Source organism: Carex rostrata, chromosome 15 (assembly GCF_964058835.1).
Source record: "Carex rostrata chromosome 15, lpCarRost1.2, whole genome shotgun sequence".
NCBI lineage: Eukaryota > Viridiplantae > Streptophyta > Magnoliopsida > Poales > Cyperaceae > Carex > Carex rostrata.
Genome location: NC_135932.1, coordinates 2917433 through 2974958, shown reverse-complemented (window position 1 = coordinate 2974958; position 57526 = coordinate 2917433). Strand labels below are relative to the sequence as shown.

The window sequence follows — 57526 nt, the reverse complement described above, 5'->3', positions numbered from 1 at the left end:
TTTAATGCACCATATAAGCAATGAATTCGTCAAATTTAGATATTTGATCTGTGGTAATTAGAAAAATACATAAAAAAAGCTCAAGTTACCTTAAAAAATAATTACAAACATGGTTAGGCAACAGTAACAAACCTTTTGTACGCGGCTAGAGATTCCGACTAAACGGCTTTTAATTTGCCTCACTCGTTCAAGATTTAAGGTGCTCACATTATGCGTAAGTTCATCCAGAGCTGGATAAGCTTCTTTCTCTAGTGCCAAGGTCTGGATTTCATATTAAATAGTTGGTTTCAAAAATAAAATTGGATCATATTACACAGGGCCGGGCTGATATTACATTGTCAATAAGACATCAGTCAGAGACAAAAGCCTAATCGCACATAAGACCCTGTAATTTTTTTAACCGTAACTGACAATTTGTAAGCAACAACATAAGTTGATAATTTGTAAACAACAACATAAGTTTCTTACATTGCAATTTTAAAAATTGAATGCAACACTTCAAAAGTAGGCGCTGCTCAATCACAACATGGCTCTTTTTAAAGAAGTCTAAATGATATAGAGTCTAGCTGCCTAGTGCATCAAAATTGTTGGCAAGTTTTTAAAAATAGGATACAGAGAAGTTATTAGTTGAATTGAAAAGATATGAAAGCCACTACGGGTGTCAGATGCATGTACACAGAAAAAAGGGAAAAAAAAGAAGGTAAAATTGATTATTTTTTTATTTACCTCAATTTCAAGACGCTTGGATGCTAATTCAAGACAAAGCTCAAGAGCTCTGAACTCAAATGGCAAGGGCTTAGTAGTACCGCCTCTTGGTACATCATTCGTTGATTCTTGACCTCCCTGTGCATTTTCGGGTGGGATCAGCTTTTGTATAAAAATAAACATATTTTCAACTAAGAAAATTTTGCTTTTATTATTAGTAATATTATAGTATGTGGACCAATCTTTTCCTGGATCTTGGTTGGGATATGTACACTTTCAGACGGTCCAACCTGTACTAAGTTTAAACATCGTGCATATTTATTATTTCCTAGTTTGGATGCAAAAATTGTGCTTTCTGTAAAACTTAATTTCTGTTCAAATATACATTCTTAGTTATTTTGTCCATATATTTCAAATAAATATATATATCACCACATGCACACAGAAAGGTTTGCATGCGGCACACACACAAGCTTACATAAAAAAAAAAAAAGTAAATAAATAAATTAAAAGTCACCTTTTGTGTATCTCCAGCAAGCCTTGACTCAAGCTCTTTTTGCACGGGTTCAACCAAAGGATCTCTCGAGTTTGACAAAAACACCTCAGATGCAGTGACAATTGCCTTTATATGCTCTAAATTTACAACAATTGCCCTCTCACGGCCGATAATCGACGAAGGATAAGAAAGAACCGGGTCCACCACTCTCAGATCACGGGTGGATAGCCCGGTGCGCTGTACCAGGCCCTGTTTGGTGATCTCCTCTAGGCAAGATTTTCCGTCACCGGTAACCACAGCCCATTCGCGGGCCGTTGCTGCGGCAGTCTTCCGGCGACCTGGGGTTTTCATTAGGGGTAGTGTGTCAATTTTGGTTTGGAGAGTTGTAGGGTTTAATTTAATATGGGGTTGAAGAGAGATCACGGTCGCATTTGGGGGAGGAGAGATGGCGGGAGGGAGCTAACTATAAATAGGGTTTAATTTAATATGGGGTTGAAGAGAGATCACGGTCGCATTTGGGGGAGGAGAGATGGCGGGAGGGAGCTAACTATTTATTTGTTTTTTTTTGTATGATGTTGTTTTGCATCTACCCCCTCTAAAAGTAATAAAAACTTCAAACACTTATTTATTTTTTTTTTAACTCGAAAGAGCTGGGGGCTTTGTATAAGAAAACCACTCTCGTGTGGGCAGATATACCGGTAGAAGTAGTTTGGCTTCATACAACACGTTAATCATACACTTCTTATTCTATATTTATTGATTAGGTGTTGCATCGAGTCAAAATAGTTCTGTCAATATTTTTATCAATCTTGTGCCCTCTAATCTACAAATAATCTACACATTTGGCACAACTTTTCATAAAAGAAAACTAATATGCTGACAATCATATTTATTTTATATCAACGATAACTAATAAAATAGTTATAAAAATAATAAATTTAGACAACTAACATTTAATCTAATGGTAAACAATGCTCGAGGTCATAAGTTTGACTTTTTGATGGCAATTTTTGTGAATATTAAAACAGTTGGGTGGTTGCTGTCCAACTTTACTCCAAAAACAATTTTTTAATTATGGATATTTGTTCTCTACAATTTTCTAAAAAAAATGTGGATAAAATTCAATAAATAATTTTTTAATTATGGACTCTACAATTTTCTAAAAAAATGTGGATAAAATTCAATAAATTATAATTTTCAAACCGCTCAATGAATCACTCGTTAATTTCAAGTTGAATGCATCAAACTTAATACACAACATATCTAAATTATAGAAAAGCTATATGTAATTTAATATTTTTTTATTTTTGACAATTGCTTAATTGGTTGTCGTCATAGTGAGAATACTCGCGAGAAATTCACGTTTTATTCACATATTATTCGTTTTTTTACATTACCGAACTGAACTGTAAATAAAACGCAAAATAACATATATTATGTTTTATTTGCAAATAAAACGCGAATAACGAATTATTCAAGAGAAAAACACGAAAAAGTACTAAAAAAATTTATATTTTTTTTTACTTCTTTATTGTACTTAATCATTTCTGAAATATACCCGAATTACGAAACTTTGATCCTGTCAAATTGAACCCGAACTATTCCTTTGTCACTTTCGTTGTTACAATTGTCATATAAGTTTATTGTTCCGAAGCACTTTAAAATTTGAAGTACGGTAATTTGAGAAAGTTTTTGAAAGTAAAGGCTTGATTATGATCACACAAAAAATGAACCTTTAAATTGACTTTAATACTTCTAAGTTAGAGAATTGTTATTATATTTAAGATAAAAATATGCTTTAACCTCTCACCATCTTTAAATATTTACAAGAATTCTCCAACCGAATTTAAAACCTATAATTTCTCACACAAAAAAAACATTATCTTTATTCTCTAATCTTATATTTTATCAAGATAATCACAACATTGACTGATCATAGTACGAAAAAAGAGTATTCTTCTTCAATATTTTGTCCGTTAGAATTAAAACGAACGGACATAATTTAAATCGGCTAAGAATCTTGAAGCGAGTCTTCTAATTGTGATATGATTTTTTTTTTTTTTTTTTTTTTAATGGGCGGGCCTGCTAAGTAATGGAAAATAAATAAATAAATCCATGGTTGTATTTAGGGGCAACAACAATAATTATATTATATTAAGATCCAATATTGCGTCAAAAGATCTGAGACATTGGTTACTCTGTAATTTATTATTATTATTATTTTGGCGTATTACGGAGGATCTGTGCATGTTAAAATATTTTATATATTAAATACCAATTAAGTCTATTAAAAAAAAACATCATTTTAAGTAATTTGTTAATTTTTAATGTTCTTTTGACTTACTGACTGGTGTTGTACGTGCACTCATCAAATTTATACGAGAAATTCTCTTGATATTCTTCTCCTTGTTGGATAGTTTGATGGACATTAAATCAATTCACAACATTAGCTCAAATCTGATTTCATATAATATTAAAGACATCTAATTTGCATTAAGATTTGTACGCACTTAATATGCAAGGTAATATGCCTTTTCAGATTGTCCAACAGAGATTGGGAAATTGGATAAAGAAACAACCTGCGATATTGCGTGCACAAATTGCATATTCTTTTTTATCTCCAAATTTCTATTTTTTTTTAAATACCCTCATATTTTATATACATGCATCAACTAATATTATTAGTATCAAAGGGGACATTCAAATAATACAAATTGTGACGACTGTGAACAAGGCGATTTTCAAGCGATCAGAGGCGATTTTACCAGTACACTGTGAGCCTTTCGCACTGCAAACCTTTTCATCTTCCTTCTTTTCTTTTCCTTACTTTTCCCAGCTTTTCAGCTGCAAAATCTTTTCAACCGCCTCTATACCCAATAGAAATACTTTGTTTCTAGCAAAACTTTTACAATTTTCCATAAACGTACTCAAATGTCTTTTTTCAAAACCAAACCGTTTTCTCCTCACTTTCATTTGCCTCATAACTCTATTCCAGCTCATTAACTTCCCCAACTACCATGTCTCAAATCTACACTTACCTAGCCCCAAATCGCTCCCTTGAAAGAACAGCTATTTATTTCGACACGGATGTACCAGCCTATAACTACGTGCAGGGAAACCTGGCACAAACTGTTTGTCTATGGGGACCTGACCTTCACCTCAACGGTAAGATCAGAGGGGTGGTTCTACATATGGTCTTGAGATATGGAGGCCCTGCTCATGACTATATCACCACACCCTGGGAAAACAACCACTTTTTGATTCGTCTGCCTTTCCATCTAGATCGTGCACAAGTGGTTCGTGACTTTATCCCATGGTGCCTTCTCCATGACATTATCCTAACCCCCTGGAATCCTGATGTCTACCTCAATCGGCAGCCCTCTACGGCCTTGCGCCTGGATATCGTGGTGACGGGTTTTCCTATACCACTCTGGCACGAATTTTATATCATCAGGTTTTTATCAATTCTAGGAGAGGTCTTATACGTGAATGACCTCAATCTGGCTGGAGTGGACAAATCTTGCATTGTTGCATCTATTCGGTGTATCGACCCAAGAACTGTGCCGAGATATGTCATGGTGCACTTCCTTCGTTACTGGGCAGAATGCCGCATCCACATTCGCTTCTGGGATGACCTTCCTCATATTCCGCTTCGGATCCGGCCATACCCTGACTTTGCCAATCCCCACAACCATTATGGAGACGACCCAAACGAGGCAGATAGCGCATCTCCTATCCGACCGAATGCTCTGGCCTGTCATGACAGTCTTCGTGAAGCCTTTCAGGTTTCTTCAACTCTTTCTAGCCAAGGCTCCTCCTCATCAGTTGGAGCTACCAGGGGCACAAGGGCAACCTCCATCACAGTTAGATGTGTCATGCTTCCACTACATACTGCTCTTGCCCGGGTTGGATCCTTCTACATTTTCCCTGAGTCCGTTCTCTGCTGGTCTGTCATCAACTTAGCTGCCCTCGTTCTGCATCTTCAAAGCCGGTTCACTAACCTGATGTGTAGCCCTAAACCGGCGTCTCAGCCTAGCAAAAATTTACCAGCATGCAAAGAGACACGTGTAAACCACCTAGCTATGCCACTTCCCATTCCAGTTGGTCTACAGCTAAAGTGCTGTTCAAACTGCCCTCTCCAATCTTTTTTCTCTCCTGATGCCTTGCATGCAAGCCAAGTGTCCCCAAAATCCATACACGTAGCACAAACAAAATCTCTCATATCCCACCCAAATCCAACTGTCTAGAGCCCAGAATTGTCCCTTTCTAATATTCCTTTTGTAGCCCCCTTATCTACAGGACAAATGGATGTTTCAAACAGTGTGCCCCTCTCTAAATTAAACAATCATGCATCTGATTACCTGAAACTGTTGTTCGTACAATAATCATTTTCGTCTATTTGACTAATTTGTAAAAACATACAATTATTGAATTTTACGATTTCTTCTATTTTAAGATTATGTAGGTCCAAGAAGAGTTGGAATTACAGAATGATACGCTTGGACTGAAGAAATCATGAAGACTTTTATCAAGAAGACAAATTGTAAAATCAAAGGTGGTAAAATAAGTTTGAGGATGTTTTTGCAGAAGTAAAACGTTGGTAACGTTTATAAAACGTTGTAACGTTTTAATTCTGCCAAAAACACTTAAGTAAAAGATTGATTAAAAACACAGAAATAACTTAAAACGTTATAACGTTTTTACAAAACGTTGTAACGTTTTAGGATTACTAAAAATGGCAGAAGCACTGGTGTACAAAACAAATAAAACGTTGTAACGTTTTTTATTAAACGTTATAACGTTTTAGGATTGTCAGTATTTCAAATATAAAACGTTGTAACGTTTTCATAAAACGTTACAACGTTTTAATTAAATCTAAGCTTCAAACAATTCCTGTTTTTGATCAAGATTTTACAGCACAAAACGTTATGTAACGTTTATAAAACGTTGTAACGTTTTTGAACCTTTTTGCTGAGCTGTCAGAAATCTAAACCCTAAATCGCAATTTGAACTAAAACGTTGTAACGTTTTATAAAACGTTGTAACGTTTTGGTTCAAACAGCTCATTTTTGAGCTGACACTATAAATAGATGAGTGAGGTTTTCTTCTCACTTATCTCAGCCGACCCTAATTAATTCAAAAGTGATTTTCTGAGAGCTTAGCATACTCCATTGTTGTGAGAGCCTAAAACTTCAAAATCCCTCAAGCAACCTCAAACCTACTTCACCAATCTTGATATAGATTAGGTTAGAGTGATCTATTGAGTGTTTCTCTTGTGTTCCTAGACAATCGAGACCTTGTTCTCATCTCTTTGAGTTGGCCGTTTGATTTCCCGCTTGGTGTGTAAGGGCTCAACGGTTCACAAGTTGTAATCCTTTCGTATTGGGTAATAGGAAGGCGCACCTCACAAGGTTGCGAAGCCCCGGAGACGTAGGCCTTTGTTTTGCCGAACTTCGTTATCACCCCGCGTGTCAAATTTCTCTAAACTCATCTCTTTACTTTCAATTGCAATTTAATTTCAGTTTTTGAGCAATTAAAGGTGCCCCTAAGTGCAACAGAAACAACACAATAAAACAGGTAGATCACTACACAGAGGCAAGTACCCGCTATACCATACCTCTCATCCGTGCCCCAAAAAATCACAACCACTTGCATGCGTAGCACCTGGTATTACTGCAAAACAACCAAGAAGAACCCCCATTTCACGCTATAAAAACCAGAAATCACCTTTACATCCCCACCAACACCACCCTCCTTTTGACTCCCCTCCCAGAACATACAATAACCCACTTTACAAAGCTCTCAGGATGAATCAACTGTTAGTTTGTAATAATCTAGAAGTCAATAATACGATAATTTATCATAAAGCTTTGTTCATGAATTGAATGTTTATTTATATAGCATTTTGTTGCCTTGAGTATTATTGAATTTATGGATCATTTCGAGTTCATGACTGAAATTGTGAAACTCCATAATATAGATGATATATACTCTTAAAAGGTCACTGACCAAGGTAATTAGCAGGAACACTAATTACCGCGATAAGGTTAGTATGTGGATTAAAAGATGGTTAAGTTTTACAAACCACCTGACACGAGATGTCATTTTAATCACATAGATACATGTTTTAGAAACATGGTATTTGACAGACCCCGAATGAAACATTAAATAGAATTGTGTTCGTGTCATTTATGTTTTCATTCAGTGTCACGTTCTACAGTATGAGGTATTTATCGTTCCCACTGAGAAATATGTATGTGTGATTGTTATCCACCGCTGTCCGTAAAAAGCAGTCATAACGGTAGCTTTTCCATATGTATAGCTTAGCTGAGGAAGTGATAGTTTACCAAGAATACTATTTGTCCCTCGTATCTCTATACGAGCTATAGCATCACTGGGCCCCTTGATAGAGTAAGATTATCTGCTAGCGGTATAATTACAAGAGTAATTATATTTGATAATCTGCTCAAGATCAAGAAAAGATTAAGTTAGCAAGGATGACACACATCTACCTTGAAACTAATCTGATAGCTATGAGACAGAAGAACAGACACAAGTAAATTGTTTACTGGATCGTGATATTGTACAGTACAGCATCATCTGTGTAATTGGATGGTCATGATGTGTTGCCAGATGCCACCCATGACTAACAGAAGTTAAAACAGTTTTAACTCTGTTTACCAACATAACACAGATCCTATTGGGTCACACCATACAGGAGCTACTCGGAGAATCTTACTGATTAATTATAAATTGATTATAATTAATATTAAGATGGTTATAATTAATTATACGTGTTATAATTAAATTATAAATGTTATGTAAAAATAACAAGCAAAAACATTGGTTAATTTATAAACGTGTATGACACGTTGTATAAAAGTTAACCGGTTAATTTATAAATGTGCAGGACACATTGTATAAATTATCGAAACAACAAATAACCGCAAGAAAAATATATATAATTATTCAGAATAATTATACGAATATTATTTGTGTTCGGGCCGAGGGCATTCGAGTCTTTTCAGATTCGTCCTTATCCGCATGACACGTCATCGATCCTATCCAGATGACACGTCATCGATACCGAAACAAATAACCGAAAGAAAAATATATATATAATTGTTCAGAATAATTATACGAATATTATTTGTGTTCGGGCCGAGGGCATTCGGGTCTTTTCAGATTCGTGCTTATCCGCATGACACGTCATTGATCCTATCCAGATGACATGTCATCAATCCTATCCACAAGGGCAAAATTGTCATTTCACACCTATGCCACCTTGCATGTGTAGAAGCATGGAGAAGAATGTGGAAGGGTGTGGAAGGGGTATTTTGGTCATTTCACATATAAAAGGATGAGGTGTCAATGGCATATCTTGTAAATAGGCCGAACTTGGAGGGCATTTTGGTCTTTTGCAACCGAATCTAAACACTATAAATAGGGGTGGAGGGGTAGAGAGAGAAAGACATATTCACATATATACATATGCACATTCACATGTATCTTTTCGTGCAGAAACGAATCGGTATTTTCTCTCTTTCTCGGTTTCTCTCCCAAATAGTGTTTCGGTTGAGAAAAGAAAGTTATACGTAGTTGACGTATAATCTTGCGGGTTGTTGTGGAGAATATTTACGGGATCGATGAATAGTGTTTTACCGAATTTAGCGGTATGTCAGTTTTGCATATTGATGAAACTGAGCAACCGAAAATTCGTGTTTACGGGTTTTCGTCTTTTCCCCGTGAATAGTGTTTTTGCAGAATTCCGCGGTTTACGGTATTTCTGGCAGAAGAAATAAACCGCTCTCCGGTTAGTCCTGGTGGATAACCGATAGAGGTATCACACGTGTGATACTCCGAGTCGATTCCTTCCCTGGTGAGGCTCTACTCGCTCGGTCTGCATTCCAACTGTGATTTGGAAACAAGGTATAAATATGTTATATTAATCTATTTAATTTGTAAGTAGATTAAAGTTTTAGAAATCAATCATGGAGTAGATCTGTAAAAGGATTAAATTGGGTTTTGATGCCAAAGGAATACTGAAGGTGGACCGCCTTGGAAAGTTTCCTGACATACCCCGTTTAATCCTGAGCTTAAGTTGGCCGTAGAAATTTTTGTTCTACGGTCATTCCGCAACTTAAGCCTAAACGGGTTTCCGGTTAGCACCGCGCAAAACCCAACAGTGGTATCAGAGCACAAGGCTCTCCCGCTGATTGATTTTCTAAAAGTTATAACTTATGCAAATTAGGTGCATATACCGCATATCAGTTTAATTCTTACATTTGCAGCTTAAGTCCAAAACCGATTAGAAATGAGATTTTCTTGGATCGGTTCTACCGACTAAGAAAGTTAAATTAGATTTAAGCTTTCTTTGTGCTTTCTTATGAAATGTAAACTTTTACATTTCTTGGATCGGTTTTCCGACCGAGAAAGATAAAATAGGATTTTATGCTTTCTTTATGTTTTCGTTTTCAAAACTTTTGATTGCGTTAAAGTTCATCTAAGAATGTGATGAAGCAATAAAGTACCTGAGTAAGAGCTGTTAATCTCCACCCGTAAAAGACAAGGTTAATGACAAGAAAAGTCTCGGCTTTTCGTCTAACTCTCTTTTACGTGTCCTGATAGCTGGCCCAAAGGGGACTTTGTCACGTTACCAAATTGCTTTAACGCTTTTGAAATGGCAAAATTTAGTGTAAGTTTTTCGCCTTTTCGAAAACCTTCGGATAAGTAAAGTTCATCGAAGAATGTGATGAAGCAATAAAGTACCTGAGTAAGAGCTGTCATTTCCACACAAGAAAGAGATGGTTCTGTCTAGGAAATATTGAGTCTAAGCGGTCCTCGTGACCCCAATCTTTCCTGGGAGCCCCTTTCACGTGTCCTAATGGCTGGCCCAAAAGGAACTTTGTCACGTTACCAAATTGCTTTATGGACCGAAAAGAATATCTGATTTTAAAACATATAAATTGTTTATGTGCTTTAAATGGTATAAATAAGAACTGAGCATAGCTGCAAAATAAAGAATTGGTAACTAATAAATTATATACCCGACTTGGTCCTGTATATAAGTAAATTAGATTTACAGCTTATAGTAAATTAGATTTACTGCTTTAAAATGAAAAATGAGTAAAATTAGATTTACCATCTTTCTAAGGAACCGTGAAAGAAAACTTTCTTTGAAGAAAAATATGAATGTGGGATCACATTTGACATTGTTTCTTTCTGACTTCCTTTCCACGACTGCTTGCTGAAGCATATGAAAGAGGTCTTTTAGGAAAATGTAAATGAGATCATATTCACTATTCTTTCTGTCTGACTTCCTTTCCACGACTGCTTACTGAAGCATATGAAAGAGGTCTTTGAGAAAGATAGGAAGTGGATCACAATCGGTATTTTTCTGACAAGCAACTTTCACGTGTCCGTAACGCTAACCAAGGTCAACATTACGAACTGAAAGAAATATACGTGACTCGGTCACATATATAGGTAAATCAGATTTACTGCTATCATATAAAAACGTATAGATTAGATTTACCGTTTTTATAAGAAACCATAAAAACTACCTCTACAAGATAGACGGTAGCTAGAGTCAGTTTCAAGAACTGACTGCTTAACCAAGTCAAAGCATATGAAAAAGGTACTGCTAAGAATAGAAAGTAATGGGGATCATATTCGGTATTCTTTCTAGACTTCCTTTCCACGACTGCTTAATGAAGCATATGAAAGATGTCTCTTTAAATACGAATAGAATCACATTAGTCGTTCTTTCTGGCGAAATGGTACTGCTAAGGATAGAAAGTAATGGGGATCACATTCGGTATTCTTTCTAGACTTCCTTTCCACGACTGCTTAATGAAGCATATGAAAGAGGTCTCTTTAGATACGAATAAAATCACATTAGTCGTTCTTTCTAGCAAACCTCCTTTTAAATATTGCTGGTACTGTTAAGCATAAACACCAACCCATCAAATATTAAGTAGTATGCCCTTCCCACTCTATCCTCCTCAAACTATTGTTCATTGGTTGATGGGTAAACTACTCAGTAGACATCGCCTTTTACCTTTGGTGGTCGAGGGTTATGTCCGACATATCAAACCAAATAGAGTGAGGTTACTTACCGATGATTTCCAAAACAGTTTTGGGCTCGGGGCAAAGTCTTCGTTAAATACACGTGATGTTTTAACGAAACCAAGAATCACAAAGAGATGTGATTAGCAAGTTTGCTTACCTAAGATAACTAATAGCCATGATATGCATACACTGCCTTGGTTATTAGTGAAAATATGGATCTTGGTCCTACTGCAAACGGGAATAGAACAAATTTGCAGTGGGAGTTTTATTATTGGAATAAAACATTACATGAACAAAGCTAAAATCTTTACTTTAAACGTTGTAGAAATATGGTTAAAGAAACGTCTTTCTCTTTACGCTCTCTATTCGAAAGGTAGACATACGTGAGAAAAAGGAATATATCCTAAATACACCGGTCCCTGCTGAAATAGTAGAGAGCAGCTTTGTCAGTACTCACACGCTTCGTATGACAAGCGATGATGAGAAACTGTAAAAGCTTAACTGTCTGTGGAGCCACGAGTTGGCCACAGAAGTTATCCTGAACTCATTTCCTCCCAGCTATTCGGAGTTCATTGTGAACTCCCATAAGCAAGAGTTGGATAAGAGTTTGCAGGAGCTCCAAGAGATGCTGATGATCACTGATAAAGACATTGAGAATAGTTCTCATGTCCTCATGATCCAAGAAGGTGGGAGGAAGATCAAGAAAGCAAAAGGGAAAAACGGCGATTAAGTACAAAGGCAAAGGGAAGTTGGTTCCGGGAACGAATTCTCCCAAGATAAAGGTTTCTGCTAACTCTGATTGCTATTTTAGCAATAGCAAAGGTCACTGGAAGAGAAACTGCCCGGAGTATCTTGGAGATATGAAGTTTGAGAATGTCTCAAAAGTCTCAGTCTCAAGTATTTATGTTATTGAAATTAATGTTGCGACCTCTCTTAATGATTCAGTACTGGATACCGGATCATGTGCTCATATTTGCACGAATATGCACGCACTAAGAGGAAGTTACGCAATAAGGAAGTACAACTCCGAGTTGGAAACTGAGCACAAGTTGCAGCCGTTATAGTCGGTAGGATAGAATTGTACTTGCCTAGCGGGTTTATTCTGGAACTAGAAAATGTCTATTTTGTTCCTACCATTTCTAGAAATATCATATCAATCTCGTGTTTAGAGATGAATGATTTCTCGTTTGTTATAAAGGACAATAGATGTTCTATTTATAAAAATGAGACATATTATGGATCATCTTACTTGTTAAATGGTCTTTATATGCTAGAAATGGAAAACTCCGTGTTTAACATCAATAACAAAAGACTCAAAACGTTTCATGAAAGTATTGACTTACATCAGACATAAGTCTGAATCCTTTGACGAGTTCAAGGAATTTAAGACTAAAGTAGAAAATCAATTGAATAAAAGTATTAAGGCATTACGGTAGGACCGTGGAGGCAAATACTTGAGTTATGGTTTTCAAAACGTACTTAAAGGAATGTGAGATAGTCTCACAACTCACACCTCTAGGAACACCGCAATGTTACAGTGTTGCCAAGAAAATGAAACAAACCATGCTGGACATGATTCGTTCCATGATGAGTAGCGCCACCCTTCCCAAAATCATTTTGGGGACACGCACTAGATACTGCCGCACTAACGATAAATATGGTTCCATCCAAGTCAGTTGAAAAGACTCCATACGAGTTATGGTTTGGGAAATCCCAAATATGTCTTATCTTAAAAATGGGGTTGCGAAGTATTTGTCAAACGCTAGACGTCTGACAAACTTGATCCCAAATCTGACAAGTGCTTTTTCGTAGAATATCCTAAGGAAACAAAAGGATATTACTTCTATTACCAGTCCGAGAACAAATTAGTTGTTGCTCGTCATGGTATACTTTTGGAGAACGAGTTTCTTGCAAAAGGAAGTAGTGGGAGTAATGTAATACTTGAAGAAATTCAAGATACATCACACAATAATACATCTGAACTAGATCAGATATACCCACCACTTGATACTTCGGCTGATGAGCATCTGGAAGAACCAAATCCACAAGTAGCTGTGGAAGAGGTTCTAGTCCCGAGCTCAAGTGCTTCAACGCAAGTTGAAGAAGAACTAAATCCGCACACTGTTGTGGATGAAGTTCGACAGCCAGAAGAACAAGTGCTACGTAGGTCAACAAGAACAGTCCATGCACCCGAGAGGTACTTGGGACTACACGAGATCTCAGTCTATGATACTGAAGATCCTTTGACCTATGCGGAAGCAATGGATAGACCCGACTCTGATAAATGGCTGAAGGCCATGAGATCCGAAATACAGTCCATGTATGACAATAAGGTCTGGAACCTAGTTGTACCACTTGATGGGGTGAAGCCCATAGCTAACAAGTGGGTTTTCAAAGGAAAACAGACATGGATGACAATATGACTATTTACAAAGCACGGCTAGTAGCGAAAAGGTTTCAAACAAATTCTGAGAATTGATGAAACTTTTTCACCCGTGGCTATGTTTAAGTCAATTCGGATACTCCTAGCAATTGCCGCATTTCATGATGATGAAATATGGCAAATGGATGTCAAAACCGCCTTCTTAAATGAAAATTTAAGAAGAGGATGTGTACATGACACAGCCTACGGGTTTTGAAGATCCAAAGAATGCTGGGAAGGTATGCAAGCTTCTTGAATCCATTTATGGATTGAAGCATGCATCACGGAGTTGGAATCTTCGATTTGGCGAAGAAGTCAAAAAGCTTGACTTCGTCAGATGTGAAGAAGAATCTTACGTGTACAGAAAAAACTAGTGGGAGTACCATCGCCTTTCTTAATCTTATATGTAGATGACATACTCTTAATAGGAAACGATATTCCTCTATTGCAATTAGCCAAGTCTTCATTAAAGAAAAGTTTTCTCGATGAAGGACTTGGGCGAGGATGTCTATATACTAGGCATAAAGATCTACTGAGGTAGATCAAAGAGACTTATAGGATTAAGTCAAAGCACGTACATTGACAAAGTGCTGAATCGGTTCAGCATGCAGGATTCTAAGAGAGAATTCCTGCCAATGAATCATGGTGCACTGCTTAGCAAGACTCAGTTTCCTTCGACAACTGATGAGCAAAGCACTATGAGTAGAGTACCATACGCTTCGGCTATTGGCTCTATCATATGCGCCATGTTGTGCACTCGCCCAGATGTCTCGTATGCTTTGAGTATAACGAGTAGATATCAGGCTAATCCAAGCATAAAGCACTGGAATGCTGTAAATAATATCCTTAAGTTCTTGAGGAGAACTAAGGATATGTTTCTCGTCTACAACGTTATCACCTAATACGAGAGATCGTAAACATCATAAGATGCTTATAATTGATTATAAAAGATATAATTAATATAAAGGTGATGTAAAGATAAGTAGAGTTGACACAGTCAGCAACACAGCTGATCCACTCACAAAATCTCTTCCTCAAGCCAAGCACGAGATGCTTAATGCTTCTATGGGTCTGGAACACATAGAAGATTGGCTGTGAGATTTTCTCAGGATCTACGAGATCTTAGAGAATAAAGAGTTTTGTATATAAGTAGGGTCTACGATGATTGACTCCTAGCTTAAGTGGGAGATTGTTAGTTTGTAATAATCTAGAAGTCAATAATACGATAATTTATCATAAAGCTTTGTTCATGAATTGAATGTTTATTTATATAGCATTTTGTTGCCTTGAGTATTATTGAATTTATGGATCATTTCGAGTTCATGACTGAAATTGTGAAACTCCATAATATAGATGATATATACTCTTAAAAGGTCACTGACCAAGGTAATTAGCAGGAACACTAATTACCGCGATAAGGTTAGTATGTGGATTAAAAGATGGTTAAGTTTTACAAACCACCTGACACGAGATGTCATTTTAATCACATAGATACATGTTTTAGAAACATGGTATTTGACAGACCCCGAATGAAACATTAAATAGAATTGTGTTCGTGTCATTTATGTTTTCATTCAGTGTCACGTTCTACAGTATGAGGTATTTATCGTTCCCACTGAGAAATATGTATGTGTGATTGTTATCCACCGCTGTCCGTAAAAAGCAGTCATAACGGTAGCTTTTCCATATGTATAGCTTAGCTGAGGAAGTGATAGTTTACCAAGAATACTATTTGTCCCTCGTATCTCTATACGAGCTATAGCATCACTGGGCCCCTTGATAGAGTAAGATTATCTGCTAGCGGTATAATTACAAGAGTAATTATATTTGATAATCTGCTCAAGATCAAGAAAAGATTAAGTTAGCAAGGATGACACACATCTACCTTGAAACTAATCTGATAGCTATGAGACAGAAGAACAGACACAAGTAAATTGTTTACTGGATCGTGATATTGTACAGTACAGCATCATCTGTGTAATTGGATGGTCATGATGTGTTGCCAGATGCCACCCATGACTAACAGAAGTTAAAACAGTTTTAACTCTGTTTACCAACATAACACAGATCCTATTGGGTCACACCATACAGGAGCTACTCGGAGAATCTTACTGATTAATTATAAATTGATTATAATTAATATTAAGATGGTTATAATTAATTATACGTGTTATAATTAAATTATAAATGTTATGTAAAAATAACAAGCAAAAACATTGGTTAATTTATAAACGTGTATGACACGTTGTATAAAAGTTAACCGGTTAATTTATAAATGTGCAGGACACATTGTATAAATTATCGAAACAACAAATAACCGCAAGAAAAATATATATAATTATTCAGAATAATTATACGAATATTATTTGTGTTCGGGCCGAGGGCATTCGAGTCTTTTCAGATTCGTCCTTATCCGCATGACACGTCATCGATCCTATCCAGATGACACGTCATCGATACCGAAACAAATAACCGAAAGAAAAATATATATATAATTGTTCAGAATAATTATACGAATATTATTTGTGTTCGGGCCGAGGGCATTCGGGTCTTTTCAGATTCGTGCTTATCCGCATGACACGTCATTGATCCTATCCAGATGACATGTCATCAATCCTATCCACAAGGGCAAAATTGTCATTTCACACCTATGCCACCTTGCATGTGTAGAAGCATGGAGAAGAATGTGGAAGGGTGTGGAAGGGGTATTTTGGTCATTTCACATATAAAAGGATGAGGTGTCAATGACATATCTTGTAAATAGGCCGAACTTGGAGGGCATTTTGGTCTTTTGCAACCGAATCTAAACACTATAAATAGGGGTGGAGGGGTAGAGAGAGAAAGACATATTCACATATATACATATGCACATTCACATGTATCTTTTCGTGCAGAAACGAATCGGTATTTTCTCTCTTTCTCGGTTTCTCTCCCAAATAGTGTTTCGGTTGAGAAAAGAAAGTTATACGTAGTTGACGTATAATCTTGCGGGTTGTTGTGGAGAATATTTACGGGATCGATGAATAGTGTTTTACCGAATTTAGCGGTATGTCAGTTTTGCATATTGATGAAACTGAGCAACCGAAAATTCGTGTTTACGGGTTTTCGTCTTTTCCCCGTGAATAGTGTTTTTGCAGAATTCCGCGGTTTACGGTATTTCTGGCAGAAGAAATAAACCGCTCTCCGGTTAGTCCTGGTGGATAACCGATAGAGGTATCACACGTGTGATACTCCGAGTCGATTCCTTCCCTGGTGAGGCTCTACTCGCTCGGTCTGCATTCCAACTGTGATTTGGAAACAAGGTATAAATATGTTATATTAATCTATTTAATTTGTAAGTAGATTAAAGTTTTAGAAATCAATCATGGAGTAGATCTGTAAAAGGATTAAATTGGGTTTTGATGCCAAAGGAATACTGAAGGTGGACCGCCTTGGAAAGTTTCCTGACATACCCCGTTTAATCCTGAGCTTAAGTTGGCCGTAGAAATTTTTGTTCTACGGTCATTCCGCAACTTAAGCCTAAACGGGTTTCCGGTTAGCACCGCGCAAAACCCAACATCAACATGACGAGATTGCTGATCTCTTCGCAGCTATTTCCCCCTCTTTGGCTGCTGACCCCCCAACCATCAACGTTCCACATCAAATAACCTCTTCTCGTGACTGGTCCCTTTCATGCCTCGCTCGTGTAATCACTGACCGCCTTGTCATTGATGACAACTTTGTGAGCACAATGCTTCGCAACTGGGGTGTACATCCATCCACCCGCATTACACCGATTGCACAACACACGTACCTTATCGACTTTGTCCATTCCAAGGAGATGTATGCCGTACTTTGCAAGGAGCCATGGACATACCGTTCGGACATAGTATCAATGCGTAAAGTATATGAACCCGCTCAGTTAACTCCTAACTTTGTTAATCATGTTTCCTTATGGACGCAGTTTCACAATATGCCGCCGGAAATGATGTCGGCTGAAGGTGTTCTATACTTGGCTGGGAAGATAGGGACCCCAATCTCGGAGGTTAGGCAAGCTTACAGCGGCGGTCGAATTTTCATGCGCACCAAGGTCTCATACAATGCAGATGCTAATCTCAAGGATAAATTAACGATTAAGCATCCAACTCTCGGACCTATTCCCATATTTCTGGTTTATGAGCGCACTCCGCGGCTCTGCTCTTATTGTGGACGGGTGGGTCATGACCTTTCGGGTTGTTCTAAAAGGGGACGGGTCCTTCAGCTTTGCATGGACCCCATGTATGCAAACAACCCGGATGTCATTATGTTAAGGGACCACCGTAAAGGCCCTTGGATAAACTGCTGCTCTCTTGTACCACGACCATCCACCGACCCATCCCCACATGAAGCACCTACTGCAACAACCACCTCTCCTAACTTGCCGAGTCCTAACCAATACCCATTCTCAGCTCCGCCTAATCAACCAGTGCAAGGTGATAACACTAGCAACAATGAGAACCATCATGATGAAGGTGGACAACAAGCCCTTGCTGGCCAGAGCAACACTTTTCACATCCCACCCCTCTCTGCCTACTCACAAGGCCGCATGGCACAGGCCTCACCTCTCCACCCACCGTATCAGCCAGCTTCTCCCCTCCCAGCAGCAAATATGGCTTCAACAAGCACTTCTCTTGCAAACCGAACCCAGAACTTGACTATCCGGGATAACCAGAATTGGGACAGACACTCTCTCTCTCGTGAGGCTAGCCCTTCCTCTCCACCGGGCTTCCACAAGCGGCTAAGGGCGGCGAGCCCGGAATCGCCGCCGGGTCTTCAATGAATATTTTTAGCTGGAATTGTCGCGGGAGTGGAGGCCCGGCGACAATAGACGCCATGCAACGCTACCTTCACGCTACTAGGGCTCACCTAGCCTTTATATCCGAAACTAAGTGTGATACTGCCAAGGCTACACATCGCATTGCTCGGCTCCCTCTTCCAAATTTTGAAATCATCCCTTCCTCGGGCAAAAGCGGTGGCTTGTGGTTTCTTTGGTCCGATGATATTACTGTTTCTGTTTTGGAAAGATCTTTTTATTTTCTTTTTGTTAAAATAGAAAATGTAATAGGGTCGTGGATTTTGGGTTTAATATATGGCGACCCCCACCACTATGTAATGGAATATATATATGATCGTATTCTACATTACTCACAGTGTCACCTTCCCTTGTGTTTGATTGGTGATTTTAACTGTATTTTGACTAGTAGTGATAAGTTTGGTGGTAGTAAAAAAGAATCATCTCATATGCGTGGTTTCCAAAGAATGGTCCGTACATCGGGCCTCCTTGACTTGGGCTATAGAGGGCCCGCCTTCACGTGGTCTAACAACCAGGATTACGGTAATCTGATCATGCAGCGCCTTGACAGAGCGCTGGCAACTACCGCATGGACTACGCAATTTCCGACTGCTGCCGTCTACCATCTACCCCGTTTTAATAGTGACCACCATCCCATTCTCCTCCGTACCTCTCCTCCTCCCCCACGAACAAGAAAGCAATTCAAAATTGAGAATTGGTGGATGCACCATCCGGAATTTGACGCAATATGCAGACAACAATCACCGGCTGCACTCTCTGATTGGCCAAATGCAATCCATCAGGTCCGGACCCGTATCCAGCAATGGGTACGAAAATTACCTTCACCAAATAAAGAGCTAGTCAGCCTTGAGGAGCGCATGCTACAAGTGCAGTCAGCACAACCGCATATGAGAAACCCACTTGAAGAAAAAGATCTACAGACAAAATACAACAGATGCCTCCACCAACTCAATTTGTATTGGCTCCAAAGATCCCGACTAAGATGGACGGTAGATGGTGACCTCAACACGACCTTCTTCCATGCAACAACGAACTCTAGAAGAAGGAGGAATACAATTTATATGCTGCAGTTGGATGATAACTCATGGACCATTGATCAGAGTCGAATACGAAAAGCTTTCACCGGCCATTTTAAGAGCATCTTCTGCGCTCCTGACGCGTCTCCTCAGGAGTGGCCGCAACAAATTCTCTCTGCCTTACATGACACCCTCCCAACAGTTCAACCAAGCCTTTATGATGCTCTAGAAGCTGTTCCAAGTGCACAAGAAATTGCAGAAGTGGTCTTCTCCTTGGGACCGGACCGTTCCCCAGGGCCGGACGGTATTAATGCACGTTTCATTCAAACTTATTGGAGTACCTTTCGCTCATGCATTGAAGCTGAAGTGACATCTTTCTTCCAAACAGCAAGCATGCCACCATATATCTCAAAATCAAATATGGTGCTCATACCTAAAGTCGACAACCCTGCTCGTGTAACAGATTTCCGGCCGATCAGTATCTGCAATGTCATCTACAAAATTATTTCGAAAATCCTAGCAAGAAGACTGCAACCCATCATCCGCAACCTCATACACCCCAACCAGGTAGCCTTCACGCCAGGCAGAGATATTGCAGATCACGTTATACTGATGCGGGAAATTTGGCACTCTTTCTCTCTACCAAGCTTCAAACAGGCGGCTTTTTGTTTAAAGTCTGATCTGTCCAAGGCTTTTGATCGCATGAGCTGGTCTTTCATTAAAAAAACACTGACGATGCATTCCTTTCCACCCCGCTTCTGCTCCTGGGTAATGGCCTGCATAACCTCTGCTCACTTCACGATTCTATTTCAAGGAAAGGGGGACGGTTTCATTTCTCCCACGAGGGGAATCCGCCAAGGTTGTGCTCTGTCCCCATACATTTTCATTCTCTGTATGAACATTTTGTCTTCAATGCTTGAGCATGACCTCAGACAAGGCAGACTCAGAGGGTTGAAACTGGCTCGATCAGCACCCCCGATTACCAACCTAATGTATGCAGATGACTTATTGATTCTAGGCAGCACAAACCCTTGTGAAGTCAGAAGGATCAATCAAGTGCTCACAACCTTTTGTGAAATATCGGGCCAACAAATCTCCCCAGAAAAATCCAAACTCTGGTTTTCGAAAGTGACACCACTGGCTGAAATAAGATATACTTTGAGAACTTTTAGAGCTAATTTTGCTGATGATAATGAAACCTATCTTGGAAGTCCAGTTGACGCATCCAAGCCGTCTGCTTTTCGAAAACTTCTAGATAAAGTGGAAAGTAAGTTGCACTCTTGGAAGGCAAAATTACTTTCACCGGCGGGCAAGCTTGTTTTACTCAAATCAGTTATTAAATCCTTATCAATTTATCACATGAGCACAACTCTAATTCATAAATCGGTAATGGATCAAATCCAATCCAAATGCGTTCAATTCTTCTGGGGTAAACCGAACAAAAAATCGATCTGTTTCGTCAGTTGGGACAAAGTCACTCGACCCAAACTAGAAGGAGGACTGGGTCTGCGGGATCTACATTATATGAATAGAGCAATGATTCTAAAGAGCACTTGGAAGCTAGTATCTGGTCATGAAGCCATCTGGACCCGTATTCTGGAAGCTAAATACTTCCCAAACTCTTCCTTTTGGCACACTCAAAGGAAGTTCCCTTGTACAAGATTCTGGAGTGCTTTAATGCAGGATCGTACTGTCATGGCATCCAATTTGCGGTGGAGTTTGGGGGATGGAAAAACCTGTCCAGCCTTCGCACAACCATGGTTTCATGAGTGGCGACAGCTACCACCACCAACGAGGGCACAAAAACTTCTGAGGGTATCTGACCTTTTCAATCACACTACCCAATCATGGGACATGGACAAACTAACGCAATTTGGGGGAATAGCATTGGCTCAGGAAGTGTACAACGAATTTCTGAGTCAGGTTTTGGAGCCTGATATCCCGGACAAACTCATGTTTACTTGGGCAACGAATGGGGCTTTCACGGTTAAGCTTGCATACCAGATGTTGGTTCAACTACACCCTCTGATCCGCCCGGTGGTCTCTGCAATGGAGAGCCAGATATGGGCCAAGGTTTGGAAGAGTAAAGGTACGTTGCCAAGAATACAAACCTTCCTCTGGAAAGCCATTCAAGGAGCTCTACCGACCTCCTTTGCAATTTCGAAAAGAATTCAGGTGGTGCCTGCGGCTTGTAATGTGTGTAATCATCACAACGAAGATACCACACATGTCCTTTTCCATTGCCCGCATGCGTGTGCTACTTGGTTTGCCTCTGAATTTGGCCTTTGCACATCAGCTCTTCAAAACATGACAATTCAGCAAATTCTATCGTATCTCTGGCAATACCTGAACCCGGATCAACTACAACATTTTATGTCAATCACCTGGCACATTTGGAAGGCTAGATGCATGCAGATCTTTCAAGGAAAGGAATGTTGCCCAGCCGCAACCATCAACTCTGCAAATACGCAAATTCAACAGTCATCTCTCTTCCAGGTGGGCTCAGCTTCGACAAAGTCACCACCAATAGCAGATTTGGGAATCTCAGCCCCTTTTCCCCATGAAGGGGTGTTTGAATGCTGGATAGATGGTTCGTTCAGCTCCATGGACAGAGGAGGCATTGCCTTTGTTCTTAAGTTGCAAGGTCAGCTCACTTCGTACGAGGTAAGGTATCAGGCTACTGCAGCTTCCCCTTTCCAAATGGAGGCCAACGCTTTGCTTATGGCCCTCCAAGCGGCTCAAGCAATGCGGCTGGAAGCATGCATCTTCAAAACAGACTCTGAGACCTTAGTGCACATTCTCAATAACAGAAACCCTCTCAACACTTTCCAAGCGGCGGACTGGAGAGCATACTCAACTCTGGTCAAAATCTCCAAGATAATTCGACCTAAACAATCATACCACTGTGTGTTCATACCGCGGGAAGAAAACCTTGAGGCCCATCAACTGGCTAACTGGGCGCGTGTTCTGCAGTTCTCATACACAGGACATACTTATCCCATCTTCTCGCCTCTTCAGTGGCAAATAGAGCAGGAGAACTAATCTTTATGTGTTTTACAATAGAGATAAGAAAGAGGGCTTAGCACCTTCCTTTAACACTTGTTTTTCCCTTTTTCTTTGGCTCTGTACCTTTGGTAACCTGCTTAAGCAGGGTGTAATTCTGCCCTGATGAAATAAAACGCCCAAGGGCATTTCCACCAAAAAAAAAAAAAAAAAAAATATTATTAGTATCATGCTCTTTTAACGGGACATGTTACAAGAGATTTCTTTTGTTAAATAAAATGACATATTTTTATAGAAAAATTTAAATTAAATAATAAATAACATTTTTTAAATCACATATTAAATTACATACTTTTTGTTTATTTTTTTTTAATATATTTGCATAAAAGAATCTCATACAAAATGACAAATAATTTTTTTTAAATGATATAACAAGAAATAGAAAGAAATAAAGACATGACCAACCAATTCAAAATTCTTTAAATGATATTTAAAGAATAGAAATAAATCATGACCAATTAGAAAGACAATACAATTTGCATGTGAAGAATACGTGTAGCGAGCAGTTACCTAAATAAATTTAGACTTCTACACGTAAAATAATATCAAATGGATGCATATAATCAGAATATTTAATCGTAGGGCTAATATTCAATTCAAAATTTCATCTTTTAATTAAAATTGTTGGCGGATTAGAACTTCTACGTGCTTAATATAAAAATGGAGATATGTATGTTTCTTTTATCATTTTTTACTTTAAATATTTTATTTTATTATTTCAAAAGACTTGAGTATAATATATAACAAATTACATATTTTCTTTATCTCCAATTTTTCCTCTTTTTTTTCAAAATACCCTCATACTTTTTACTTAAACGGTTCGGTTTAAAACGACTGTTTAAATTTTAAAAAATAATAATAATTCATAAGACAAGACAGATCTAAATGACCATTACAAAATACCATACCATAGCGGCTTAGCCTCAACACATTTCCGTACCGATAATATAAATACGACTATTGTTTGAACCCTGTACCGTCTATTTCGATTTGGCTATTTGAAGAGATTCGATAAATTGGTTCAAATCGGGGGATTATTATCGGACGGTGCTGATTTCAAACTAAAATTCTATCCGACCAAACTCAATCGGTCCTTGTAAAAACTTCCCTTGTAAAAATATAGGATCTGTTTTGAGATTCGTGCCAGGTTAAAAGGACGGTCCAGATCTATTTTTTCTTAGTCAGTTACGTAGGGGAATCTGAACTGCCCGATCAGAAACCGCACCAAAATTGAAGGACCCCGTGCATTCCACTTCTGCCCCAGATTGGCCCGGATTCTTATCGGACGCTTCTGATCTAAACTCAAATATCCCGTTACCTCAGAGAACATGGACTCCCCATTGTCCCGGTTTAATTCGACACCCACCTCCTCTCTCTCTCTCTCTCTCTCTCTCTCTCTGCGGAGAAACAAGTTCTTCTATAGCCATGGCGAGCGCCGCTGGAGGTGGAGGAGGAAAGGTCTCTTTCAAGATCACACTCACCTCCGATCCCAAGCTCCCTTTCAAAGTGTACATCTCTTCTCCGCTCTCAAGTTCTAGGGTTTTCAACTTGATTTGATTTGGATTCATCAGAGAGACTTGATCTATTATGTAGTTGATTTTTTCGGTTTGATCTAATTACAGATTTAGCGTTCCTGAGGCGGCGCCTTTCACTGCTGTGCTCAAATTTGCGGCCGAGGAGTTCAAGGTCCCTCCCCAGACCAGCGCTATTATAACAAATGGTAAATTATAATTAGCTTTGTTAATTATTTTCATGCGTGACTACATAATTGTTAAAGCTGTATAATTTTTTTTTTTGCATGTAATTTAATTGTTGGAAGCTGGAAATTCATTCCATATACTAAATTATGTTGGGTTTAATTACTTCTGCATCAATGCTTATTTGTCAGCACATAGTCAGTTCGAAATGCAAATATTTCAAATTTTTTTTGTAGCTGTCTTTGGTACTCTGCTTAGTTTTCAGAAACACTGTTTTAATATTTTATCTGAGATTTCACCAATCCAGCTCTTCTGTTCTGTTTGTGTTGTAAAAGCTTTCCTGGTTGTGCAGCTCAGCCATCTCTTATGCTTGAAATAACAATTTCTATATATTTTTTAGATATAATGTAGAATTTAGCAAATTAGTAGTTGGGCTTATTCTGTTATTTTTTATTTTTCTAAATTTCAGATGGTGTGGGCATTAATCCACAACAAAGTGCAGGTACTACCTTCGAGTTCTATGATTTTTTTTTTTTTAATTCTATATTTTCCCAAGGTTTAAATAGCGTTTATCGCGTTATAGCGTAATGGTTAAAAAAAACGACGCTATACCCATATAGCGCCGCTATAGCGCGAAATAGTGCGCTATAGCACCGATAGAGCCATAGCTTTTATGGTCCGAAACGCTATAGCGGCGCTATTATTTTCTTATCGATTGGATTGTTTATATAAGCCAATCACACAGCAAAGTCAGGTCCGTTAAACAATTGACTTTATCTTTGGATCAAGGTTGGCGATAGGTTTATTGCAATCGCTTTTGAAATTTTCAAACTTGTTTGTTTGAAATTGCCTTGGCTTTGTTGCTGAAGTTTTCGTATTCTAAGGTAAACTCATTATGTGATGTACTGATATGTTAACAAGTAACATTGTAAAATACATTTGACAAAATGAGCGCCTTATCTGGTGTTATGAATGCTGCCTAATCTTGGCAGCAATTGCCAAATTTACAGTTTTCATGATTTCTTTTATGTTCAGGTTTCTTGGTTTTTGTTATGTGCTTCTTAAATGCTTAAGCATATGATATAGTACACTTGTGCATAAATACATGTATCAACCTATATAATAATCTAGAATTTCTTTAGATTTTTTTGTCAAGTGTTTAATGTCTTTTTCTGTGCAGGAAATGTATTTCTAAAACATGGCTCTGAGCTGCGCCTTATCCCTCGGGACAGAGTTGGAGCTTCTATTTAGAAATTTGTATTGTGCTGTAATTTTTGGAAAAGACAGCAGTCTCCACATCTGATACATACAGTAATACCTAAAAGATGGCACTATCTGCTGTATGTAAGATTTGTGAAGTAACTCTAGCAAGTTGATATTTAATAAAAAATGATACATGAATCAGGAAATCATAGAAGGATTACCAAACTATTGAAATAATTTGATTGACTAGTACTTTTTCTCAGCAATTCTGACCCAACCGTAATGGCTTTTGCATTAATGATTTATTCTATTTAAAACTGCAGTGCAAATATGGTGACTTCTGGATATATATATTGTGTAGCATGTACTGAAACTGATTAATGTTATCAGAAAATTGGACACATAGAAAGAAAGAATTGTTTTAATGAACTCGGTGTATAGGTGCTTGTAGAGAGTGGATGCAGTTATTTCTGGTGACTTCTATTGTGTGGAGCATGTACTGAAATTGATGAATGTTGTCAGAAAATTGGACACATAAAAAGAAATAATTGTTTTAATAAACTCGGTGTATAGTTTTTATTATTATTGAAAACTCAGTGTATAGGTGCTTGTAGAGTGGATCCAATTATTTCTTATTTCAATTTTCGCACTTTTGGCGAAATTCTGAAAGTAAGGCGAAAATTGCTATGCTCACGAGTGCACCCCCTTGCCATGGATGACCTGGTATTGTAATGTACCAGTGGTGGTTTCAAACTATGCTCCTTGCAACAAGTATTCTACAAGTGGTCTTAGACATAAACAAAATAACATGAGCTTGATAATATTTCCAAAAAAAAAAAAGTTTAGTTCCCAGATTTCAGAGTTTATGATATGATCAATTGAGACTGATTCAAATACAACTATACCAGTCTACCACAATTCTGTGTAAATTAAGCAAGCAATGGGGCACACATCCATTAAGTTGCTGAGATAATGGATTTGCCAATTTAAGCTAGCAAAAATTACTGAATTTAACAAATATCTTAATGGAAAGTTCAATGAGGCATACATCCATTAAGCAAGCAAACATCAACTGAAAGTACTTCAAGATATCATCACCAGAGATTAATCTAACAAATTCATCTGAAACTCTCTCCATCAACTTGACATAGGCTTTGTAATTAGCCTATGGGGTTTCTTGGTTACTTTTTTTTGAAAAAAGTGGATTACCACCTGTTTCAATAGAAACATATAGGTCCTTACATCAAAATAGACATAGTTCAGCATGAAAAGTAAACTCAGAAGAAAAAAAAAGAAGCAGCATAACAAAATGACTTAGGCATAACTAGTACAACAAATGCCAGAAACTAGAGTAGAAAATTTAAGATAAAAACATAAAAACTAAGTAAAGTCAATTGAGCTGTTGATAGAAGAGGAGGAACTAGTAGTAGCTGCAAATTCAGAAGTAGAAGAGAGCTGTACCAAAACACCTTGGTTACCGATAGATTCAAAAGCGGTATCAATGTCATCCATTTCAGCTCGGGTCCTAAGGTAATCAGAAAGATCAGACCCTTCTAAACCACGACCAGGATCTGTGTTTTCTGAATTCAATGGGCTGTTCTGGGTACTTGAATCCGAGCTGATTATCATAAGACCTGCCTGGTTCAAGAATGAGACATCCATAGGTAAAATTAAAGTTAATTTTAAAAAAGAATCATCTAATTTAACCTTACACCAAAAAGATGTTAAGGCAATAATTTGAAGGCCTAATGAGGAGCTAGATGGAACTACAGTGTGTTGGAAGTAAACTTTATTTCTAGCTAACCAAATTACCCAAATAGTTGCTGCCCTAATCATTTCAATGAGTAATCTGTCTTTCAAGAGAATACATGCATCTAGTTGCCATAAATCAGAAACTGAAGAACAATTAAAGGAAAAAGAATTATGTGATGCAATCCATATCCAAAGAGAATTAGCTATAGGGCAGGTTACAAAAAGGTGATCAATGATTTCAAATTATTGAATATTGGATGCGATGAATGGCGCAAACTGATTCATCAAATTAACATTAATCCATCTCATAACCCTAGTAGCTACATCCTGTTTATCAATTGCCAAGTAACTTGTTTGGTTTTCAGTTTTCATTAAATAATAAAGTTGCAGTTAAGTGTCTGGTTGGAAGTAGCAGCGCAAGGATGGATGAACTTTAAAAGAAGCCTCTTAATTTGTGAAATTATTGGACGAAACATCAATATAAGTTGGATTTAAATAAGTGGATTACATTCTCTCTATGTCAGCACAGTTAACCGTGGACACTGCTATATTATATAATGAAGATATGCTCCGGTTTAAGTGTACTACAGGAAGTACTAACTTATGTAAAACAGTATTAAAGTAAAAATAGGTGCTTAGTAAATCCAGAAACCATGTTTTGTTATAAGTTGTATAAATTCAGGTGCTACAACCTATTTAAGGAATTGTGATAACTATCATCTAACAACACAAACCGTGTTGCTAAAACGACAAAAATAAGTATAAAAGATCAAAGGTACATGTTAATCACCATCTACCTTAGGTGCTAACAAGGAAAAAGAGAAACAAAGAAACAAAAAATCCTAGTAAGCTCTCCATTCCTCGATCGGAATGGAGTGGCGAAGGGTTGCTTTCTTCTTCGTTTTCTCTTCTTTCCTCAGCCACTTCCACCCTTCCATTGCATCCACCAATAGCACAAAAGAGGACCTCAATGTTTACATTGTGCTTGTGAAAGACGCAAAAGAGCACAACAGTCTTTTATCAACTATGATACCAAACCATTCCTCAAGATTCATTTACTCCTACAATCGGGTTGTGAATGGATTTGCTGCCCGATTAACACAGCAAGAAGTGGAGGCACTCTCTAAGCAAGATTGGTTCGTCGATGCCATTCCTTCGGGGCAATACAAGTTATTAACCACTCACTCTCAAGCATTCCTTGGCCTCCGCAATTCAAAAGTCGATCCGAACGGTATGTGGGCCACAACAAACATGGGTGAAGGAATCATAATTGGTGTCCTCGACACCGGCATTAGCCCCGGACACCCTTCATTCAGAGATGAGGGATTGCCTCCTCCACCATCCAAATGGAAGGGACATTGCGACTTCAATGCATCAGTGTGCAACAACAAGTTGATAGGGGCTATAAGTATACTTAACGCAAGAGGGGAAGAGAGCCATCATCCGCCGGTTGACATGGAAGGCCATGGCACTCATGTTGCGAGCACCGCTGCCGGTGCATTTGTGCATAATGCCGGAGTTTTTGGTAGTGCAGTAGGTGTTGCCTCTGGTACCGCTCCGAGAGCACATCTTGCGTTTTACAAAGTTTGTGATTCCATTTCCATGGATTGCCATGGAGCCGACATTCTAAAAGCAATCGAAACTGCTGTTGATGATGGAGTAGATGTGATCTCTCTATCTTTTGGTCTTGGTGATCCTACTCTGGGACCGGACAATAATCTTGCCAAAAATGCAATTAGCATCGGGACATTCTATGCGATCTTGCGTGGAGTTTTTGTAAGTTGTGCCGCGGGCAATGCTGGGCAAACTTTCGGCACAGTCGACAATGACATCCCATGGGTTCTTACTGTTGGAGCAAGTTCCATGGATCGACGTATTGCGGTTACAGTGAAACTCGGCAATGGGCTTGAGATTGATGCTGAAACACCGATGCAACCAAAGAATTGGAAAAATAAACTACTACCTCTAGTGTTGACTAACAGCACTGAGGACCTCTATGATAAAAACAAAATCAAAGGTGCAGTTGTTGTGTGTCGTACTTTGTATGTCGAACCCCTAAAGCTAGAGGAGGCATTGCGGAGTGCTGGCGCGGCTGGTGTAATCTTTTTGGGATCGTAAGTACTTCTTGCACAAAAGTTACTCATGTTCTATTTTTTAATTTTAAAAAATTTAATCCTAAAATTCATTACTCGACAGGAACACTCCTGACAAGTTGCCAATTGCTGTGCCGTCCGCTTTTTTAGAACAAACCGGCAGCAATAATATCACCGATTACATAATGTCTTCTCGAAATGCAACAGGAACACTCATCTTCAAGGGTACAGTTTTCAATGCTCCTTATTCCCCGACCATAGCTCTTTTCTCTTCCAGGGGACCCAGTGGTCGACTGCCAGGAATCTTGAAGCCTGACATTATTGGTCCCGGTGTAGACATCTTAGGTGCCTTCCCACCTAGCATCTCATCATATGAAACGCGTGATGAATCCTTGAAGTTTTTATTCATGAGTGGGACCTCCATGTCAGCACCACACCTTAGTGGGGTTGCCGCTTTATTGAAAAAAACACATCCTGATTGGTCACCTGCAGCGATCAAGTCGGCAATAATGACTACGGCATATATAACCGATCGCAATGGCAAAAGAATCAGAGATGAGAGGGACCTCCCGGCTGATTTTTATGCAATTGGTGCAGGACACGTTAACCCTCAGAAAGCCATGAACCCGGGACTAGTTTATGACATCAAACCAACAGAGTACATCCCTTTCTTGTGTGGTTTAGGATTCACTAAAAAACAAATTCAGACTATTATTTCTCCGTTACCTCCTGTAAAATGCTCAAAAGTGAAGGCGATTTCTCAGGAGCAGCTGAACTATCCATCTATTGTGGCTACACTAAAATTCAATTCGACAGTGGTGATCCAACGGAGAGTAACACATGTCAGTGATGCCGAGTCAACATTTAGTGTTAAATTAGATATTCCGAGCGGCATTTCTGCCCGTGTGGTGCCGGAAATTTTGGATTTCAAGGGAAAAAATAAGACAATGAGCTTTGATGTTATCTTCGAATGGATCGGAGGTAAGGCGGGTTATGTAGAAGGAGAATTGAAGTGGATCTCAAAGAGTCATGTAGTGAGAAGTCCCATTGTCATCAACAAAGCACTTCAAAATGGATCTACACTTCTTCCTTATGATCAATCATATTTAATGCCGCGTTTCCGTTAACCAAAACCTTGATACATACTTGTAATTTGTAATCTGTAACTAATTTCGCTTCTCAACTTGTTCTGTTGTATTTAATTCTGGAGAAATCAAGACTTCTTAGCGAATAAACAATTTGACTTGTATATCTTGTTTTAGCATGTATCCAGAGAGTATAGTCATTTATTTTTTTAATTACAGAAAATAATTTTCAATAATAGATGAAATTGAATATCTTTTCGGTATAAGAAAATTTGTATCCCAATCTTTGATTTAAAGATTTATACAATACAAATATATCTTTCCTTCTACTAATAATAATATAAACTGACAAAAAAATAATCTTTTTTTGCATAAACAAAGTATATTAAGATATGATGCATGTTAAAATTTAGAGGCATGCCTATTCTCTTAATTACCAGGTGAATTTCATCTTAAGAGCACGCATGTGCTACAATCTCAGACAGTACTGAAAGACATCATTAATTGAACCAAATAAGATGCTCATAATGACTGATCATGTCCAAATAGTCACTTCATGCCTACAATTAGTTGCCAGCATAGATTACAATTCAAATATCATGATCATGATGAGAAACCAATAACTGTTGATTGTCAAAATAACTTTTGATCAGGGCCTGTGCCAACTTTGATGTGATAAATGATTTTTTTTTTTTTTTTTCACGCGAACCGTGAACTGTGGATTGGTTTTTTAAGATCAAACCAGAATGTGTAGTTCAAGTTGGGTTAAAGTTCTCATGATTAATTGGGAGGTTAATTATCTGTTTTGATCATATGGAGTTTATTACAAATAATTTTAAATCACTCACCTTCAATTTCAATATGTACACTTTATTTCCCTTTTTTGTAAGGAGAGAATCAGAGTATTAGATGTTATTGGACCAGGAAAAGTTGGTACAAATCTTGACAGGTGTTACTGGTACAGCAAATGGAATAGACCATTTAAATTTTTGTATCCAAAGAAAAATACTTAAATTATGAACCAAATGTAAGCTTTCAGACAGTGGCGTAGCCAGAATTTTCATCAGGGTAGGCAAAATTAATTATTATTATTTTATTTTATTTAAATTATTAAATTATAAAATATTATTAAATAATTTTTATTGGAAGCGGAATCGATAATTAACCATGAATTAAAATCGAGAAAAACGGTAGAAATCCACCGAATTAGATCGAAAACTCGATTTTTTTGAAAGTTTACTTTGAAGCATAGTTCACAAGACTCTTCTATTAAAATTCAGCTCATTTTGAATAGTTAAACATAATAAAAATAATTTAATGCATTACATTAAATTTCAGTATATTACTTTATAAAACATTTAAGTCTATTCCTTTCACAAAAAAATAACAAATTTATTATAGTCCCACTATCATACCATTCTTATTAACCTTCTTCTTGTCGGAATATTTCAAAATAGATAGATGAAAGACTACCAAAATTGTAACGACTCGGCCAATTTCACTAATCGAGAACTTTGACTCAATCAGGAATAAACAAAACTCAAATCCAAACCAACTATATACAAACTTGATACCGTATGGATATAGGTGGCTCCGCCACTGCTTTCAGGTTCACCTGTGGAAGTAGTAGTAAAAATTCCATGACAAACCTTGCACTAACTACTAAATTAAAAAAAACAATGTCCAAATCTTATTTCTTTCAGGGTGCATACGCGAAAGCTATCAGCCTATCAATCACATTTCTATGCAGTTCCTATCTGATGTAATACACAATTTATGAACATTTAATTTACTGAATCAATAATTGGAGGGGACCATTGACTAATTAGTTGGATATTTCACTGGTTATACAATAAATATAGAAATTTTAATCACTTCATTATAGCTAGTAATACGGAGATAAGGAAAATGTTATATTAAGTTCAATTGAAGTGTGTGTTTACATAATATCTGTTCCAAGAATCATTCTATGCATTGTATTTTTTATTTTATTGAAGATGTGTTACATTAAAGAAATTTCAAAAACAGTAACTTCATTTTTCGAATCATTAATTGAAGTTGAGCAATAAAAAATCGTTAGATATTTGCTAATTTAAGAGACTATGTCACTTTAATTTTGTTTTGATGGAATCATAACATGATAATTCAATATAAAGAAATTGTCTACATTATTGGAGTGCTATGAATTCTCGGTATCTATCAATAGAGTCTAGAATATGTTAATTTGATGTACCCGCAGAATAATTAAGCAAATCATAAGGACTTTATTTTGATATTCCAGTTTTAATTTTTTTTTGTTATTAAGTTTACGGATAACCAAACTTATCCAAGCATACATCCAACTTTTATGATATTTCATCTGATATCTTAAAAGTTATTGTTTGACGTTAGAAGAAAATAAAATTGTAGATATATTCTCAATCATTTAGATAGTGTGTGCATTAAACTTAAACTAATATAGAATTTGATTGAATGCATCGAAATATTGCTTAAATTAAACCGTTGAAAATTTAAAACTGTTTAATAATTAATATACTAAATAACTTTCCAAGTTGGCTCAAATAATAGACACCTCATTTAATATGAGTGATTGAACAGACCAAATATATAAAAAAAAATATTTTTTTTTTGTAGCGTGATTAGTCAATATTAAGATTATCTTGATAAAATAATAAGACTTAATGAGCATAATATAATAGTATAGAGTAGATCTGTGTTTCTAAGTTCACCAAACCTCTTTGTGAATTCAACTAAAATGTCTATTGGATTAACTTCAAATGACGAATCTGAACCGTTGAAACTCGTCTACCTTACGAGTGATACGTCTACATACAAAATATAAAATTTTCAAATTAATTTTGTAGAGTCACATGGCCAAAAAAAAATTCAAAAAAAGAAAACATTAAAATTAATTTATAAACCTTCTAATTTTGACCGCTTGACTTTATACTAAATTAAATCAAAAGTTTCTAATTTTGACCGCTTGACCTATCAGATTAGTCATTTAAAATCTATCTGATAAGCTTTATGGCTGAGTTCACAAAGAAACTTAGTGAACTTAGAAACACCCTAGTTCTACTCTAACAATATATGTTATATAACATTTCTCTGAACTAAAAGTATTAAGGTTCTTTTATTGTGATTATAATCAAGCCTTTAATTTAAAGAACTCCCCCAAATCATCATACTTCAAATATAAAAGTTCTTCAGGACAATGAACTTATATGAGAACTGTGAGAACCAATTAAGTGATAATAAAAAATAAAAAAGTTAATTACAGATACATTTTTCAATAATTTAGATATTTTATGTACTAAATTTGGTGCAAGTTGAAAATTTATTAGTCATATATTGTATGGTTTTGAGAATTTATAATTTAGGGAATTTGATACACAACCTTTTAAAAAAAAATAGAGAACATATATCCACAATTTTAAATTATTTTATTTTTATAACTATTAGTTATAAAAGATTGTGTTATATGTGTAGCTCAATTTCTGATCAGATGGCACAATATATCTTGTAGATTAAATTCTTATAGAATAACCCCAGCTCTTCAGAGGTAAAAAATATGTCTTTCAAGTTTCAAGATATCATTACTTTTTTAGGCCTAGATGCAAAAAGGAAAAGAAAAATTTGTAATTGGCTTCCTCCCGCCATCTATCCTCCCCCAACAGTGACCGTGATCGCTCTTCAACCCCAAATTAAATTAACCCTACTCAGAGTAGGCTACTCTCCAAATCCAAATTGACAAACTACCCCTAATGAGAACCCTAAGTCGCCTCAAGAGTTCCGTGGCAACGGTACGCGAATGGGCTGTAATTACCAGTGACAGCGAATCCCGCATAGAAGAGATCACCAAACAGGGCCTGGTGCAGCGCACCGGGCTATCAACCCGTGATCTGAGAGTGGTGGACCCGGTTCTTTCTTACCCCTCGTCGATTCTTGGACGTGAGAGGGCAATTGTTGTAAATTTAGAGCATATAAAGGCTATTATCACTGCCTCTGAGGTGTTGTTGTCGAACTCGAAAGATCCTTTGGTTGAACCCGTGCTAAGAGAGCTTGAATCGAGGCTTGCTGGAGATACACAGCAGGTAATTTTTAATTTATTTTATTTTTTCTGTAAGATTGTGTGTGCACCGCATGAAAATCTTTCTGTGTGCATGTGGTGATATTTATTTGCCAAACATGGACAACATAACTAAGAATCTAAATTTGAGCAAAATTAAGTTCGACCCAAAGTACAAATTTTGCATCAAAATTCGAAAAATTAATAAATAAAATGTTTAAACTGGTACAGATAGATACTATCTGAAGTTTACCTATCCCAACCATGATCGAGGAAGTTATAGCAAATGGTAATTTAAGATTGGTCAACTTAATAAATTTCAGTTTTATAATATTACAAAAGCTGGTCTCACCCGAAAATGCACAGGGCAGTCGAGACTCAACGAATGATGCACCAAGAGGTGGTACTACTAAGCCCTTGCCATTTGAGCTTAGAGCTCTTGAGCTTTGTCTTGAATTAGCATCCAGGCGTCTTGAAATAGAGGTAAATGATAAATACTTTATTTTTGCCTTCTTTTTTCCTTATACTTGCGTCTGACAGTGTCCGGCTTTCATGTATCCTTAATTCAACTAATAACTTCTCAGTAACCTATTTTAAAAAGTTACCAACAATTTGATAGTTGATACACTAGACGGCTAGACCATATTTTATATCATTTTAGTCCTTTAGAAAGGGCCATGTAGTGCCATCATCTGTGCTTACATTTGAAGTTTTGCATTTAGTTTCAAAATGACAATGTAACTATGTAAGAAACTTATGCTGTTGTTTACAAATTGTCAATTATGGTTAAAGATTATATTGTCTTATTTGCAATATGGCTTTGTTCTCTGCCTGTCATACTGACCATGCAATATAATGCAATTTCATTTATGGAACCAACTATGCAATGTGAAACCCAGACCTCGGCACTAGAGAAAGAAGCGTATCCAGCTCTGGATGAACTTATGCATAATGTGAGTACCTTAAATCTTGAACGAGTGAGGCAAATTAAAAGCCGTTTGGTCGGAATCTCTAGCCGTGTACAAAAGGTTTGTTACTATTATCTGACCTTATTTTTAATTATTTTCGAAGGTAACTTGAGTTTTTGTTACTATAGTGGAGCCCCCATTGGGGGATTTGTAAATAATTTTTTTTTATCAATATATTGCCAGCTGTGCCAGCTGACCGCTACTTGCCAACTGACCTTTAAAAAACAAAAAAAATTGAGTTTTCCTTTGTTATTTTTTTTTTCCATTAACACAGATCATATATTTAATTTGACAAATATGTTCTTATATAATGCATTAAATAGATAAGAGATGAGCTTGAGCATTTGTTAGATGATGATGTGGACATGGCATCCTTGCATCTGACAGAAAAACTTGTCTATCAAGCTACTGTTGGCCAAGCTTCAAGATTTGATTTTTACAAACAGCCGCCACAATCTGACGAAGAAAGGTACTCCATGCTATATATAATATTCTCTTTTGCTATGTTGAGCACAATTTCTTCTGGTTTCAAAGAAATCGGTTGGGTGTCTCTGATTTTTATCAAAAAGAAAAATGTTTAGCACAATTTCAGTTCCTGATATGAAAAAAAGCAAGATTACTATCGTCAAATTAAAATTCCAAATATTTGTCAACATAAATGATTGTCAAATTAAAATTGCAAATATTTGTCAACATAAATGGGTGAAACTTAAATAATATTGAAGGACTGGCAGCATTTAATTTGAACTGTGTGCTTTATTTTTTCTATTATATTTACTACTGGGACTTGTCTTAGTGATGGAAGCTACGAAATAGAATCAGAACTACAAGAAGAGGATGAGGAAAATGAGAGTGAAATTGGTTTTAGGCCAAACTTAGATGAACTGGAGATGTTATTGGAAGCCTATTTTGTTCAATCGGAAGGCATATCGAACAAATTGACTACAGTAAGTCTTTCATTGTTTTATATGAATTTCGAAGTTTTCTCTATGAGTATGTACTGGTATCTTACCCTCTGAAAAAATGTGCAAATTATTACTCCTGGTTCTGGTATCACCAAGACATGCTCTACTACAAGTACGTATCAATTTCTTCTGTATATTGGAATAAACAATTTAGTAAAGTTGGTGATTGGAACAGTATAACAGCATCATATAACAGCAACATGGTAGTTCTGGTTGTTATTGATTTCACCGATGTATTTACTATCAGATTTATTCATTTATTTTAATTTATGAATTTTCAAAGCTTCGTGAGTACGTGGATGACACAGAGGACTACATAAACATAATGCTTGATGACATGCAAAATCAACTTCTTGAAATGGGAGTAATGCTCGGCACTGGTACATTAATTATCTCTTACTTATGGGACTTTTCCCCATAAGACCAATTATTTGCACAAAGCATCTGACATTTTACCCAAATCCCAAGGTCTAATTGACAAAAAGTCATTTAGCCAATCAATATGTAGGATAAGATGGATAATTAACCAATGAAAATCTAATAATATGTGAGTTCATCATCAGGAGTGTTGTATAATCACTTAATCAGATGCATGTTTTCATAATTGTTAATAGGCAGACTGGTTATAATATAAATATTTCTTGATTATAGATAATTAGCATTGAAATTGTTTTTTTTTTTCTTTTTTGGAGGAAAATATGGGTCTCTGCCCATATTTAATTGATAAGCATTGCAATTGGTTGATATGAACTTATGTTATGGCAGCTACTATGGTAATAAGTATTGGCATAGTGATTGTGGGAATACTCAGCATGAACATACACATCTCTCTGTTTGATGTGCCGCCTTCGATGACATTCTGGGAAATTGCAGGAGGCTTGCTTGGGGGCATTGTGGGTCTCTATATCATTATCTTAGTTTACTACAAGAGGAGGAAGCTTCTTTAAAATTTGAATGTTGGTAAATAAGAAACTGTCAGTAAAGAGAAAATTCCCATATACTTAGTTCCTAAGATTTCGTTTGGGAGGGAATAACGGGCAAACATTTTAACAGAGCAGTTTTTAATCCATGCAGCGCTGTTTTGACTCTATTGTCCATGCATTACATGAATTAAAAACTGCTCTGTCAAAATCTTCACCCAGGATAACATGAATAAGGTGATCACTGATCTTATATAAGAAATAACTTTATTCCTTAGTTATTCCTAATTTATCTTTCTCTCAAACGGGAACCTAGAGTTTGAATTTGTTTATACTTTTTACAATTTTTTTTAATTGTTTATTTTATGTAAATATATGTAATTGTTAATATCTATAGGCAACTTTTTTAAAAATGAATTAGAAACAAGAAGAGAGTACAAAAAAAGGAAGTCTGATATAATTTGTATGCAATTGTTAATTCTTCGCCTCTTCGCTATGGCCTTTCAACCCAGCCCATTGTCGTTACAGTTTCACTCTGCTCTCAAAAGATTGGGAATCTGCTACGATGCGACATGTGAGTCTGTCATATATGAGTCATCTTTTGGATGTGGATCAGTCGAATCAACATCACAGCCACAGTCCTCTCACATCTTGCCTCCTTGGGGTGCGCCAAGCTTCTCCCCAGAGGAATTACCATTATTACACTCATCACTCATCACTGATGTCTGTAAGGCCTACCAGCATTTGTTCTTTGTTCCATACTTGATTTTGTGGAGATGACGGACCTCATCCTTCAAAGAGTGAAACTAGTGGCAGGATGCATTGGCGCAGTTTGAAGTTGAACTACCGCATCAGTCGGTCTGTCTAACAATGTTGAACAATCTCGAAATGTCTCAGTGGCACATGTATTAGCAGTGACCTTGATCGTTGTGGTCTCGTAATGCTATCCGTAAGAACTCGTCATGTAGCTGTCACTTTTTTTTTTTGATAAAAATGCCGGAGCCCATTTCATTGAAATAGTTAACTTACACACTGTTTAGCCTAAGCATATAATCTATCAACAAGCAGTACGATAATCCAACAAAACGAAACATCAGCCAAACTGTTGGAAAGACCCGGACAAATGCAAATAAAAGCTACTGGCAAAGAAAACATAAGCCACACACAATGAGAGCTTGGTTGTTATTCCTTGCATACATCTCAACCTCCATCTGGTAATCATCAGGCTGCCAACTATCCAGAGGGATCTCATCCAAAGTATTAGGAAGCCAAAGTGTTGTACATTCCTTCACTTGTGCCTTCACTGAACTTGTTCAGTAATGATAATCAGAAGAATGATTTGTTTAACCGTTTTTGGTTTACCTTGTCAACAGAATCAATCACATAAATAAACACAGGAATTTAACGTGGTTCGGCACAATTCGTACCTACATCCACCACCACACACACACCATTTTCTTTTTATTTCTTTTCTGATAATTCTTACACAGAGAGACTCTTCCTTTATAGAACATAGGAAGGCCGATTATCCTTTTCCTTATTTTGTACAGGATACTCAATCTTAGGAATAGAGAAAGTAAAAGATACACAATCTAGAATTAGAGAAAGTAAATATGTAAATGATTAATCATTCCCTCATAGGTGCCTCTACTGATCTTCTTCCTTATTTGGCGCCTATTCCAGCTCACTTCCACATACCTGTGTCAAAACATAATTCCTTTCTATGTTTCCAAAGTGTCCAGTGTAGTATACTACAGATTAAAAGCATAGCAGTCTTGTGTAAAGTAGGTAATTGGTTAGCAAAATGTATTATATCAGAAAAACACTACCAGGTTATGCTGACATTCTGACAAAAACCCATCCAAAACCAAATTTGTTTAGTAAATCGACACTGTACAAACAGGTGATTGATTGTTTAAGGTAAATGGTAGAATTGACATGTTGGGTTACCAACTTACCATTCCATTCTTTTTTTTCTTAAATTGTTTTTGGTTAATATTTTGTTTTTGACAGTCAACCACATGATAACTCTTAACTTTCAGAGGAACAGGTATTGACCACCATAGTGTTGGGTTTTCGACGGTTCAAACCCATTGATTTAGCTTAAGGTGCGGAAAGAGTAAAACAAAATTTTTTACATCTACCTTAAGCTACGGATTAAATGAATCAGGAAGATCCATTTAATCTTATTTACAGATCTACTCCATAATTGATTTTCTAAAGCTTTAAATCTATTTACCAATTAAATATATTAATATAACAATTTATACCTTGTTTCCAAATCACAGTTGGAATGCAGACCGAGCGAGAAGAGCTACACCAGGGAAGGAATCGACTCGGAGTATCACACGTGTGATACCTCTATCGGTTATCCACCAGGACTAACCGGAGAGCGGTTTATTTCTTCTGCCAGAAATACCGTAAACCGCGGAATTCTGTAGAAACACTATTCACCGAAAAAGGGACAGATTAAATATATTTAAGACTCCAAGTTATTATGTTTCACTTAAAAAGCAAAACAAGAAATACCGCAGAGTTTGCAAAAATATATTTTTCCGAATCTCGTAATAACCGAAATCAGGGAAGAGAGGAAAAACCGATTAACGAAGTAATCAGATTAACACGTGAATTAGTAAGTTTTCTCTCTACCCTCACCCCTCTATTTATAGTGTTTTGAGGAGGTTCGCAAAAGACCGAAATACCCCTCAAAACAAATCTATTTACCAAAAACCCTTGACACCTCATCCTTTAATATGTGAAAAGACCAAAATACCCCTTCCACACCCTTCCACACTCTTCTCCATGCTTCTACACCCTAAGGTGTCATGCAAGGTGGCATATGTGTGAAATGACCATTTTGCCCTTGGCCCATTAAGGCATGAATAGTAAAAGGCTTTGATTTTGGGCTTTGACTTTGGGCTTTTAATTTTAATTAAGGCTTTGATTATTTTGGGCTTTTAAACCCATAATTCAAATCCATAATTAACAAATTAAAATCCAAATCAAATATATATAATTGTCATATACAATTATATTTCTTTTCGGTTGTTGTTCGGTAACTTTTATACAACGTAACGTGTACGTTTATAAATTAACCGTTGTTTCTGCTTGTCATTCTAAATGACATTTATAATTTAATTATATCACGTATAATTAATTATAACCATCTTAATATTAATTATAACCATCTTAATATTAATTATAATCAATTTATAATTAATCAGTAAGATTCTCCGAGTAGCTCCTATATGGTGTGACCCAATAGGATCTGTGTTATGTTGGTAAACAGAGTTAAAACTGTTTTAACTTCTATAATCATGAGTGGTATCTGGCAACACATCATGACCATCCAATTACACAGATGATGTTGTACTGTACAATATCACGATCCAGTAAACTATTTACTTGTGTCAGTTCTTTTGTCTCATAGCTATCAGATTAGTTTCAAGGTAGATGTGTGTCATCCTTGCAAACTTAATCTTTTCTTGATCTTGAGCAGATTATCAAATATAATTACTCTAGTAATTATACCGCATGCAGATAATCTAACTCTACCAAGGGGCCCAGTGATGCTATAGCTCGTATAGAGATACGAGGGACAATAGTACTTTTGGTAAACTATCACTTCCTCAGCTAAGCTATACATATGGGAATGCTACCATTATGACTGCTTTTTACGGACAGCGGTAGATAGAAATCACACATACATATTTCTCAGTTGGAACGATAAATACCTCATACTATAGAACGTGACACTGAATGAAAATATAAATGACACGAACACAATTCTATTTAATGTTTCATTCGGGGTCTGTCAAATATCATGTTCCTAGAACATGTATCTATGTGATTAAAATGACATCTCGTGTCAGGTGGTTTGTAAAACTTAACCATCTTTTAATCCACATACTAACCTTATCGCGGTAATTAGTGTTCCTGCTAATTACCTTGGTCAGTGACTTTTTAAGAGTATATATTATCTATATTATGGAGTTTCACAATTTCAGTCATGAACTCGAAATGATCCATAAATTCAATAATACTCAAGGCAACAAAATGATATTAATCATCCAATTCATGAACAAAGCTTTATGATAAATTATCGTATTATTGACTTCTAGATTATTACAAACTAACACATAGCATGACATTATTTGGTTTAGTACCTCTAAAATTCAAAAGTTTATACAAGAACTTCACTGTAAATTTACCAGAAGCTTCCCATCTCCAACTCAGTTTATACTCTGAGTAAGTATAAGAAATGTGACTTATAATTTCAAGTAATTCAATCCATTCTAGGTATAAAATTCCAGGTAGATTTCTTATGAATTTCAATGCACTACCTTGAGAACTAATAACTGTTTATAAAGAGATATCAGTATTTCTGTTATATAGAAATGAAAACCTAGAGGCCATAGCACAATGTTGATACAAGATGTCATGCTAGAAAGAAATTTGTGTATGCATTAATTGTGTGCCATAATTCAGAGTAAGGGAATATGTGTATTAGTAAAATATTTAGTACGAATCATGAACTTTCATGAACTGTGATAGGTAAGATCCTTAAATTTTCATCACCATTTCATTTATCTAAGATCAAGGATGCCTAACTCTCCAATTTTTTTAGAAAAGTAAGCAACTTGTTTGCTAATTAGGGAATTTTTTTTTCCTGCTAGTAGTTGTTCCTTGTCATAAGAACAAGTTAGCACGAATCCTAACACTGCTCATTCCCGTTAAAGTTGTCTTGTGAATTTCACTTAGGTTTGATTTTCCATCCTGCCTGATCGATTTTAGACGAATAAGAAATATAGAGTTCAAAGTGCATTTGATCGGAGTAAAAACAGAACTAACTCAAGAATAACACTTTTTTTTTTAATTGATTCATATTTAGATGAAGAGTTATCAACTATTTTTTATTGATTTTTTGGATTAATCCACTATTTCACTAACTCAACAAAATGTTGAATTAATTATATTTTTAATTTTAAAATTAATTCACTATTCTACTAATCCACATCTAGAGAATGCTACCTCCCAACTGATTTGCCAATCACTATTACCATGACTTTTTTTTTTTTTTTTTTTTATATTTTATTTTGCATTTCACCGATACCATGTCACAAACGGCCCTTATTAGTTACTCGAACCTGGGCCATGGAGCGAGCCTATAAGCAGTGGCGGATGCAAGGTTGACGCCCAGCATATAAGCAGTGGCGGATGCAAGATTGATCAGGGTAGGCGGATTCAAATTTTTTTTAGATTCAGTGTTATTTTATATTTGTGTTTATTTTTGGATGGAAACCGTGTCTACTTTTGGATTTAGTTCACGGTTAAATAGAAGAAAATTACATGAAAAAGAAAGTCAATCCTAATTCACGTAAAAGAATTAAAGAAAAAAGATGCGGTCCGATTCGCTACTCTACTAAAAAAAATCGTTGATTCGCTAAGATAAAAAAAAAAAAAGATATGTTACTAAGGATCTAAATATATAGAATGTCGTGACTAGTCATGCCATGACTTGAATCACATGATGTGCCGTGACTAAATTTGGAAGGATGGTAATGGCACGTAAATGGTTACAACATGTTAGTCACGCCATAACTAAAGCATGTTGTGACCACACGTGACATATCCAAATGTGATTAGTCATGTTTAACTATTTTTTTTTTCATAATGTAAGTTAGTTTATTCAAAATTCATCATTCGATTAAGATCTAACGGTCCTAATTACACGTGAACAAATCTTTCGTGTGACGTGCCGTGATGTGTCAAATTTTTGAAAGATGACCACATCGCGTGAATGGTCACTACACGGGACACGCGAGTCACAACACATGACCGACACACGTGCAATGTCATGCCACAATGGAACTGTGTTGTGCTGTGACTGAATCGTGTTGTGTCGTGGTGTATCTTGTCAAGTTGTGATCTTTTTAGATCTGCACGGGACACGCAAGTTACAACACGTGATCGACATACGTGCAATGTCACGCCACAATGGAACCGTATTGTGCTGTGACTAAATCGTGTCGAGTCGTAATGTATCTAGTCACATCATAAGTTTTTTAGATTATTATATGTTTTTCTGTTCTAATTCGTTAGGAGAAAAAAAAATTCTATTTTTATTAGTATTTTGTGCCTACCTCTCATCAGAATTCTGATCCGCCTCTGCCTATAAGACAAGAAGAGCTAAGAAAACACCTGGCCCCATTCATGCGATCTAACGGATGTGATTTCATCTATTATGTCCCAACGAAAAGCATCCTAGGGCTAGGCTGGACTATGACTGTTTGAGAGCGCGAATTGTCGATCATCGAACCATAATAAGAATTTAACCATCAGATCGTAAATCAACGGCGACACGCGTGTCTCTTCAGAGGCCCGAGAAGCCGCTCCGTTTTGAAGACTGAAGAGTCCGCCGGTGTATCGGATCGTTTGACACGTGGTCCAAACACAATCTCCTGTCTGATCTTTCTGCTCTTCTCATCTCTCTCTCAGTCACACGCACACGCGACAAACAATGGCCACGACTGCTTATCCTACGCCGATCTGCCTATCGTGCGCCGCTCCCTCTTCTTCCTTCCTTCCTCGATCCTGCTTCAAAATATCAAAGCAGAGACCTTTTCTGATCTTCTCCATTGTCTCTGTTGGTGGGTCCCTCCTGTCAGAACCTGCAATTAAACCAAGAAGAAAGAGAAGGCACAGATCCTCCGGCGGTGGAAAAGTATTTTGCTCCATATCTGACGGCCGTAAGCTTTCTTTAAAAATCGTACGGTTTTTAATCAACACTTTCCCAAATGTTACTTGTTCTTGGTGAAATTTTTCCAGTGATCTACTTAATTAAAAAACTAAGTGATGTCTCCTTTGATTGTGTACCAGCTGAAACAATAACTGCTTGTAAATGGAACGAATATGTCATATCGAGTGATGTACTGGTGCTAGTTGAATTCTGGGCATCATGGTGTGGCCCATGTGCAATGGTTCGTAGAATAATGAAAGAAATTTCTCAGGAATATATGGAAAGAATGAAATTTTATAAAATTGATGCAGATGATTATCCTCAAATAGCAACTTCTTATGGCATTGATCAAGTACCAACCGTCTTATTGTTTAAAGATGGGAATAAGGTCGAGAGTATAACTGGTACACTGCCGAAGTCTGTTTATGTAAAGGCTATCGAGAGAAACTTATCTTAACACCAGGTAACTACTCTTCTATTAGAAAAGTTTTTTTTTTTTTTTTTTACTCTGGGAAAATTCCAGCATCAGCATGGTACCCACTATATACTCACATAACTGACAATACTGGTAAATTGGTACAGTACCAGCTGTTTCAATATAACTTAGTTTCAGTAAACCTTCTAAACATAAAAAGAAAGAAAGAAAAAAGGGTATAATGTACCTAGTGGCTTTGGGGAAGAAACTAAGTCTATTGCATCAGAACGAGTCATTAATACTTGCATTGATGATCAAATGTGGCAAAATAGAACCTAAAGAAATTTCTTTTTGAATACTAATCGAATTTCAATTTAGGTGAAATGTTTCGGTGGCATTGCATCTCTATTACATAGTTGATACTTGCTGCATTGAAGCCTTGGATTTTACACAAAGTGGTTTACTCTATACAACTTGGTTTGGTAATATTTGACTCCATTGTAACTTGTTAATTTTACAGAACAGTTGTATTTGTAGTTTTGATAATTTTTAAATTCATGGGCCCACAGTTCTCTTCTCCAAGAGAGAAATATACAGTATTTTATTCTTTCCTTATTACTTTGTTAGGCTTATATATTATGGTGTTATCACTAAAAATATTTTTTTTGGACAAGTAGGATTTATTTTTCTTTGGCTTTTTTTGGGTAGAAGTGAATTATTAGTGCTGATATATTTTTAAATTTCAAAGTAGGTGTTTTTATGTAGGAACTTGGATCTTTGTTTGCGTGTGGATTAAGCATGTTGTTTTGATTTATGTATCAACATATAAATAAACAAACTTGATCCCAGTAAAATGAATTATTGAAACCTACCAAGTACCAGCTGGAAGTCTTCATTATAATTGGCATGATTAATTCACCGAAGAGCATACTCAATTAAAAGGCAGCATAAGCTAGAAGCCTAGAATCCTAGAGGAATTTACTCGGAAAATAGAGGAAATATAAAACATTATCATGACATTACATTCATAACCAATCTTTATGTTCTTCATATACAACCCTTGCCTGAATCCAACTTGAAATCTGAAAGCAAAGATTGGTGCCTATAGATAGTGCTTCTCAGATTGGGGCCCACACCACCAATATGTTCAGATCATATGTTATCGGGCTTGAGAACCCACTGGCGCATCATGCCCGTAACCTGAGAGGAGAACTCTGCCCGACTGCCCCTCGAGATGCCGAGTCTTTTCAAATTGACACTGACCTCTTGTAACTTTGTTGTAAAATTTGGTGTACACAAAATCCTTGGAAAAGCACTTAGATTTTCCGAGATCAACCACTGAGTTTATTATTCTTTTTCCGTTCCTCTCTGTGCCTCCTTTTTTTTATCTCAATCTCCTTTGTGTCAATTTCTGAAAAATTTACCTCAAAACACGATTTTCTCTCTTTATGGGCATGATATGTTGTGTCTATGTGATTTGAGAATATTTAATTAGTAAGTGGGGAAATGCACTTTGTAATTTGCATCCTGTCTAAACACGAACTACAGGGCAGGCCATTCTGTGGTGCTACTTTCTTTTTCTTTTTTACCTTTTCTTCTTTCTTCTATTATTTTCTTAAATTTTTTATTTCGTTGGTGCAACTTTACCTAGATAATGTCACCATCGTAATAATTTAGCGCAGATGTGAAATGTTGGGGTTAATTGATTGAATCAAATTAATTAAAAGATATGATTCCGATGTTGAATAAATTGTTATGGACTACAGAGATGGAATAATAATTAATTAATTAGATATGAAGAACATAGTTGTTGCCAGAATCATTGATAAGGACGAGAGTTGCTTTATACCCCTTACATTATAGGGAGTCGATAAAAATAAATTTTAATGGTTTTGGATCATACATTTAATGATCTATATTTCGTTAGTTTGAAAAAGTTTAGTAGTAACAACATTTTATTCTTTCGAGCTCTTAAGTCCCAGGATTATGCCGAAATTTTTTTTAATAGGAAAATAATTAAATAAATATCGATAATGGAGAAGGAAATTGTGTTTTTTTGACATCTAGGAAAAATTTGATAGAGGACGTTATAACTATAACGGTCAGCTTAGCGAAAATCTAATTACTCTATTAACTAAACCGCGGAAAAAAAAAACTTTGGACTTCATAGTCCATCACGGCCAGAGGGAATAGTCTGCGTCATCTGTCCATGATAGACTATGAAGTCCTTTGACCGTGATAGTCTATAAAGGCCAGAAATTTTTTTTTTTTGCGGTTTAGTTAGTTTGTAATTAGATTTCGCTAAGCAGACCATGATAGTTTATAATGTCTAGAGGACGTTATAAACAATCACATTCTTCTTAGATGTGAAAAAAAACGCAGGTTCCTTTTTCATTATCGATATTTATATAATTATTTTCTTATTAGTAAAAATTTCGGCAGGATTATGTGTCATTATTTTTTTATTATGTTTTCTAGCATTGGGCACATAATGAATTTTTTAGTTTCTTTATTTATTCAGATGATATTTGGACTAACATTCCATAAAGGTTTGAATTTTTGCTGCAAACTATCCACTAGTGCCCGTTACGTCATTCTCCTAACAATTTTATTTTGGCAAGCTAGCCGTAGGTAGGGGTGGCAACGAACCGAACCGAACCGAACCGAACCGAACTTACCTTAGGTTTGAGTTTGGTTTGAATTAATTTCGAACCGAACCTGGTTTGATTCGTTTCGAACCGAACCCATTTCGAATCGAATTAATTGCGAACTACACATTTTTCGAATCGAACCCGAATCGAACCACGAACTAAATTATATTTTAGCACCCCTAGTTATACCGGTAGTTTATACATTAATTTTTTCTCGCGGGACAAAATTCACATGGCTTCCTTTTACCGGTATGAACTATGAAATGAGTGTTTTTAAGTTGAAAAATTATTCATGAAAAAATACATCAGAGACGGCTTTCCTGGTATGAACTATGAGAGACGACCGAAGAGAGAGGAGTGACAGCCGGAGAGACAGCTAGTCGCCGAGAGCGTCGGCTAGATTTTAGAGCTAGAGAGAGAGTGAGTTAGGGAGAGGTGGAGAGAGAACTAGGTTAGATTTGAGAGCGAGGGAGTGTCGGCTAAGTTAAATTATGACTCTCTATCTTGGATTTTAATTTCATCAGGTAAATGGATGGCTGGTGATTTTATGAGATTCGAACCACAAAAAAATCACAAACCTATTTCGATCGAACCAGACTAGATTTGAGTTTGGTTTGAATTAATTCCGAACCGAACCTGGTTTGATTCGTTTCAATTCGAACTCATTTCGAATCGAATTAAACTCGAATCAAACCCGAATCAAATCACGAACCTCGAATTTTTTTTGCAAGCCCTAGCCGTAGGCAGCTCCTAATAATTATTGATGCGGGCATGAAAACACTTGCACTTGAAATATCTTTTTGTTGGTGCTCGCGAGCATGAAAACACTGCCACTTAAAATATCTTTTTGTTGGTGCTCTAGACATGTAGAATACAAATAAACGATTGCTATAGTCTACAAATATCCTATTTTTTATGTACTTTATTATTTTTTTCTCCTCGTATGTTAGCAAATGTGCGGCCAGCCGTTGCTACCTTTTCTCCTCGTCCTCGTAGTAAATTATCAAATATTCACAATTTAATTTTGATATAATTTTTTTATGTATAAAATATTCAGAAATCTATGTCATTACAGTATAATTTAATAAATCTTATCGAATAATAATTTAAAAATAGCGAGCTGTTAATTACAAGGCAAACTTTTTTTTACTTCGTCATGTCATAAATTGTTGAACATTTTATGCATAGTAAATATATAATTTCACCATCTGTTTTTATAAATAAAAAACCCTATATATCAAAACTAAAATTGTTGAATAATTGGTAATTGGATTCTTTAATTGAGTATAAGGCGAGTAAATTTTAATTAGAAGTATTATATGTTAAAAAAATATCATAATTTATAATAACAAATACAATAATTAGAGAAATCTATACAATTACAAATCTCACACTGTATTATAGGCTTATAGCCGAGTAAATTATATTGTATTCTTACTGTTAACCCAATTTCTCAGGTAACAGATACTAAGGTCGTGCTCCAGATAAAGGGAGACGGAAGGAAGGGAGGGGAAAATCACTATGGAAGGGAGACGCTCATCCTAGACCGTTTCTGCCCGAAGATTTCTCTTGCTCCAGAAGAGAAAAATCGGAGAGAGAGAGGAGGTGAAGAACTACTGTTCGGAGGGGAAAGCGGTACCGCGTAGTCTTGATTTTCTCCGAATTTTGTCACCCCCAAATCGGAGTGTAGAAACTACTATTCCGAAGGTAGCCTCCCCCTCGTCCTCTCCCCTTTCTTCTCTTTAATGAGGGTTTCCCCTTCGTTACTGGAGCACAGCCTCTCTTTAAATAGCGGATCAGCTTCCGTACTATTTTGGTAAATAGGAGGATTTATATTTCATTAGTTTAATTTAATTTTCTATGCTACAGCTAAAAAAATGGAGACTTTTCTGATCTCAGCTCCTTTTAATTTCTAGGAATTTATTAATTGGATGAGTAAATCAGACGGCTAAGATCAAACGGGAGTCCGTAGCTTTTAATTTGAATTCACCCAGGATAGTCCCTTGATTTCTGTAAATCTGAGAAATCAAGAGCCTAGTTATCATCTTCCCCTCTGCATGCAATAGATTGTCTAGATATGAAAATGGATGTAATGCCAAGATTAATGTACTTTAATTTGCATAGGTTGTCTTGCATCAATAGTGTAAACAGAACCAGGCAACCTTCCAATTACCAGTAATACCATCGCAAAGAATGTATTTAAGCACACAAGCAAACACCCCTAAAATATGAAAATCTTGGAAAACTCTGCTATAATGAATACTGATTTTTTTTTTTTTTTCCTTTTTGTGAAAAAACACTATATGTTCAATATCTCTCTGTGATATACTTACTGAAGTTGGGTCCAATTCCATTACCAAACTTTAGTTAATACTTAATTAATACCAAAAGAAAAATATGCTTTGCTTAATTAATTGAGCACACCACTAGGATTTCATAAAGCAATATGAAGCAAAACAAAAATCAAGACCTTTAGCCATAGGGAAATTATTAATATGATGCCCACTTAATAACCACCAACGCAGGAATTTGCACTGATGATTATGAAATCACTTTAATCATGTGACATGGAGTAATAGTCAAGTACACTCCACAAACGGTTTAAAACCCTACTACTCTCGCTTGTACCTTGTACCACCAGTTCAACAATGGTTCATAACTGCCATGTCATCCTACTGATTGTTCTCTCCTTTATCTTTCTGCCATGCATGAAATCATCACAATCCGACGATCTCCGGCCGTACATAATCCAAATGGATGTATCCACCATGCCGTCACCTTTTGCCACACATGAAAGTTGGTACTTTTCAATGCTCTCTTCCCTGTCAGTTTCGTTGAACGATCGAGATGCACCAACACACCTCTACACATATACTCATGCCATGCACGGCTTTAGTGCCGTGCTGACAGCTTCTCAACTAATGCAAATTGAACAAACCCATGGCCATGTTGCAACTTTTCCCGAGTCATATGCTCAATTACTAACTACGCATACTCCCGAATTTTTGGGGCTTAAACCCAATTTGGGTGTGTTGGAGGCATCAAATCACGGATATGATGTGGTCATTGGAATCATAGATACCGGTGTGTGGCCAGAAAGTAAGAGTTTCAATGATGAAGGCATGCCACCTGTTCCAGAAAGGTGGAAGGGGAAGTGCAAAAGCGGGACCCAGTTCAATTCTTCTTTATGTAATCGTAAACTTATCGGTGCCCAGTTTTTTAGCAAGGGGCTCAAGCAATCTGGCAATAAAGTGTCGAGAAAAAATGACTACGACTCGCCGAGGGACTTCTTAGGTCATGGGACCCACACAGCGTCGACTGCAGCAGGAAGCCCTGTGCCAGGTGCAAGCTACTTCGGCTATGCTTATGGCAGTGCACGAGGGATTGCCCCGATGGCCCGATTATCAGTTTACAAGGCCATATTTAATGATGAAACTCAAAAAGCAGCGGCAACAGATGTATTAGCTGCTATAGATCAAGCAATATTTGATGGAGTCGATGTTCTCTCGTTATCTTTAGGCTTCCCCAACATGGACTATTACACGAATGTCATAGCAGTCGGCGCTTTTGCTGCAATGGAGAAGGGAATTGTTGTTGTATGTGCCGCTGGAAATGACGGCATGGCTTACAGTGTACTGAACGGGGCACCGTGGATCATGACAGTGGCTGCTGGCACGGTTGATCGTGATTTCTTTGCAAAAGTTACTCTAGGAGATAACTCGAAGAGCATCCATGGTCGTTCCATCTTCCCTTCAAACAAAACTGTATATGACGGGGACCTCTACTATGGCCGTGGTAATAAGCATATGGAATCGTGTGATTATTCCGCTCTCAACGCAACAATAGTGAAAGGGAAGATAGTATTTTGCTCAGCCGGTGATGATATGAGCGACCAAATATCCGAGGCCAACCGATGTGGGGCCCTTGGGGTCATCATCGTTGATAATAAGAAAACGTTCCTCTTGCCGGGTGAGTACAACGTACCGGCTGTCATAATTGATCCAATAGATGTGCAAGGCATCAAGAAATATATCATGGAGAGAAGGACAGCTAAAGCCAGTTTAATTTTTGGGGAAACCGAATTGGGCCTTAAACCAGCCCCTCGAGTCGCCTATTTCTCCTCTCGAGGCCCAAATTATATCAGCCCATCGGTTCTCAAGCCTGATATCATGGCACCGGGATTCAATATCCTGGCAGCATGGGTACCGAACAAATTTGTGCAAATGATAGGAAGTCAGAATTTATATTCAGACTTCAAGTTAGATTCAGGAACCTCCATGGCGACTCCACATGTAGCAGGAGTTGTTGCATTGCTACATTCGATTCATCCCGACTGGAGCCCGGCAGCAATTCGCTCTGCCATGATGACTACGGCAGATATAACAGATAACACGGGCAAAGCAATAACCGACATGGTGGATTCAACAGTTGCAAGTCCGTTAGATTTTGGAGGTGGGCATATAAACCCTAACAGTGCGATGGATCCAGGTTTGGTCTACGAGACGGGCTCTGAAGAGTATATTGAATTTTTATGTGGGCTTAGGTATACGAGTCGTCAAATCGGAGTTATTACTCATAAGCATGGGTATAAATGTGGAAAGACCAGCCTTGACTTAAACTATCCATCATTCATTGTAATCATGAATGGGACTAGTGAAGTGAGTGGTTCGTTTAAACGGGTTTTGACAAATGTTGAAGATTCACCATCGAAATATCGTGCGGTTGTGAATGCTCCAGCAGGATTGAAGGTGAAGGTGACACCTCCTGTTCTGTCTTTTAAGGGGAAAGGAAGCAAGCAAGAATTTTCTGTTAGAGTGGATGTGAGTGTAGAAGGCAAGGGAGGGGGTACAACAGGGAAATTTCTGGGGAATTTTGGGTTTTTAAACTGGATTGAAATTGGAGGGAAGCATGTGGTTAGCAGTCCAATTGTATCTGCCTTTGCTTTACAATAGAATAAAAAAAATGTGGATATACCTGTAAGTTATTTACAAGGATGATCAGATAATAGTAACATTTTATAGTTTGCGTATCAATTGTTATCCGTGTGTGTTTGTCTGTGGTGATATTGTTGTTCTGTAATTGAAATAAATACAGGACAGGACTCGTTGCTCAACAACAACAATTTTTTTTTTTTTTTTTTTTTTTTTTTTTTGCAACTTGTAAGCCCGTAGGTATAGTTTATTTAATCACAGAGTTTGGCTTTTACATCAAGTAAAGTAGACATAGCCTGAGCTTCTAAAACTAAGAGCTTCAGCAAAACTAAAAACACAGAAACTAATCAACAGCAAAGGAAAAAATTGGGTAAGTGAATCCTTCAAAATTTCAGTTTTCCTTCGTGCCTTTCCGCGCCAACAAGTCAACAACAAAAAAAACATTTACAAGATTTTTATGTTGTTGAGCCAATGAGCCTCGTGACATGGATCCTTAATGGACTTGATATTGCAAATTCCCAAGCTTAGTTCGGCCATTTAGGACGTGTTCGGATTTTACTCAGACTGAATATTTTTTTCCCACGTGAACAGTAAAATTTAGTTCAAAAATTTTGCAATCTCATTTCCAATCCTATTCCCGTCCGTCTGCCGAACACGCCCTTAACATTTGGCAAACCCTAATTTGTGTACGACTCTTTAAGTTTCAACATGGATCCCAAGAAAGATAGTCCTTTGGCGCTAGTTTGGAATTTACGCATGTTTCCTTAGAAAATGCGTCAGACGGTTCAGATCAGAATTGTGAAAAGTTCATGCAGAGAGCTTTACGAAATTACAAATATGGATGTGATCCGTTTCGGATCAAACCAATTAGGATAAGCATATATGAATTCAGATATCATGCTTAACCTAACTACTATTTTTTCAAAAATAAAGATGTCTGTGCTGCTATTTATAAAAAATAAAAAAATAAAAAAAATATCCATTTACCTTATCAAACACAAACCAGGATCAGATAAGAAAAAATTACAATATAAATAGCAATAATATTAAAAAGTAATTGCTCGTTAATGAGACGACCCTCTCAAGTCCCAATGTAATAACGCCGTTTAAACCAGCTGTTCATTCATCACATTTTATAATTAATATTTTTGTACTGTTAATATTTAAAGTTTTAAACTTTTGACTTTATGTTTCTATAAACTACAATCCCTAGGGACGGCCCGGATGACCCGGACGGCGCGAAGGGGAAGTTTTTGCTTGTATAATGTATAGCCATGGATAATTGTTTATTTTTGGATAACATTTTTCTTGTCCAATAATTTTTTTTCGTAGAATGTCATAGCAAGTACTATATTAATATAACCACAGCTGTTGTTTCTACATTGAGAAGCATTTATACACGCGAACCTACAAAATGAATTCATTCCACCAAAATTCTTCATGTATAATTATTCTAACCTAATCACCATATTCACATGAGTTCTTGAGAGAAACCGTGGTACCGATTTTGGTTTGATCCAATGTCAACGAGCATTTCACAATGGTATAGAATTTAGGCTTGACCAACTTGCCTAGTACATACGCCCTCGACCGAAGTGTGAAATTTAGGCTTAGAGGAATCGGCCTGGTATCCTTACCGGGTGTACTGCTAAGACTGGACCCGCCTCCATAAAGTGGAACATCATTGCCTTGTACCACTTCTGTGAGGCTTCTCTCGCTCTTTCTTGATTGGTAAAAGTTGTTCATCTGTAGAAAGTTCAAATTGTGAGAAAGGTCTATTGCGCAGAACAGGGAAAATTGCAATCTGGGATGTCAGGTATGTATTGGTACAGTACCAAACTTCCAATTACACACATATATATGAACTGTACCAGAATCAGACCTGTTATTATATGATTGGCTTATAAAGAAATTGAAGCAAAAAAATGGACTGAGGATATGGTACTATGCAAAGCACGGATTGGTCCATACTATATGAATTAATATCTCTATTTTCAAAGTCCATAAAATTGATTTAAACAGTTCAACATGATCTTCATATGAAAATGTGTGAATGTACTTGTATATCAAATTTTAAATTTTTTACTGTTTTTTTAGGTAGGTTGAAAATCACCTGATCTAAAAATTCTAAACCATTCAAAAGTAGCGAGTTTCTACCTATCTAACAAAGTAGTGATTTCAAATGTTTAGTCTGCAAGTACATTTTCATGTGGAGATAATGTTGAAATCGACTATTTAAACTTTGAAAACGAAAATATTGATTCATAGTACCATAGCCTCATTAAAAAAAAAAACAGTAATTTAATCGGATGTTTACATTTCCAGCGGCAAGGACAAGTTGGCTGTAGGACAGCACAAGTGGGGTCGAGCTGACGTGAACTCCAAAAAATGTACCAGTATTGCGGTAAGAAAGCTTCACAGTGGAATTGAGTGTGCTCAATCCAGTTGGTACCAATGAAGCATCCGTCCCAGCTTGTATTACAAAATTGTGGAATGTAATGCTCTGCAATTTGTATAGCCTCAAGAGTTTAGAAAAATCAGAACATGTTATGCTCTGCAAATTACCAAATATATAGTGTAATAAAAAACGTTCTCAAATTATTCAACCCAGAGACAATATGAAATAAGCTTACGACATTTTCTATAATATCTAATCTAAATTGCCTACTGTTAATGTGACATTTATGGTAATATCCCTCCACATAGCATGGGGTATAAATTATATTTATGAAATATTTTCACAATGAGAGTAAGATATTTCAGTTCAACTCTTAATTTAGGAAATAATGTAACAATCCTATAAAAAATTTTATTTCACATTTAAACCCTCCGTCAGACTTCTTAGACTTCTTTTAGACTCAAAAGTTTAATCCGTCCAAACAATCTCTTCTTAATGAGGATTAACTTTTGCTCCTTTTGCCCAAATTCCTAAGCTTAAGCCCTTCTTGCCCCAATTCTTAAGGCACCATTTATCTTGGATTAAGCCTCATTAACATCTTTTTTGTCTACTCAGAACATTTTTCTTAATCTGATTATACCAAACAAGTGCTCCTTAACTCCACTTAAAATTTAATCCCTCATGTGGTGCCCAACACCCCCTCAGCACTTAGAAAAAAGGATACAATTCATTCAAATTCATATATTTCTCAGTTTGAAATTTTCTCTCTGCCCGTCCTTTTAAAAGGGAAAAAAAAAAGGGTACATACATTCACAGTGACGATGGGATGCTTGTTATGACTAGCGCCCCATAGAATTAGCGCGAAGAAGAAAAACAGAACCAAAAATGCGAACATAAAGCCAAGAACGTAGAACCTTCGAGGAATCCCCTTCCTCTTCGGATCCTCATCCGCCTCCTCCTCCAGTAAACCGGCCTCCTCCTCCACTATTGCGTGATCTCCTTCCCTCCACATTCCTCCCCTTAATTAATATACGGAACAAGGTTTTTTATTATTAGTCAATATATATAATAAAGAAAGCTAAAATTAAATTGTGATGATGATTAATTAGTAGTAATTACCATGCATGTCAGCTTAAGTTCTTTAAAATTTTCTGTTTCTGGGACCTAAATGAAAACCTGAATATTATGGGGTCACTTGTGCAAAAAAAAGGTAAAAGAATGGATGAAATGGCATATAGAGTGCAACCAAAAAAGTCAAAGAACATTTAACATTAAGCTGAAAAATAAGAGACTCTTGTTAAAATGAAAAAAATGATTATTACGATGGAAGGGTATTGTAAATTTGTAAGTTGTAACACAAAAATAATTTTAATTACACAAACAGGCCTACTAGGGGTTTCTCACACTTGGTTATACCTCTCAAGCGTTTCTTGAAACTACGTGTAACCAAAGAGGCAAATTAAAAATAAATAAAACATTTTTTCCTATTTAGCATCCTGAAAGAAAATTCCAAGTTTTCATTCTAGTAGGCAAAAACCTACTATTGCTTTCTCTTTCGTTTTACTAAAAAGGGAAACAACAGCTCCACCCCCACCCGTTTCATAACCTAAAGAGTGTATATCACTGAAAACCAAACAAGTACAAAATCGAAATATATAACACAAGTATAAAAGATCTAAACATGTTATTATATACCTCTGATCTGCCTGGTTGGGATTGATCTTTCCCGACCCGCCGGGTTTAAGCGAACCAGAGTAGCGACTGGTGGAAGACTCACGAGAGTGTCGGCCGAGAGAGGCCGAGTGGGGCGGCGAACCGGCGGGGCTGTGCACCGGTGTTGACTCGTGTGACGGGCTCTGGACGTAGTACGGCTGCCTACGCGGCGGTGACGAGGCGTAGCTGGTCGCCTCTGAATCCGTCTTCGCATGCATTTTATTTCGATTTTCTTATTATTTTTCTTTTTGGTTAAGAAAATGGGAGAGGAGAAGAGGGGTTTAGCGTGGAAATGTTGAAATGAGGAAATGAGAGAGGCTTTTTGTATGAGAGAGAAAGAGGCGAGGGAATGGGGGGCCACTACGAGTCTATGTCTGGATTCACGTTCGTTGAATCGTTGACCATGGAGTCTCTCTCTCTCCTTCATTATTTTCCATTGTTTCTCTTCCATCATAGGGAGGATTTTGTATTCAATTGGCGTGCACAGCGGGCGAAAGAACGAAGAAGGAAAACGAAAGGAAACGGTCGCCCTTTGAATTTTGATTCTCTGAGCAGATAAAGTTGCCACATAATATGTGGCATATGACTGACACGACTTCCGAGAGCTATTGTCAATCTACTGGAGTTTTGCGGAAAGGTTCTACGGAGTTAATACAAAAGAAGAGAAATATTTTCACGTAGGAGGCAATAATTAATATAATGATAGTGATCGAATTGGTCAATAAGAAGAGAAATAAGACATGATGTGATAAAATCATTGTTGACTTTAATAGACTAACGAATTCATTTAATTTTAATATTCTTTATCTAGTAGCAGAAAGATTTAATACAAAAGAAATTGAAAACTGAAAATAATAGTAAAACGGTTTTGAACCCGTACAAAATTAGAAGGTCAAACAGTCAGAATAATTTTGATGCATTTATTTATTTTTTTAATTTTTTATCACTTAACTCTATACAAAATTAATTTAAAATTTAAAAATTTTTATATGTAGACGCATCACTCGTAAGGTACATGGATTTTAACGGTTCAAATTTATTATTTGAAGTCAATCGGATAGCTTTTAGAGTTGAGTTCACAAAAATAATTGATGAATTTAAGAACATGCTAGTTCTACTCTATTACAGTTACAGTACCATTAAATAATGTAAGTAGTCACCTAATCTCAATGATTTTTATGGTCCCTTAAATTTTAACAATAGTGATGGTAATATAAATAAAAATGGCAAGTTTCTCTATATTGACAGTATTTCTTTGTATGTAAGTTAAAACTTTCAAAATAATTAAACAAAATATAATAAAAAAAATATAACAAAGATACC

At 36.8% G+C, this 57526-nt stretch overlaps 4 protein-coding genes and 2 pseudogenes across 11 annotated transcripts in view; 4 read left to right on the top strand and 2 right to left on the bottom strand.

The window, feature by feature from the left end:
• LOC144566412 (magnesium transporter MRS2-F-like) overlaps positions 1–1653 on the bottom strand; it is a 3486-nt gene extending 1833 nt beyond the window's left edge. For 2 of the 3 annotated variants that reach the window (XM_078316427.1, XM_078316429.1), the window contains exons 1-3: positions 1223–1653; positions 727–843; positions 133–261 (exon numbers count right to left, since the gene is read on the bottom strand). In XM_078316427.1, coding sequence (XP_078172553.1) covers positions 133–261; positions 727–843; positions 1223–1552 — 576 coding nt within the window. In that variant the 5' untranslated portion in view covers positions 1553–1653. The remainder of the gene's footprint in view (positions 1–132; positions 262–726; positions 844–1222) is intronic. The other variant, XM_078316428.1, reaches the window with a different exon arrangement.
• A 22163-nt stretch (positions 1654–23816) lies between these two features.
• Positions 23817–25710, top strand: LOC144566359 (ubiquitin-fold modifier 1). Its single transcript, XM_078316377.1, has 4 exons — positions 23817–24112; positions 24227–24324; positions 24771–24803; positions 25482–25710. Exons 1-4 carry the CDS (start codon positions 24030–24032, stop codon positions 25550–25552), a joined length of 285 nt encoding a protein of 94 aa, XP_078172503.1. The 5' UTR covers positions 23817–24029; the 3' UTR covers positions 25553–25710.
• Positions 25711–27918: 2208 nt separating this feature from the next.
• On the top strand, positions 27919–30597 carry LOC144566576 (subtilisin-like protease pseudogene; annotated as a pseudogene). The gene is made up of 2 exons (XR_013515226.1): positions 27919–29370; positions 29453–30597. The product of XR_013515226.1 is annotated as a subtilisin-like protease pseudogene (transcript).
• Positions 30598–34072: 3475 nt separating this feature from the next.
• LOC144566687 (magnesium transporter MRS2-F-like) lies at positions 34073–37827 on the top strand. 4 transcript variants are annotated; one of them, XM_078316711.1, is made up of 7 exons: positions 34074–34528; positions 34846–34986; positions 35403–35531; positions 35795–35940; positions 36268–36418; positions 36720–36816; positions 37310–37827. In XM_078316711.1, exons 1-7 carry the CDS (start codon positions 34199–34201, stop codon positions 37381–37383), a joined length of 1068 nt encoding a protein of 355 aa, XP_078172837.1. In that variant the 5' UTR covers positions 34074–34198; the 3' UTR covers positions 37384–37827. The 4 variants fall into 4 exon arrangements, with proteins under 4 accessions (XP_078172838.1, XP_078172837.1, XP_078172835.1 ...); XM_078316709.1 differs by having other exon boundaries at positions 34076–34528; positions 37202–37827; XM_078316710.1 differs by having other exon boundaries at positions 34079–34528; positions 34870–34986; positions 37202–37827.
• An 11777-nt stretch (positions 37828–49604) lies between these two features.
• On the top strand, positions 49605–52200 carry LOC144566511 (subtilisin-like protease SBT3 pseudogene; annotated as a pseudogene). Its single transcript, XR_013515208.1, has one exon. The product of XR_013515208.1 is annotated as a subtilisin-like protease SBT3 pseudogene (transcript).
• Positions 52201–53427: 1227 nt separating this feature from the next.
• Positions 53428–56652, bottom strand: LOC144566268 (uncharacterized). The gene is made up of 4 exons (XM_078316250.1): positions 56186–56652; positions 55299–55509; positions 54410–54595; positions 53428–53838 (listed from the first exon to the last, which is right to left on the bottom strand). Exons 1-4 carry the CDS (start codon positions 56419–56421, stop codon positions 53551–53553), a joined length of 921 nt encoding a protein of 306 aa, XP_078172376.1. The 5' UTR covers positions 56422–56652; the 3' UTR covers positions 53428–53550.
• Between the last annotated feature and the right edge of the window lie 874 nt (positions 56653–57526).

Bases quoted from the DNA above. Each gene is read 5' to 3' on its own strand.
- LOC144566359 (XM_078316377.1), top strand. From the start codon at position 24,030: ATGGCGAGCGCCGCTGGAGGTGGAGGAGGAAAGGTCTCTTTCAAGATC. The intron at 24,325-24,770 runs GTAAATTATAAT...TCTAAATTTCAG, and splicing joins CAGCGCTATTATAACAAATG to ATGGTGTGGGCATTAATCCA. The intron at 24,804-25,481 runs GTACTACCTTCG...TTTTCTGTGCAG, and splicing joins TAATCCACAACAAAGTGCAG to GAAATGTATTTCTAAAACAT.
- LOC144566687 (XM_078316709.1), top strand. From the start codon at position 34,199: ATGAGAACCCTAAGTCGCCTCAAGAGTTCCGTGGCAACGGTACGCGAA. The intron at 34,529-34,845 runs GTAATTTTTAAT...ATATTACAAAAG, and splicing joins TTGCTGGAGATACACAGCAG to CTGGTCTCACCCGAAAATGC. The intron at 35,941-36,267 runs GTACTCCATGCT...GACTTGTCTTAG, and splicing joins CCACAATCTGACGAAGAAAG to TGATGGAAGCTACGAAATAG.
- LOC144566268 (XM_078316250.1), bottom strand. From the start codon at position 56,421: ATGCATGCGAAGACGGATTCAGAGGCGACCAGCTACGCCTCGTCACCG. The intron at 54,596-55,298 runs GTATGTACCCTT...TACAAATTGCAG, and splicing joins ATCCCATCGTCACTGTGAAT to AGCATTACATTCCACAATTT. The intron at 53,839-54,409 runs GTAAACATCCGA...AACTTTCTACAG, and splicing joins TTGTCCTTGCCGCTGGAAAT to ATGAACAACTTTTACCAATC.